Source organism: Mus musculus, chromosome 12 (assembly GCF_000001635.26).
Source record: "Mus musculus strain C57BL/6J chromosome 12, GRCm38.p6 C57BL/6J".
NCBI classification, from domain to species: domain Eukaryota; kingdom Metazoa; phylum Chordata; class Mammalia; order Rodentia; family Muridae; genus Mus; species Mus musculus.
The window spans coordinates 60167784-60239872 of NC_000078.6; the positions used below are offsets into that span (position 1 = coordinate 60167784).

Consider the following 72089-nt stretch of genomic DNA (forward strand, 5'->3'; position numbering starts at 1 on the left):
ATATCCAGTAGAACTTTACATTACAATCACTTTAATTCAAAACAATGTTTATTACTGTTTAAATATAGTTATATATAAATAGAGTAGAACAAAATATTATTACTGTCTGAATTTATTACAATCCCTGGTTTAAAAAGGCTTCAACTAAATACTGATTTCAAATGTATATTAATGTAAAAAGGAGCAATTTGGAGGCTATTGGACAGTAGAAAAACATAAAATATTCTTTTTGTCATAGTGTAGAAGTAAATATTGCCAAAGTACTATATATATCTGATTAGATAAAACTTCATGATGGCCATCATTTTGTTTAATGAGTGTACACTAATTTTTTCTAAAAGCTACACCAAAACATTTTTCTTGAGTGCATGGCACATGGTCACATGAATTTGAAAAGGATTCTTTCATGTGGGCAGTTAATGACAGCATGGCATTAGAATGGCAGATCATTGTTCTAGAAACATTTCTATCATGGTGGCACTAAAGAGTCAATTTACTAGGCAGTTAAAACATATTTTGGGCAACAAAAACCTTTAAAACACTGGAATCATCTAACATGTAGTTTAGACAAATAATATTGTATGAGAATTGATTCAGAATTAAGGTGAGAATAAAGAAACTTCTAATGCTAATTTTACATTTGGACAGTAAGATTCTAGTACCTGAGACGAAATTAGTAGGAAACAACAAGATTTTAAAGAAGTTTGAAGTTAATTTTTCATATTCTAATATTCTTATTTGCCTATTGTTTTGTAGATGTGAAAAATTGGCTTTTTTTTGACAATAAGTTAAATCTGAGAGAGTCTCTGGTTTGAAAGCTATGGGTTTCCTAAGAGGATTTCTAAACAGAGTAATTTTGCTTGTAACTATGGTTTTCTGTGATGTATATTTCTCTTTTTCCAACTGTAAGTGTGCCAGGTAGTATCTCATGAAAGACAAGCGCACATGATAGATAGGTATGAGACCCCTGAAGACCTGAAGGCAGCCACTTCTAATTTGCCATTCTTCAATTCTACATTTTGGAACATTTCATTCAACCATAATGGGGCTTAGTGTGTTCCCATGTGGAGAATTACACTCACTCCAAGCTTTTCTAAAGGGGGAAGACTCAGTAATGTGGTAACTAGTAAAGAGATTTTAAAAAATGTGTATAAGACTCAAATCACTGACTCCTACCTATAAGGCACAACTACCAAAGAATTTAGACAGCTGAGTTTTGATGTAATATAAGTCACACACTACCCATTTATAACTGAAGAAACAGAGAAGGAGCCTATTTGTCCTCGTGGGAGAGAATTGGAACACAATACAATACACTGATCCTTTGGCCTTAGCTGGATTTGATTGGTTCTTACCTGAGAAACTCTAGATACTCACAGTATAAAATGTGTGCATTGATAAGGCAATGACGGCTTGTGAGCCTCTCCTGGAATGAAGCCTTTTGAAAATAAGAGAGCTGATACAGACATTTGCAGCTTTTGAAAAGGCGTTGAACATATTCTCATTGTCCCTATGCCATAAAAACTGAGTTTGCTGTATAGGTCTCATTTGAAACAATGGAGAATCTATATAATGAAAGAAGGTGGACTCCAGAAAATCAAATAACCCCATTAAAAAATGGGGCTCAGAACTGAACAAAGAATTCTCACCTGAATAATACCGAATGGCAGAGAAGCACCTGAAAAAATGTTCAACATCCTTAATCATCAGGGAAATGCAAATCAAAACAACCCTGAGATTCCACCTCACACCAGTCAGAATGGCTAAGATCAAAAATTCAGGTGACAGCAGATGCTGGCGTGGATGTGGAGAAAGAGGAACACTCCTCCATTGTTGGTGGGATTGTAGGCTTGTACAACCACTCTGGAAATCAGTCTGGCGGTTCCTCAGAAAATTGGATATAGTACTACCGGAGGATCCAGCAATACCTCTCCTGGGCATATATCCAGAAGATGCCCCAACTGGTAAGAAGGACACATGCTCCACTATGTTCATAGCAGCCTTATTTATAATAGCCAGAAGCTGGAAGGAACCCAGATGCCCCTCAACAGAGGAATGGATACAGAAAATGTGGTACATCTACACAATGGAGTACTACTCAGCTATTAAAAATAATGAATTTATGAAATTCCTAGCCAAATGGATGGACCTGGAGGGCATCATCCTGAGTGAGGTAACACATTCACAAAGGAACTCACACAATATGTACTCACTGATAAGTGGATATTAGCCCAAAACCTAAGATACCCAAGATATAAGATACAATCTCCTAAACACATGAAACTCAAGAAAAATGAAGACTGAAGTGTGAACACTATGCCCCTCCTTAGAAGTGGGAACAAAACACCCTTGGAAGGAGTTACAGAGACAAAGTTTGGAGCTGAGATAAAAGGATGGACCATGTAGACACTAGCATATCCGGGGATCCATCCCATAATCAGCTTCCAAATGCTGACACCATTGCATACACTAGCAAGATTATGCTGAAAGGACCCTGATATAGCTGTCTCTTGTCAGAGTATGCCTGGGCCTAGCAAACATAGAAGTGGATGCTCACAGTCGGCTATTGGATGGATCACATGGCCCCCAATGAAGGAGCTAGAGAAAGTACCAAAGAAGCTAAAGGGATCTGCAACCCTATAGGTGGAACAACATTATGAACTAACCAGTACCCCGGAGCTCTTGACTCTAGCTGCATATGCATCAAAAGATGGCCTAGTCGGCCATCACTGGAAAGAGAGGCCCATTGGACACGCAAACTTTATATGCCCCAGTACAGGGGAACGCCAGGGCCATAAAAGGGGAGTGGGTGGGTAGGGAAGAGGGGGTGGGTGGCTATGGGGGACTTTTGGTATAGCATTGCAAATGTAAATGAGCGAAATACCTAATAAAAAATGGAAAAAAAAAAAAAGAATGAATTTATGAAATTCCTAGCCAAATGGATGGACCTGGAGGGCATCATCCTGAGTGAGGTAACACATTCACAAAGGAACTCACACAATATGTACTCACTGATAAGTGGATATTAGCCCAAAACGTAGGATACCCAAGATATAAGATACAATTTCCTAAACACATGAAACTCAAGAAAAATGAAGACTGAAGTGTGGACACTACGCCCCTCCTTAGAAGTGGGAACAAAACACCCTTGGAAGGAGTTACAGAGACAAAGTTTGGAGCTGAGATGAAAGGATGGACCATGTAGAGACTGCCATATCCAGGGATCCACCCCATAATCAGCATCCAAACGCTGACACCATTGCATACACTAGCAAGATTTTATCGAAAGGACCCAGATGTAGCTGTCTCTTGTGAGACTATGCCGGGGCCTAGCAAACACAGAAGTGGATGCTCACAGTCAGCTAATGGATGGATCACAGGGCTCCCAATGGAGGAGCTAGAGAAAGTACCGAAGGAGCTAAAGGGATCTGCAACCCTATAGGTGGATCAACATTATGAACTAACCAGTACCCCGGAGCTCTTGACTCTAGCTGCATATGTATCAAAAGATGGCCTAGTCGGCCATCACTGGAAAGATAGGCCCATTGGACATGCAACTTTATATGCCCCAGAACAGGGGAACGCCAGGGCCAAAAAGGGGGAGTGGGCGGGTAGGGGAGTGGGGGTGGGTGGGTATGGGGGACTTTTGGTATAGCATTGGAAATGTAAATGAGCTAAATACCTAATAAAAAATGGAAAGAAAAAAAAAAAAGAAAAGATAGCTATTAAGACTGTGTACACTACTGGCAGAAGATGAAGGCCCGAAACAGGGCCTGTCCCAGAACACTTTGCCTCTTCTTAGAATTGGGAACAAAACACCCATGGAAGGAGTTACAGGGACAAAGTTTGGAGCTGAGACAAAGTATGGACCATCTAGAGACTGCCATATCCGGGGATCCATCCCATAATCAGCTTCCAAACGCTGACACCATTGCATACACTAGCAAGATTTTGCTGAAAGGACCCTGATATAGCTGTCTCTTGTTAGACTATGGCTGGGGCCTAGCAAACACAGAAGTGGATGCCCACAGTCAGCTATTGAATGGATCACAGGGCCCACAATGGAGGAGCTAGAGAAAGTACCCAAGGAGCTGAAGGGTTCTACAACCCTATAGGTGGAACAACAATATGAACTATCCAGTACCTCCAGGAGCTCGTGTCTCTAGCCACATATGTATCAGAAGATGGTCTAGTCGGCCATCAGTGGAAAAAGAAGCTCATTGGTTGTGCATACTTTATCTGCCTCAGTACAGGGGAACGCCAGGGACAAGAAGTGGGAGTGGGTGGGTAGGGGAGCATGTGGGGGATTTTTGGGATAGCATTGGAAATGTAAATGAAATAAATACCTAATTAAAAAAAGAGACTGTGTACACTAGCTGGAATGTGGTTCACAAAAACATTAGCTAGAGCTTGGGAAACTTCACAGAAGAGGAAGAGGAAAGATTGTAGGAGCCAGAGGGCTAGAGGACACCTGGAGAGCATGGCCCATAGAACAACTAAGCAGGGATCATAGGGGCTCACAGAGACTGAGGTGAAAGCCATGGAGCCTGCATTGATCTCTGCTAGGTTCTCTGCATATGTCCTGTGAGTCTTTAGTTTGAGTTTTGTTGGGTTTCTAACAATGGGAGTTGCAGTGTCTCTGACTCTTTTCCTTACTGCTGGGTTGCCTCATGCCTGCTTGATGTGAAAGCATACGCCTGGTCTTATTGCATTTTGTTATACCTAGTTCAGTTGTTACCAGTGGGAGACCTGCTTTTCTCTGAAGGAAAATTCAGGGGCAGTGTTTCTGAGGAGATGGTATGTCAGAGGGGACTGGAAGGAGGGGACAGAGGGGAGAGTTCTGTTGGGATATATTATATAAGAAAATAATAATGAGATAAGATAAAATAAAATAAAATAATAAAATTCTGTGCACCCATTTTCACATACCTTTCAAAAGTCTGGGCTGTAAACTTGACCTCCAATATGGTAGACACACTGCCTACTATATTCTTATAGTTTAGGGTTTATTTCCACACAGTACTTGATAATCTTTGTTTTCCTGTATTTCATGTTCTAGGAATCATTGCAGCTTAGAGCAGACTGATGTTCTGTCATGCATCTTGTTATATCTAAGCAACAATTGTAGGCTTTGGTATCAGGCAAACCACGTATAAATCCCTCATTTTCCATTAGGTAAAATATCTTTGGTATTGACTAAGCTATTTAAATTTACAAAACCTCTATTTGAATAGCTTTAAAAGAGAGAAGAGTAAAAATAACAATGATACTACCCTGTAGATTTATCAGAAGAGAAGAAAGATAATTCATGTAAATAATTGGAATAAAGCCTAGGAAATAGTTAAGTAGTTATTGAATATGAATTATATTGAGATGATCATTGTATAAAAATGATGTCTATTCTGAAAGGGAAGAAGTATCCACAGATCTTAGTATTCAGCATAGTTATCATTCCCATTTCTTTTTGTGATTTAGTCTTCTGTTTTTATGTGGTAAACTACTTAAAATATCTTCAGACAACGTTTTAAAATTCTTATCCCTGCCATTCTAATGGCTGAGTGAATTCACCAGCTGGTTTTGTAGTGGGGTCTCTACTGTGGTTGCAGCCAGGAATTGGCTATGGTTGAGTTCATGACAGATCTGACTACACTGATTTTCACAATGGCTCACACACATGGCTGACATCTGAAGCTGGCTATTTCCTGAGAAGTAGACTTTACTGTAACCTATGCATGGATTCCTTATATAGTCAGGTCTTCTTGGTACTGCAGCTGATTTTCAAAATCAAAATTTGAGGTGTATGTTACAGAAAGAAAGATGTAGAAGCTTCTAGTTAAGTTGGGGAAGTTCTGCTATAAATGGACATAACATTCTTTTAAATAAAATTCTGTAGTTATTCAAGGAAGTCTTACCAATATTTAATGCTATAGAGCAATGATTCATGCCTTTCATAAAATACCATTGCAGAAGAGCCTGTGGCATGAGGACAGTTGTTTAATGGGTTTGTTATTTCTTTTGTTGTTGTTGTTGTTGTTGTTCTGGGAATTTTTTAATGTAGTAAATTCTAGTCTTTTTTTTTAAGGCCAAGCAAATCATTTATCTTCCCTGCTATAAGCAAACTATATTGAGCTCCCACCTAAGCCTTACCAAAGACTCATCATTATGTCACTAAATCCATAGGGTCAGCTCCCACCAAGCTAAGTCCATGTGCACATACCTCAAGTACCACTCTGAGAAGTTGCTCTCCTTGATCAAATACCAATTTAAAATTGTAAACTATTCAACATGTTTAGACTTGTCATATGATATCTGCATACATGGTATATCCACAGATAATAAAATGGATTAAGAAGCTTATGTAAGCCAGAAAGGCATAGTAGTTTTGGAGTTCAATATGCCGTGTGTCATATTTCTTTCACTGAATCCACTGTCTGCCTCCTAGCAGTGGTATTTATGAGGCTTGGCACCATCCTTTGGGCTAATCTGCATTTTTCCATAAGAAGTGGCCTAAAATGTGGACATGTGAGGTTTTAAAGACCTCATTCCATTTGAGCTACTTCTTCCCTTTCCAGTCCAAGTTTTTATCATTCAAGGAATTTATTTGCCAAGCATAATTTTATTGAACAGGACACATAACTATATTTTGTTTTGTGCTAGTATCTTATACTTCTTGATCTGGCTATGAAGCTATAAGGGACAATATTCATAAGATTCTTGAAAACATGTATGTTTAGTTCAACTAGGCTGGGAAATATTTCTTTAGATTTTTGAAGTCTTAGCAAAGAATTTAAAATCCATGCCTTTGATGTTAATTTCATCTTGGTGTCAGGCCAAGATCAGTTCTTTTCACAGTTTTACAGCTTTTTTCTAATTGTAAGATTAGAAATCAAAAACTTCTAATTTATTGTTTACCAATATTTTGCTCAAAATCAAAATGGTTCCTCTCTCTTTCTTTCTCTGTATGTGTGTGTGCATGAGAGAGACAGAGACACAGAGAGACAGAGACAGAGAGAGCAATTACATGAAAATATATTTCAGTAGAGACATCAATATAGTAAGAAGATTTTATTTTGTGCGTTTTATCACAAACACAAATTTCACCAATCTTTCTACTACTAAATATCATTCATCATTTTTCACTGACATGAAGTTACAACTGCCTCTATTTCATTTGATGTCCACAAACAGTTACACTGTTCTCATCAACAATCAAGTCCCCATTCACTTTCACCTCTAGTGCTGGATATTTAACTTTTGGTCATAGCACTACACCACTTCTTAAGACAAAAAATGTTTGGATTACATATTACTAAACAACAAACAGCCATTGGTAGTACTTTAGAACAGTTTATTATATTTCCTCATGATCCTCTTCTTTGACTAGAATCAACTGTTTCATTCTATTTCAAGATCTAACACGTAGATTCAACCAATAAAACTCATCTAATGTCTTCATTAGGGTGCATATCCAGGACAGTTCACTAAAATAGTTGACATTTGATATTCCTGAAAGGTAAGTGAGTCCTGCTGGCTGAAAAATAGTCTTTCCATGTAACCTTATCCTTCTAGAGCATGACAATTGTTTTCTGAGGGAATATAAGAAAGGATAGGAAGCAAGGGATGCCAGGAATGTTAAAGTGGAGAGTTTCAATTTTCCTTTATTATTCAAATTAATTATAGGACCTATTCATATACAAGTGATGGAAAAATAACTTTACAGTTTGTCTTGAAAGTGACCCCATGATTTTTGGGAAAGACAACCAAGACTGAGAGATTGTTTTGTCATTGTCTTTGGGGAATAAAATGCTGTCTTCAGATATTCTGAGTATGTCCATCTGTAAGCTTCTTGCTGTCATTATTCCCTTGTATTTTTTTCTTAGTCTCCTTTGTTACATCCTTTCTCGTTTTGTTGTCTCAAAGATGTTTTGTAAAAAGCTAGCACTACAGCCAAATAGTAGGATGGGAGGCTCTAGTCACTGAAGATGAAAACGGCTTTCTCTTGTCTCCCCTGATACTTTTTCTTGTGTTAGCATATGTCATCTCCATAGAGTTGTAAATTTTAACGTTTGCATGGCTTAGGAGAAATAGATCATTATATTTGCTTAGGCTTAGAGTACTAGACTAGAGCAAATGAGGCAAAGGACTATTCCATATGTTCCATGTCAGAACACTCACATCATTAGTGCACCACATAATGGTGTGAGACCAAAAGTCAAGTTATAATTAATGTACTCCTTTGGTTCCTTTACTCCCTGGTGTGTTTTCCTCTGCATGATTCCTCTTGGGAAATACTGTGACAGCTAAGTCAGGACCCAGGTTAATGTAGCTTTCTGGTAAAGGCAGGTGAGATCTTATGAATATCATATGAATAATTCACATCACTTGAAAAAATTAGTGTGAAGCAGAACAAAATGAGAACATTCTGTGCTCTGGACAAAATCCTTGCCCTTTCTGACGGTCTCCCAACAAGAAGCTTGAAAACTATAAATACTTAACTCCCGTCTTTAAAGAAATTGAAAAAGGATAGTTGATGTTATTCTATAGATTAAAATCCACTCACAGAAAATGCAAAAGGGAAGGGAATTATGATTTTTAAGTGCAATGTTAAAAGGAAGTAGAAAATAGAGCATTTGGATAATAAGTTTTCATGTGTGGTTCTGTTGCAGGGTACTTGCCAGGAAAATTAATTCCTTTAAATAAGAGACAATATTAAGATGGCTCAGCAGTTAAGGACACTAACTGGTCTTCCAGACGACCTGGGTTTAAATTCCAGCACCCACACGGCAGCTCATAAATGACTGTAACTACCATATCTAACACTCTCACCTAGACATGCAGGTACACAAAACACCAATAGAATAAAGGTAAATAAAATTTAAAGATATTTAAAAACAGAAATCGATGATGATGAAGAGACGTGGCAAATACATATTATCCTGTGCAAGGGCCAGCATTTGATCCATAGCCAAATAGAAGATGAAACAAAAAGGAAGGAAAGGACTTGGAGAGATCATAGAAACCAAATGTAACTAGAAAAGGTTTCACACATACAAACTAATCTCATTTCATTAATGTCTTTACATAATTAGTGAGAGCCTAGCATGTCATGGACCATAGAGATTCACTGGAACCTAACATCACATAGTAAATTTTGTCCTTTTCTGAAATAAATGAGAGTTTAGTGAATGTGTCAGCAAATTAGGCAGCTGCAGTATATTATTTTTTTTCTGATCAAGAAAGTCAGATTGCTAAGAGGGTGGTCAATAATTTTATCCATAGTAAAGTCAGAAGTGTTATGTGAATAACAGACTTAAAGTAGAAGTCATATGGAGTTACAGTTGGAGTAAATACCATCTCCTGTATCCAGTTAGAACCATGTAAGACCCAGCAGGGCACTTTCAAAGCAATGAGAGGATTCTGGTTGTATGTGTTGGCTCATGCCTGCAGTCCTATAACTTAGGAGGCAGGGGAGGGAAAATTCAGACTTCAAGGCCATAGCATGTTTGAGACCAACCTGGGCTACATGAAAGCTGTCTCAAAAAAAAAAAAAGCCAAATAAACAAAACCTCCAAAATAGCAGCAAAGGGATTAAAAACTCATCTATGATACATTGGTTAAATTTAGTGAGAGAAAAAATTGCAAGCTGAGTCCAGCCTCAAAGAATGAAAAAATGGCAAGGTCCAGTGTGTGTTTGTCATTTTGTTTACAGATACTTCCCAAGGCTTGCCCACAAGTGTACCAGTACCTTTTATTTGCCTGTTGTGATTGTTGTCTCTGAGGCTCACTGCCTCAGTCTGCTAACATAGGCCTAGTACAACTATCCAGGTTACTTTGTCCTCTTCTCTGCACTGCTCCCTCAAGTAGCTTCCTGTCCTCTCTCATGAGAGTTAAGCATATACTATTCTGTTAAATTTTTCTCTGATTCCTTACTTTGTCTTCCACTCAATTAGACATAACTTTTGAATATGGGTGCTTGCTTCTACAAACTAACTTTACCTATATTGTTTGGGTTAATGGTGTGTATTACAGGTGTATCTAGATGTATGCAGCTAGAAGGATTAAAGTAAGTAAGGGTGAGCTACACCACAACAAGAAACATTTATTTTTCAGTAAATAACACAATCTTGAGTTTTGAAGTGTGGTTAAATATCCTGTAATACTTAAGATTTTTGAGAGCTTGGTATATATGTGAATCTTTATAAAGATTTACTTGTTTTGTAGTGGATGTAGATGTGTGTTTTCTCTCTCTTCACAATTTCAGTGTTATGACTATTATAAAGAAAGGCAATACTTACTTTAAAACTACCATTATAATATTTTAGGTTTGATCAGTTAGTATGTGTGAAACACAGAAAGTCTATTAATATTCACAGGTATAAAACTCAGTCAATTGAGTTATCTGTGGTCTTAGTTTTTTTTTTAGGAAGATGTGTTTTTTTTTTTAAGCAAGATAGTCGAAATTAAGTATGGTAAATAAGAGTACTATATGAATATGTTAAAACACAAGCAGTGTTGCGGGAAAATATTAATGAGAGAATGAGACACTGAGTGGGGGATAAAGGGAGGCAATTTGTAATGACAGTATCTGTGTTCAGTTTCCTCTTTGAGATTGTAGCATTTGAGCAAATCTCAGCAAAAGAAGAAGAAGAAGAAGGAGGAGGAGGAGGAGGAAGAGGTGGAGGAGGAGGAGGAGGAGGAGGAGGAGGAGGAGGAGGAGAAGAAGAAGAAGAAGAAGAAGAAGAAGAAGAAGAAGAAGAAGAAGAAGAAGAAGAAGAAGAAGAAGAAGAAAGAAGAAGAAAGAAGAACGAAGAAAGAAGAAGAAGAAGAAAAGGTGGAGCTTTTAATCCATCCATTGGCTACACTTGGAAATAATCAGTAAATGTGAGGAAGAAAGCATACTAGGGTAGGCAAATTTTCAGATGTGATATGGGCAGATGGTCCAGTAACAATGATGGCAAGTCAAGAGAGCTTCTAGTCCTGAAGAAAAGTCATGCAAGAGTACCGAGAAGCACACTCACAAGAAGAGGCATCTTCCAGCAGCTGCTTTCTCAGAGGAACTGAGAATGATGAGGTATGTGAAAAACCACATTTTCCTCTTCCTTTCCTAGATCTCCCCAGACTGGCCAACAAAGAGATTTTTTCAAAGAACATCTTCATCCTCCTTCTCTTCATCATCATCCTCCTTTTCCTTCTCCTTTCTTTTTCTTCCTCCTCCTCCTCCTTTCCCTCCTCCTTTTCTTAATTGATATGTAATTAGTAATTAACATATTTATTAATTGGTGTGTGTGTGTGTGTGTGTGTGTGTGTGTGTGTGTGTATACATGTGTACATCTGCACATCTCAGGACAGTTTTTTAGTGTTGGATCTTTGCTGCTACTACATGGATTCTAGGAATTGAAATCAGGTACCTTTATTCAAAAAGGTACATAATCAGTCCTTTTTTTCTAACATATATATCATCTTAAGGTTGATTATTAAAGTTATGAAAAAGTGGCCAGTTCATTTATCAACTCTCACTAGAGGAACTTCTTGCACTAGGTGGATATTAATACAGGCCCATAACTAGATTTGATATAGAGAGTTTGAAAGACTTTGGAGTGCTCAGATCTTTGAATAGGCTCTCTCTCTCTCTCTCTCTCTCTCTCTCTCTCTCTCTCTCTCTCACACACACACACACACACACACAGAGTAAAGACTAGTGATCTAGCTGGGCATGATGGGGCACACCTTTAATCCCAGTACTCGGGAGGCAGAGGCAGGGGGATTTCTGAGTTCGAGGCCAGCCTGGTCTACAAAGTGATTTCCAGGACATCCAGGGCTATACAGAGAAACACTGTCTCAAAAAACCAAAAACCAAAAACCAAAAAACCCAAAAAAAACAAAAAAAACCAAAAACCAAAAAAACCAAAAACCAAAAACCAAAAACCAAAAACCAAAAAAAAACCCAAAAACCCAAAACCCAAAACCCAAAAACCAAAAACCAAAAACCAAAAACCAAAAAAACCAAAAACCAAAAACCAAAAACCAAAAACCAAAAACCAAAAACCAAAAAAACCCAAAAACCAAAAACCAAAAACCAAAAACCAAAAAACACCAAACACCAAAAACCAAAAACCAAAAACCAAAAACCAAAAACCAAAACCAAAACCAAAATCAAACCAAACTAAACCAAACAAAACACAAACAAACAAACAAACAAACAAACAAAAAAGACTAGTGATCTTTGTAGAGAAGAAAGTGGAAAGACTGTAACATCAAGAGGTAATGGATGCTTTGCTACCAACAGCATTTTTCAGATATAGCAAGATGCAACATGATCTCGCAGACTGTGCCCCACCACACACAAAGCATGCATTGGCTCCAGCCAGGAAAAAAAAAAAGAGGGAGCCAGCATGGAAGTAGGCACAAAGTTCCATTGCCATCCAAGAAGCCACTTGCAATTGATAGCTGCTGAGAGAGGCAAAATCAATTTACTGATTTTGACAGTGACAGGGGGTACCTCAACCACATTATAGTACAGGCCTCATACTTAGTTGTCTTCCAACAAAAACAGTACTCAGTGTGTTTGCTTTGTTTGTTTGTGGGTTTTTTGTTTTCATTTCATATTCTTTAAGAGAAAATATGGCACAGAGGTGAGTAGTTGAAGGGGTAGGATCTAGGCAAAATTTGATAGAGGAAAGAATGTAATCACAGTGCATTGTATGAAATTCTCAAAAAAAATTTAAAAAATTGTTCTCCCATGAAAATGCAAGCTAAAACTTGAAGATATTAATGATAACAGGGACATTATATATTCTAATAAGTGACTCAATGCTGTTAACCCAGATATGTTTAATGCCAGTTATATCATGTTAAGAAAAGAGTAGAAAAAGAACAAGTATAAAAAAACAAATCTGAATTAGAGATCTAGACTGAAAGTCATCGGCAATATCTATCAAATCACTGCCAAAGTTAGCTTATATTTTGTAGTGAGAAACCAAAGACAATTATCAGCACTATCATTTAGTGTGAAGTCATGATATTCTCATTTAAACTGTTTCCTGAAATGTAAATAAACTTACTTATTTCATTGTTTTCTCCACAACTTGATTAATTAAAATCTGTAATGTATTCATTTGTTAAAGGACTGGAAACAGGAGTTATTTTCTTTGAAACACTTAATTATGTTTATAACTATTTAATCCATAAAAACTAGCACAAATTGGTTAGCATGGTTGCCTGTATTTTCTATTTCCTCATTCCATTCTCAGATATTCTATGGATTCTCCAGGAAGACAGAATAAGATCTGTCCAAATATTCTTTGGATTTGTCTCCTTGAGTTTTTCTCATTTTTGTTTCATATGGTTCAGAGCTTGTTTATCAGGTGATGTATATTTATGATTGCTATATCTTTCTGATGAACTGGGCCCTTACCAATTTGGAAACATTCCACCTTATTTTTGGCAACATTTTTTTTTCTGGACGTCTAGCTTGACTTATATTAATTTAGCTGTTCCAACCTTACTATGCTTTTCTTTGCTATATATATGTTACTTTCTTTTGCAGATGATATGCATCTTTATATTTAGTCTGTCAATTATAGCTAATGTATTGTGATATATGTAGCTAGTTTCTGCTGTTTTGAAATATCAAAGCCTTTAATTTGGAGAGTCTGGTGAAGTTTTAACAGCAGTTTTTAGTTTTGCAGCTATCAGTTTGCTAATTTCTGTTTACCACATAATTTGTTGTTTTTCTTGTGCATTTTTTTCTAACATAGTTAGGTGGATTGTTTCTTCAGTATTTTTCTTAATCTTTCTACAGCCTTCTAAACAACATTTGTTGGCGTTAATTTTTTAGCAGCTGCTTCTGGGAAGATTAGAGTATGTATCTTGAGCTTACGCCATATTTTTTACTACCAAATTATCAATCTTTATCTCATAATTCTAATATCTGGGTTATTCTAAGATTTGTTTCTTTCAATTAGAGATATTTGGTACTATGATGTAATTTTTTTCTATTCTGAAGAAAATGGCAGTTAACAAATATTGAATGAGAAAATGAATATAAAATGTGAAAACTACATATACTTTCTGAAAAATTAATCATTGCCTTAAAACAACTTTTATTCTTAAAAATTAAAATAACTGCTTTAGGATATAAGTTCTTCTTTCTTTTTAATTATAGGACAATTGATGAACTCAAGAATACCAATCTTCATGTCTGAAACAGTGACATAAGGAGAAAGATGTTGCTCTTGGACTGGAAAATCTAACCATGCTTCATCATCATACAAATAGCCACTGAATGACATGATACAACCAGTAATGAAGAGTGCAGTCACATTGTTCTGGAATATTTTGTGGGTGCTTTGTTGCTATTATCATTTGTAACCTGTTCGTCTCATTACCCCGTTGAGAAGAAAACAATATAAATATTTAAAACTAAAGTCATATCATAAAACTGACAAGTTTCCATTGCTAGTAGAACCTGTGATAAACTTCTTTCATAATAGTCTAGATTATTGTCTAGATAAATAAACTAAAACATATTCACCTAAAATTAAACATGAGTAGTTCCATAAATTAAACTGACACACTCTTGAATGATATCTATCCAAATGCAGCTCTATTACCTCTGTCTGAAAGGTAGATTCCAGATGAAATACATGTTAATAGAACATTTATAGAGGAATGTACCTGTTTATATTTGTCAGTCTTTACTTTTTAAATAGCTTTTGCTAATTAAACTGAAAATGTAAAATACGGGAAAATCTATCTTTAGTCACTAATAATAATTAATTGTCATCTAATGGAAGAAGTTTCTCTAGTGAGAGTTGATAAATGAACTGACTACCTTTTCATAACTTTAATAATCAAACTTAAGATGATATATATATTAGAAATAAAGGATTGGATGGATTAAAAGCTCCACCTCTCCTCCTTCTCCTCCTCCTCCTCCTCTTCCTCCTCCTCCTTCTTCTTCTTTAATGTTTATTTATTCATTTTATGCATGTAGGTACACTGTTTCTAGCCCCAGACACATTAGAAAAGGGCATCAGATCCCATTACAGGTGCCTGGCTGTAGAGATCATGAAGCTGAAGCCTATGTGATGGTGGAATGAACAGTACCAGCACTCAGAGTTAGAGCAGTAGAAGGGAAATACTGTCAAATATGGAGCAGTGAAGATGAATTCAAGAAGAGATTATAATTTATCATTATAAAAGCTTTGATGATGTGATTATAAGGTCTCTTGGGAGATATTAAAATAAGCCAAACAAAATTGTTAACAAATCAATCACAGCAGAGACTTACTGTCCAATATTGTAACATGTTTAATTCAAACATACAAAATAAACATTTAATTATTGGCACTTGAAATGTCAAGTTAAATAACAAGTAGAATATTTAAATTATGGGTGTAAGTGCAGAAAGTAATAAGATAGAGTCCAAGGCAAAAATGTTTATTACATTCTTGAATTAACCTTTCTTTTGTAGTATAGACTATATCTGTCTTCCGTCATCCAGGAAGGTTAAAATAATAAATATTGGTTGTTAAAATATTTCTATAAGCATATGGTACACCTGATTATATAACTGCTGCAAAATGTAGAATAGATAGTTCCTAATTCTATCAATTCGATTGGTGGGACATCTTTCAAGTCAGGCTAAAATATGATATAAGACATATGAGTTACTGTGCTCAGAAAAGTACACTTATTTCTTCAAGCCTCAATTTATGCCAGTTATATGGAAATTGCCAAAGTTAATCTTTTGCTGTAACTTTAATTTTATAATGTGTTTTTAAGAGATACTACATCAGAGTTTATTATAGATTAATTTGGGAAATGAAATGCCCTCTTTTTTATTTTTATTACCATCCTTGAATAGTAAGCCATGCCTTACTACTAGGTATGTTTACAGTTATGTTTATAGAGGTGTTTATTTTCAAAACTTCAAAAAAAAGTCACAACAACTGATATTTTCTTTCTTAGATAATGTGTTTTATCATTCTTCAAGAGTGAAATAGATGTTCAAGTTGTATAAAAGTCCACAAGATCCAGTTAAAGTCCTCATTAAGATAAGGTTTCTTTTGCACTCCTCAGTAATATGGCTGTCTACATAACTCTCTGTCCTTTGAAGTCATGTCTCTGAATGAATTAATAAATAAATAGTAGGCACCGATGTTATCGTAATTTTGAGAAAAGTGAATTGTCCTGGAAGCTCTTGTTTTGAATAATTATTACATCTACAACTATTAAATGTTGTTGGTTGGAGAAACATTGGCTCTCCTCTTTGAAGGTATTTAAGTGCTCAAAAGATACATTTCATTCTTCTGAAAGTAAGATTGTACAACATAGTTAATGAAGAAAGTGCGTTAAATACTATTGTGATACTAGTTTTATGTCAGCTTGATGTAAGCTAGAGTCAGTTTGGAAAAGAAAACCTCAACAAAACAATTGCTCCCATTAGACTGGCTGTGGGCTGGCATGTGTCCTGACCTATGATAGTGGGAGGTCCTAGTCCACCCTGGGTCATGCCATTCTTATTCTAGATGCTATAAAAAAACAGACACCATTGCATACACTAGCAAGATTTTGCTGCAAGGACCCAGATATAGCTGTTTCTTGTGAGACTATGCCGGGGCCTAGCAAACACAGAAGTGGATGCTCACAGTCAGCTATTGGATGGATCACAGGGCCCCCAATGGAGGAGCTAGAGTAAGTACCCAAGGAGCTAAAGGGATCTGCAACCCTATAGGTGGAACAACATTATGAACTAACCAGTACCCCGGAGCTCTTGACTCTAGCTGCATATGTATCAAAAGATGGCCTAATAGGCCATCATTGGGAAGAGAGGCCCATTGGACTTGCAAACTTTATATGCCCCAGTACAGGGGAACGCCAGGGCCAAAAAGTGGGAGTGGGTGGGTAGGGGAGTTGGGGGGGCGGGTATGGGGGACTTTTGGGATAGCATTGGAAATGTAAATGAGAAAAATATCTAATAAAAATATTTTAAAAAAGAATAAAGCTGCTATGAACATAAAAAAAAGCAGACTGAATGAGCTATGGGAACAAGTTGGTAAGTAACACCCCTTCATGGCTTCCGCTTCAATTCCTGCCTCCCAGTTTCTGCCTTCATATCCTTTGATGATGCACTGGGTTGTGGAAGTATAAACCCAATAAATGCTTTCCTTCTCAAGTTACTTTTGGTTATCACGTTTTAACACAGCAATAGTAATCCTAGATAAGACTCTTTTGAATATATTTGATACTTTATATGTTTAACATTTCTATTACATGGTTACATATTCTACATTATTTTACATAAACCTTAGCCTCTGCTACTCTTTCTAGAGAGAAAGATTTTCAAACTACTTATTTTGGGGTTACAGTGATTCTAGTGTCTTAATATTGATTGCTTATACACAAGATGGAAGAGGTTATTTTCAGGGTGTCATTGTTTTAGTGGCCTTGTTTAAACTGCTCAGCAAAAAAGGCCAACGTGAATGTCTGTTTACTGCATTATAAATTGCCTGTGTGTTGTGTATTGACATTAGGGGCAGACTGAAAAATGGATTCTATAAGGTGAAACTTCTTAGAAGTGTAAATTTCGGTGGTCCTAGATCATCAAATACCCTAGAGAGATCTGCTCTGTCTTGGAATGTAATTTAAGGATTCTGCTCATCATACTGTGGGAGTTTCTCCTTCCAAACAACATGTGTAAGATAAGAGAAAATCCTTTTTTGTTCTTGATGAAATTCAGAAGGGAAATCAAAGTTGAATTTCACATACAAATAGCACAGTGAGAATTTAAATATAAAAAATGTAAAATATGCTGTTACAAAACTTGATTAAAGACAAAATACCAAACTTTGTTCTCTTCTTGATTGTAAAATTTGACAAAAACTTCATTGCAAAAAGGGATAAGATCCGTCATACTATTTTTCTTGTGGTGACACATTTTTCCCTTGAAAATGTTAGAGTTTTTCTATCTATAGGAAGAGCAAATACACTTTGTTGAAGTCTATTAAATGTTTCTCCCACTTGGGAAAAAGTAGAGTAGAATAATTCAATTTGTTATACTAAAGTTGGCATGCAAAGATTTATGTATAGTCTTGACACAAAATTGTTTCTTTCTGAAACATTTTATAAGTATTTTATTTAGCCTTTTTCATTGTAGTATTTCTTAGTGAAAATCTTTGTGTATTTATGATTCATTTGATGCACATTTTAGTACTGATGAGAATGAATGGATCTTGTGCACTATTTTTTTTTCTGTTATTATGTTTGCTCTTTTCTGCTCCTGGCTAGAATCCCTGTCTTGTACATTGGCAGTCTGGGTTAAGAACTGCCATGTAACTGACCTAAGCTCATTAAACATTATTGTCATAATAACTTACTTATCGTGTTTGGAAGAATGGAAAGCCTTGAACTGTTATCCAAAGGTAGATTAGTAATATGCATTTAGTTTAAAATTGTGGTGGTAAGATGCTCCTAAATACAAATCTGCATCATGTCTATGATTTTTAAATTCCACTGATCTAAGCTTCCTTAGCATTAAGATGGGAAAAGAAACTTAATAATGAAATAATCGTTTTTCTACATTCACTGATCTTCAACTCTGGAGGTAATGACCATAGCATCATGCTGAGAATTACTAGGGATAGAAAATTAATAAAGAAAAAAGACATTGAAAAATTCCTTTCCTTCCTCACTGTATTTATAATGGGTATCTGTTACCCTTGCTCCCCAACATCTATGTTTCACAAAACAGCCCTTTGTCTTGTTTGTTTAGGAGTAGCCTTTTCTTAATCATCTTGGAACCAAAGTTTTCCAAGGTCTGGCTCAATTGAAGAATGATCATGAAGTGGAGAAGAGACTGAATGAAAGGCCATCCAGAGACTGCTTTACCTAGGGATCCATCCTATCTGTAGAAACCTAACCCAGACATTATTGCTGATGCCAAGAAGCACTTGCAGCCACGAGCCTGGTATCGCTGTCCACTGAGAGGCTGTGCCAGAGCCTGACCAATACAGATTTGGATGCTTGAAGCCAACCATTGGCCTGAGCATGGGGACCCCAATAGAGAAGTTAGGACAATGACTGAAGAAGAAGAAGGGGTTTGTAACCCATAAGGAAGATCAACAATATCAACCATCCAGAGCCCCCCAAGAGCTCCCAGGGTCTAAACCACCAACTTCAGAGTACACATGGAGGCACCCATGTTCCAGCTGCATATGTACCACAGGAATACCTTATCTGGCATTAATGGGAGGGGAGGCTCTTGGTCCTATGGTGGCTCATTGCCCCAGGATAAGGGAATGGTAGAGCGCTGAGACAGGAGTAGGTGGGTTGTTGGGGAAGAACCCTCAGAAGCAGGGGATCTGATGGAGTATACAGGGTGTCTAACCGGGAAGGGGAATAACATTTGAACTGTAAATAAATAAAATGACCATTAAAATTAAAAAGTGTTGAAAAAAAAAAGAATGATCATAAAGCACAAGATGAACAAAACAGAATTCATTGCCTGGAAACATAAACTTTGTGAAAGTCAATATGAGAAGACAGAAAATTTGGAAATTAGGATTATGCTTTAATTCAGTGGTACCTTGAAACGATTCTAGTGCCTTATGTATTAACTTACCACTGAGCTCCTTTTGACCACTTATAAAATAAGCAGCTCAGTGGTCTAAGCTGCCCCAGTGTTCTAAGCTGCCCCAGTGTTCTAAGCTGCCCCAGTGTTCTAAGCTGTCCCCTGTCTTTTCAACACACTTCCTTTGTGATATCATCAAGGAGAGCTGCTTGAGTTAAAGGAGTGATGTCTAAAAATATTACTGTTTTTTTAATACTATACTACATTTTTCATGTTCTCCGCATAAGTTATGTTCTTCAGTGCCATTCTATTACTGTAATGCTGATCTTGGTTGGGGCTATGTAAGATATGCTGTTAAGGAAGAAAGAGAAAAAAGACAGTAGAAAACCATCCCTTTCATCTGTGGTAGATTTTAAAACAAATGGTAAGTTTGCATTTGTGAAGTTTTCTTCTTTATCAAATTTGGAGCTATAGGAGGTGGGGGAATGGAAAATAATTGCAGGAAAGATGTAAAGAATTCACAGAATAGACTTTTAGTTTTCTTCTTTCTTTCTTTTTTGAAATATACTATAATTATATTCTTCTCTTTTCTTTCCACACACCAAACAGTTCCTTGCTTTAAAAACAAAACAAAACAAAACAAAACAAAACAAAACAAAACAAAACAAACAACAAAAAAACCCATGGCCTCTTTTTTCCTCTCTAATTGTTGTCACATGTGTATGTATTTTATATACACATACACATATGTGTGTTCTTAAATGCAACTTGCTCACTCTGTATAATGTTACTTGCATGTATGTTTTCAGAGCTGATCACTTGGTATCAGATAACAAATTGTCATGCTTTCCTCTGGGAAAAATGGTATCTCCCTTTCCCAGAATTCTTCAGTTACTTTGAGTTGTTTGCACAGGATTGAGGCCTACTGGGCTTCCCACATTTCACTCCCCTTAAACATTCACCCCAACCATTCCTCAACTCCAGCTCTCCTCCAGTCCTCATCCACTTTGGCATATCTATTGGCTTTTTCATGTCTCAACTACTCTGAAATTTGGTAAGTGACTAAACTACAACAAATGTGAGTAACTATACCAGACTCTAGTATACGTTGAAATACCCTTCCATTTCCTCCAAGCTTCCCCTGAACTACACCGACTACGATGAAACACAAACAAGTTAGTTGGTTTTGCCTTTGTTGTGAGACCATATTGGAGTCTGTGGCATACAGTACAGAGGAATCCCTCACGGTAGGGCTTGGGCTACATGGATAGAACTCACAGTATAGGAAGAACTGGTGATAATGGAAGTAAGGCTGAGTCAGCAGATAAGAAGCCCTGGAACTGGTATACAAGAGGTTAGGCCATATGTAAAAAGCAGTCTACTGAACAGTGGAAAGTGTAGTATCAATACTACTGACACCAATGTCAGAAACTCACTTGAGTAGATCAAGTACTCTGTATTACATAAAGCAGTGAGTTTTCAACTGTGCATTTTCTTGGAATATTCTATTTATTGCCATCATTTGTCTTTATTTTGAGTTTAAATGCAGAAATACAATGTAATGGTCTTTGCACCATGTTGTGGCATCACCTGTCCATCACTGTCCTCAAAGCACATGCTGATGCATACTTATTTTACTAAAAGTAAAATAATATCATACATAAATATGTCAAATGAGATTGGGATTCTATGAGCAGGTGGACTCATTGAACCCTTCTAAAAATAATCATGCTAGATAATTTATTGAACACACAAGACCAAAAAAAGAATCTAATGTCTTCAACTGCATGCTATAAAGATAGTAATTCCTAATAGTGCAATGGTGACTGGCCACCACTGACCTGTTATCTGACCACTCAGTTTGAATTTCAAGTGTCAGTGAACTGACAGGCAGAAAACTCCTGACTTGTCACTAGGGCTTCAACTCACCTCATTCTTCACTGCTTCAGTTGATTATCATCTCCCCATCTTTCCAAACCCAGTACTGTGCCCTACTATCCTCTACCTCTATAGCTTCACTGAACTCTAGGACTCTGCAAGGGCTCTGCAAGGGCTCTGTGTGCCTCCAGCAGCTCTCCCACTGGGGTCTTTAATGTCTTATTTAACTCCCTGCAGTGACACTGTGTCTGTGTCAGATTTCTGCTGGCTACAGATAGGCGTCTTTGAAATTCTTGAAATACATAAGGGCCTTATTATAAACCTTTTGTAGTTATCCTGTAAAACACATGCGCATACACACACACACACACACACACACACACACACACACACACACGAGAGAGAGAGAGTTAAAGTTAATAATTAAAATTAAAATAAAAGAAACTGTATCGGTCAATAGTCTGCTATCAAGTGTCATTGAGAGTACTTGACAAATTGATGCTGCACACCAGTATAATATGTGATTCATCATTACTCAGACATGAGCAAGCCTGACTATATTCTTAGCATAATATGTTCAATATATACTACAAATTTTCTTGTCAACACATGGCATAAGGGGTCAAAAAAATAGAAAAGATGTGTCCCCCCCATAGTCTCTCATTATTATTTTGAAAAGTCTTTGCAAAGTCCCATATTCCTTTTTTGGGGTTATAGCAGTAAGATAGCAAAATCCAGAAACAGTAGTTTTTAAATAACTTGAAATGAAAAAATTGCAATGTCATCTGATGAAGACTTTAACAATGGCTATTCATTTTAGTCTATCAGGTTAAATTTAGCTTCAGAAAAACAGGATAACTGACAAATATTCATTTAGACAAAAGCAATTATTCACATCTATCTGTATAACAAGAACCCCAGAAGTGAGTAAAGCCAGATGTAACATAGATATCATGATTATAACTCAAGGCTTCAATTTTCTTTCATCTTTCTCATATGTTACTCGAAGTGTCTGTATTTTCTTCCTGTTCAGTGTATGATGTCTGTAACAGTCCAACTGTCAGACACTAAGAATATTCACAAACAGGCTGAAAAACACTGAAAGACAGGGGACAAAGCCAGTCTTTTAGAGTACACATGCCTCTTCCCATTAGAAGAATTTGTTTTACTTTAAAAGATCAACTGCACTTTTCCATTTGGTGAATTTTCTATTTGAAGCTGTTGGGAAAGGGTATCTTGGACTTTTTATTCTTCAGAGAAGGATGAAGGGAGAAATATCTCCATTCATGTAGGTATGAAATTCTTGCTGGTGTATTCTATCAGATCAGATGGACAGAGCTTTATAATAAATCTGTGGGAAAGTGAACCTTGACAGAGAATTTTACTAGGTAACCTCTAGAAAGAATGTTTTATCTTCCAAGAATATGTTATTGCATAAGTCTTTTAGATCTCTAAATGACCTTACTTTCATTGAAAAATGAGATTATCAACATAATATAAAATTATAACATTTAAAAGTGTAATATGGAAAATTATTTCCTATTAAAATATATAAATCTGACTATTTTTTATTAATTTTCCCATTATTTTATTCAACAGGTGTGTTTGAATGACTGGTGTTTGCTATGCATTAGTTTAGGTTTCAGGGATCAACACTGACAAACAAGATCACTGCTTACATGAATTCTAAGACAGAAAGGGATTCAGTAGAAGATGAAAAATAAAAAAATGTACCTGGCATATAGTACTGACTTAGTAAACCATTTTTAATGTTATTAAAATAAATATATGGTAAAGTGACAGAGTAAAAATAGAATCCACAAAAGCTTGGTTGATTGAGTCGACTTTCTCAACCTAAGTGATATTTCAGCAAATGCCGAAATGCCTTGATGCTACCTGGGAGAAAAGCATCCTTAGGAATAGAATGCTATATGCAAATGTTGAAAGAAACAGGATGAGTCTCCCTTTAATGAGTCATAACAAATTTGGTGTAACAGCTTGCTTGTAGGAAGTAGAGAAAGCAAACTGGAAGTGACCTTGAAGACTCCTTCCTGCTGGAGAAGTTGTGGATTCTGTGTGCTACATTACTCACTTTCCAAGCAAGGTGTACCCAGGCAATGACTGTGTGGCCACTCTCACTGGTAATTAACTGCTTTATAATTGGGTTTTAGGTTCTTTCCACAGGACAGAACTTATGTCTATTACTGTAAATCTGGTTAAAAAAAAAAAAAAACAACTGCTAGAGAGGATTTAGGTTTTAAGGAGAAATAACTTTTCCTCTATTGCATGATGTGTTTGTCAAATTACCTCTTAAATTTTTTGTTTATCAAAAAATAATTTTGCTTAAATACATGAGTGTTAATATCAGCTATTATCAGAAAGCTTCTTTTTAAGTTATTATTTAATTAGGTATTTTCTTCACTTACATTTCCAATGCTATCCCAAAAGTCCCCCATGTCCTTCCCACCCCCACTGCCCTACCCACCCACTCCCACTTCTTGGCCCTGGCGTTCCCCTGTACTGAGGCATATAAAGTTTGCTAGACCAATGGGTCTCTCTTTCCACTGATGGCTGACTAGGCCATCTTCTGATACATATGCAGCTAGAGACACGAGCTCTGGGGGGTACTGGTTACTTCATATTGTTGTTCCACCTATAGGGTTGCAGATCCCTTTAGCTCCTTGGGTACTTTCTCTAGCTCCTCCATTGGGGGCCCTGTGATCCATCCAATAGCTGACTGTGAGCATCCACTTCTGTGTTTGCTAGGCCCAAGAATAGCCTCACAAGAGACAGCTATATCTGGGTCCTTTCAGCAAAATCTTGCTAATCATTCCATTCATTTACATCTCAAATGATGTCCCACTTCCTTGTTACCTCATCCAACAACCCCCATCCCATGATGGAGCATGTGTCCTTGTTACATGTTGGAGCATCTTTTGGGTATATGCCCAGGAGTGGTATAGCTGGGTCCTTACCTATGTCCAATATTCTGAGGAACCGCCAAACTGATTTCCAGAGGAGTTGTACCAGCTTGCAATCCCACCAGCAATGGAGGAGTGTTCCTCTTTCTTCACATCCTCACCAGCATCTGCTGTCACCTGCGTTTTTGAACTTACCCATTCTGACTGCTGTGAGGTGGAATCTCAGGGTTATTTTGATTTGGATTTCCCTGATAACTGAGGATGTTGAACATTTTTTTAAGTGTTTTTCAGCCATTCAAGAGTCCTCGATTGAGAATTCTCTATTTAGCTCTGTACTCCACTTTTAAATAGGGTTATTTGGTTATCTGGAGTCTGCCTTCTTGATATATTATATCAAGAATATATAATATATTGATAATCAATATGTTAATATATTGGATATTAGCCCTCTACCGGGTATAGGGTTGGTAAGTATCTTTTCCCAATCTGTGGGTTACCATTTTGCCCTATTGTTAGTATCCCTTGCTTTATAGAATCTTTGCAATTTATTTGGTCCCATTTATCGATTGTTACTCTTAAAGCATAAGCCATTGGTGTTCTGTTCAGGAAGTTTTTCCTGTGCCCAAATATTCAAGGCTCTTCTCCACTTTCTTTTATATTAGATTCAATGTATCTGTGATGATCCTTGATCAACTTAAATTTGAGCTTTGTGCAAGGAGATAGATATGGATCAATCTCCATTCTTCTACATGCTGACCATCTGAACCAGCACCATTTGTTGAAATTGCTGTGTTTTTTACATTGAATGTTTTTAGCTTCTTTATCAAAGATCAAGTGGCCATAGATGATGGGTTCATTTCTGGCTCTTCAATTCTACACCATTGATCTCTCTCTCTTTCTGTACCAGTATCTTGCAGTTTTTATCACTATTGCTCTGCAGTATAGCTTGGTCAGGGATGGTGATTCTGCCAGATTTTTTTTCTTAATTTATTTATTTGTTTGTTTGTTTATTTACTTATTTATTTATTTTTATTGTTGAGAATAGTTTTTGCTATCTTAGGTAATTGTTTTTTTATTCCAAATGAATTTGAGAAGTGCTCTTTCTAAGGCTATGAAGAACCTAATTGAAATTTTGATATGGATTGCATTGAATCTGTAGATTGCTTTTGATAGGTTGGCATTTTTACTATATAAATCCTGCCAATACGTGAGCATGGAAGATCTTTCCATCTTCTGAAATCTGCTTTGATTTCTTTCTTCAGAGACTTGAAGATTTTGTTACACAGATCTTCCACTTGCTTGATTAAAGTCAAACCAAGATATTTTATATTTTTGTGTGACTATTGTGAAGGGTTTCATTTTACTAATTTCTTTCTCATTCCTTAAATCCTTTGAGGAGAGGAAAACTACTGATTTGTTTGAGTTAATTTTATATCCACCACTGTGCTGAAGTTGTTTATCAGCTGTAGGAGCACTCTGGTAGAATTTTTGGGAGAGAGTGGGCAGCCCTGATTTTAGTGGGATCGCTTTGAGTTTCTTGACATTCAGTTCGATGTCGGCTATTGGTTTGTTGTATATTGCTTTTATTGTATTTAGGTATGCAATTTGAATTCCTGATCTCCCCAGTACTTTTAACATAAATGGGTGTTGTATTTTGTCAAAGGCTTTTTTCTGCATCTAATGAGATGATCAAGTGTAAGTGTTTAAAAACACTCAATATGCATCACATTGCTGAGACTTAATGATTATTGTATGCTTCTCCCTACAGGTAATATCTATATAGTCATCTTAAGACTTACTAAATACAATAGAATACTGAGAGTCGTGGTGGGAACTGCTGAAGGAATATATATACACATATATATATATATATATGTATATACATATATATGTATGTATACCACATATATATATATATAATATTTATGTAAAAGTAACTTTTATTAGCCTGTTGTAATTGTCATTTCAGAAACTTACTGATGAGTAAGCTAACCCTTCCTAGTTATTTCTGAACTTTTGCAGGACTAAATCAATCCAGCTTCTTTTGGCTTCTGACTCAATTTCTCTGCTTTACCTTATACTAGCTTTGGCAATATATTCTAATCATCGGGTTCCACCTCATTGACTGGTTCCTCCTGTTTTCACATGTATCTTGCTTGTCCTCTCTGAAACCTGACTGTGTAAAACTGTCTGTGTAAAACTGCCTCTGTAAAGGTGACATACACAAACATCATTTGCCTTTCTCTCTCTTTTTCTGTCTCTGTGTTCATCAGAATAACACTTTACTATTGAACATTATGCATTAAATGACCTGGAAAGATACATTTCAAGTTCTCAAAAACTGTAATTGCTAACCCAGATTATTATACCTCAAAAAAACTATCTATTAAGATTTAAGAAAAAATTCTATGGTTAAAACTGATTAAAGAAACTTATGACCTCTAAGTCCACTCTTTGGAAGACACCAGAAGGTATGGTTCTGACTGAGAAGAATAAACACACTCAAGAAGAAGAAATTATTAAAGTATTAAGGTTATTAAAATATTAAATTAAAGCATTAAATTATTAAAGTATAGAAAATAGTAGAATGCAGGCAATGTATTCTACTATAAAGAAAAATAGAATGGAGTTTCTCTAGATTAATGGTTTATATAGAAAAAATGAATTGGAACAGTCTAAATGGGTAGACAATGCTACTTCTGGAAGACCTGAGTCATTAAATCATTAAATGAAAATCTCAGTGCAAGTGTAGAATCCGTGTCTATTAGTTATTGTACAAGGAGATCCCAGAGCAACCAGAACTATCAGAATCTATGCTGTTGCTTTTGGTTACCCACCATAACAATATAGTAAATCACTATTGCTAATGATTCATTTTGAATTAATGACAATGAAATTAGATTTGACTGATTAAGAAAATTCATAACTCCTGGCCAGATACTTATCACCAGAAGATGCTGTGCAGGGTGCTGTGGGGGGAAAATAAACATCATGGTCTTACCAGTGCTGAATCTTGCAAGCTACAATTATGGCTTGCCTGACAGAATATTCTTACTTGTAAAATATGGGTATGACAGTTATGGGCATAACTGATAGGTTACATGTAGGGTTAGATTTTTCCAAACCTACTTTATTTAGTGTTCTAAAATGCTTTATCCTCCCGTCTAGCTCACCAACTAGAGGTTGGGGAAGAAGAAAACACCAAACTCTAACCAGTAGTAATAGCTGGATTCTGTAGAAACAGTAAGGTTTTGCCAAATCTTCATGAGTCGGTGTGAGTGGCAGGAATCAGCCAGAATACCATGAGAAATTCTTTGGAAAATTACTCTCTATGAAGTCAAGACAAATGAAGATCAACAAGGACCGACAAATCATTGCATGGCTTCTCAATGCTGGAGGGGCTTTCACTGTTGTGGGTTTCCATTCATACTTTTTCTAAACATCAGGTGCCCTCCCAAACTTTCATGTAGCAAAACATCACATGCCTCTCATAAGTCTGCTTCAGCAAAACAACCTCTCACAAGACAGCTTCCAGAAAACCACTATGCCACATACTCCGGTCGAGTCAGCTTGACGGGCTGTGAAGCCTAAAAGCCACTCACGAGGCAGAGAGTTTCAAGGAAGCTCTCCTCTTTGAGTTTTGGCTTTCTCATAGTCATACTCTATTCTCATGTTAGTCTGATGTATGGATCTACGAGCTCTCTTTTAATATTTTATTATAATTGCCCTTTAAGATTTAATTCTGTTATAGTTAGTTTCCCCAGTGTTCCAAGATCCCAGAAGCTGAGCTTAGAATCCTGTGAGAAGGCAGCAAGGAAGTTTACCTATTCAGTAACTAATTAACCATTACAATAGACGGAGCCAGTGGCTCAACTGGTCTGCAGAAAGAGCCAGAGAATCTCACTGAGATAGAAATCTTTAGTACAGGCTACATTGAATATCAAAAGCAAGTTGGTATACTCTCCTGACAAATGGAGATTCTCCAGATAATTTAAGAATTTAGCAAGGCCTAGGAAATTAGGGGTTTGTGATATTGTATTATTCTTGAGGCCTGCCAAGAGCAGAACCCCCTGGTTCTAGCCTTCACAAGGTTCAAAGGTATTAACACTAAAGTGTGAAATTGTTGCCTGTCATTAAGCTGATCCTAGACAAGACTGCTTTATCTTTATTGTAAACATTTACCTGGTTCCTGTAATTCCTTTTGAAGTCATTCCTTTGTTTTGTACCTGGCAACTTCAATGTACCTTGCCTAATGTGACTTCCAACCCCTTGTATTCTCTGTACTATAAAAAGCTTGATGCTCGACCTGACAAATACATTCAGAGTCTACACAACCTCTCCTGTGTGCATCTGTCTGTCACCTCATCCAACGCTTTGCCCACCTGTGACTAGAGACCCGTTCCATGCAGACATAGGGACCCAGAGGGTCTCCGGCACCACTACATAGCAGGATTGAGTTTCCAACAAAACCAGAAATTTCCCCTTCAGTTACTGCTTGGATACAAGGCCTATTTCACTAGAGGGATTTCATACCTAGAGCTATTAACCTGGTCAAAGCCCATGGTTCTAGAGGTTATAAGCCCTAGAGGTAAACTTGCTGTTGTTTTGCTAAAGGGTCGTGCTGCCAATCTCATTTTTAAATATGTATGTTTAAAACCGTAGTTTATGTTGTTCTGGGTATGGCTAATTGGTAGTGATTAATAGAGAGACTTACATCTTGTCAAATTGTCAAATACCAGTAGCTATTGGTGCCCACTCATTTGTCTCAGTCTTTTCACCCAAGGTTCAAAGAATATCTCAGAAGAAATAACAGAAGGAATGCAAGAGCTGTCATTTGAGACCTGACAAATGCTGAATTCTGGATATGACATAGCTGTTTTAGAAGTCAACAGATAAAAACTCTGGGTAACTGCACAAAGCTTACACAAATTCAGTTTCATCAAAATTATAGCATAAGTATGGAAGGATCATATAGACCACACTTGATAAAGGAACTATTTGACATTTTATAGGTACTAGTGGAAGCAGGGTTATTCTCCTTTGGGAACATGAGAGCTGTATATTGCTCCTGATCAGGTAGATGGCCACATACCCATTCACATGGCAGAACCAATTAGGCCCAGCAAGTTATTAATATTAACAACACTAAGGAAAAGGAAGATGTGAATTTGCCCACAAGATGGGGTAAAGGGCACTAGGGGGGGTTAGAAGGAGGTAGTGGCAAATAGATGTGACCAAAATACATTGTATTAAGACATGAAATATTCAAATAGTAAATAAAAACATTTAAAAATAAAATTATAAGGTTCAGATTTCAAAAGAAAGGAAACATTTAAAATTAAAAAAAGAGGAGGGAAATCCATTGTTTTTGAAACAAATGAGAAGAAGTAGAGAAAGTGAAAGCAAAAAGATTGCTGAGAACAACATCACATATTTTTTTATTTTAATCATAAGAAAGACTTGAGTCTTAAAAGCAATATTGAAGATGGGAGGTTCAAGAAGTATGTCATGAGCTGACATTTAAAAACAATATTCTGAGGGATCTTGCTAGCAAATGATGCCAGGGGAAAGAAATATCTTAGTTATCATTAACAGACTATAAGCATCTCTTTATTATCCTCATTGTTTTGTTTTATATTGAAAAATTGTATCCTTTAGAAAGTTAAGTTTTCCAGTATGATGTGTGTGGGCTTCCCAAAACAAAAGAAGGAAACACACTTTAAACCATGCCCAACTCTGTTGCTTTCAATAACTTCAAGCTAATGGGAAGTGAAGAAGTCACTCTGTCTTAAGTGAATTTTGTTCCCAGAGCGCTTGTTAAATGAAGTATTACTGAATTGCTTTTGAAATTAAATTATGCCATAAACCTGGTGTGAGGGCAAAATTTTATTTTCCACAGAACAAGTATTTTATAGCAGTAGTTACATGATCATAAGAAAATGTTTTCACACAAAACTGTTTGCTAAATCTTATGAAAAAGTCTTTTCACTGCCTCTCAGAGGTTCTGGTTCAGAAATGACTTTATAGAGCATAAGAGCTGTCAAGGTTTTATTTCATGATCTTTTGAAATCAGAGGCAGACACAAGTTTCTGGTTATTGTTTTGGCTTTGAGGTATGTTTATACACTTACCAATAGCTTTTTAAAACTTTACTAAATACATAGAAAGAACATAGTCTATGATTTTACTCAGTGAAGGAGCCAAACTAAATATGGCTGCTAATTGACAATTAAACCTGTGAATTTTCAGTGTAAAAAGTGGCACAGTAACAAAACTCATGTACACACAGAAGTAGAGTGACCTCATTTACATGTTTCATTCTAGCTGGCTAGTATGTATATAAATGAGCATGTTTATTTCAAAGGGTAGATTTTATCAATGGCCGTGAGGTATATGGAAATGAATCGTTACTACTAGCACTGTTGTTTGAAATGGGCCATGCTGATGAAATTCTGCCTTTGAGAAATGAATGAAGGGAGATTTTCATGAACCTGGGTGGATTTGACTAGAAACTCTAGATATCTGCTTCCTAATCAGAGGCAACACCAACTAAAAGTTTTCCTAGCTATAATCACCTTATTCTCTTCTTTGGTACTTTTTGGGGTAGTTGTACAGATGGAGTCCAGGGTCTTGCTCTTACTAGGTAAGCACATTGCTACAGTGCTGGATCCTCAGCAAGTATAAGACTTCTTTCAAAAATGCAAGCAATCCTGTGGCATCCTATCAGTGTTACAGACTTCTTCAGAACTTGGTTATCAGCAGCAACCCGAATGAGGTAATGTGTAGTTGTGGTAAAGAAACAAGTAAATAAATCAAGGACTGACTATGGTATGAATTCCATGGCTCTTTAAAACTGATATGTTGAAATCTAATTGTGAGGAGTATTGGTATTAAAGGACTGAGTCATAAGAGGTTATTAGGCTATAGAACCTACTCTCATCAATAGGACCAGAAACTGTATTTTTGATAAACAGAGACACACAGAAATGTCTTCATTGAGGAATAGGCCTTCATAAACACCTAATCTGACTATGAATTGATCTTGAACTTTCTGGTGCCTTGAACTGTGATAAATGAATTTGTTGCTTATAATCTACCCAGTTTAAGGTGTCTTGATATATAACAAGACAAACAGAGTACGCCTGGGCTGATTCTTGTGTGCAGTGTAAGACATCAGGAAATCTTATTGTTACATGCAGATTCAAAGGCAAAGCCACAGCAACAAAACTATTCAAATGAGTATCAGGAGCCCCCAAGACTGTGTAGAATGCTATCAGGAACAAATGGAGGAAAGTCCAGAGCCTGATCATGTCCTTCCTCAGTCAAAATATTCTACTTCATTACCCCAAGAATTGTTTCTCAGGCACTGAGAGATGGTCATAGAACCTCAGGTTACCACAAAGCAGCAGAAACCAATGCACTCTCTTAATGCTTCAACAAGGAATCCTGCATATTTTCTATACACAGAGAAAAGTCATATGCCCTCCTGAAATGTTATTCAACGACAATAATATGAAATGGAGAAAAGTCCATTTTAGCTTAAGAAATATCTATTGGTTTATTTTTCATTCAGTTCTGGAGATTGAACAGAGGGCATCACCCATGCCAGAAAATCTTCCTGCCATTAACATATATCCCAAGCCTCTCTGGGCTGTTTACTTTGAGGTCTTACTAATTTGTCCTGGTTGGCCTTCAACTCACTCTGAAGTCCAGGCAGACCGGCAGACCTAGAACTTTCTATCATCCTTGCCTTGGACACAGACCTACACCACCAGAACCGGTTTTTGTCCTACGTGTTGTTGAATATATATATATATATATATATATATATACTTTTTACTTTCTTTTTATTAGATATTTTCTTTATTTACATTTCAAAAGATATCCCCTTTCCTCGTTTTCCCTCTGAAAACCCCCTATTCCCTCCCCCTCCCCCTGCTCACCAACCCACCCAGTCCTCCTTCCCTGACCTGGCATTCCCCTGCTTAATTCATGCTTACATTTTAAATGGGTTATAAATAAGATGTTCAATTTGTATGTTTCTTTAAAGTCACAAAATAATAATTAAAAAGGTTATCAGTAAACACATCACTATTTATTTTGAATAGTTCTTTAAAAGAACAGTTTTTCATTTCAATCTTGTGTTTTCATCTCTGTTGTTCCTCTCTCTCTCTCTCTCTCTCTCTCTCTGTGTGTGTGTGTGTGTGTGTGTGTGTGTGTGTGTATTTTAGTAAAGTTTTAATAACACTTAAATATACATAGATATTCCTCCAAATCTACCCTGTGCAAAATTAAATTTCATTATAAAATCAAAACTAGAGGGACTGGTAAGGTGGCTGAGCAGTAGAGTTCCAAATTTCCGAATTTATTTTGCAGAGAAACTGAGTTCAATTCACAGCACCCCTGTCAGGTAGTTTTCAATTGCCTGTAACTCCAGCTCCAAAAGACACTGCCCTCTATGGCATCCATAGGTACATACATACACATACACACACATACACACACATACACACACATACACACACACACACACATACACACAAACACACACATACACAGACACATGAATACACACACACAAACATACATACACACACATACACAGACACATGCATACACACACACATACACTCACATACACACATACACACACATACACACACATACACAGACACATGCATACATACACACATACACACAAACATACACTCACATACACACATACACACACATACACACAAACACACACACACATGCACACACACGTACACACACACGCATACACACACACATACACACATACACACACACATACACTCGCATACACACATACACACACACTCACGTACATGTACACACATCACAAAATATTACAATAAAAAGGTTTTTTTTTTTAAAATAATTTATATTTAAACCATAAAGAAATAAAGTGAGTAAAAATAGTCAGTAAGTAATTCCTTGGGGGAAACATCTTGTTATTAGACATTGAAGGAGCAACACGTAGAGCACCACCACCACCAAACAAACAAAACCCAAGAAATTGTAAGTTAAGACTACAGTGAAATGAAATTTAGTCAAACAAAAAACAATGAGGAATATACTGCTTAAAAATTAACCTGACACTAAATAAATGCATTAGCAACAAAAATAGTCTTTGATGACTGACATAGGCCAAACACCTTCAAAATGTTACATTTTCAAAGGAAAAAAACCCTGTTAACATAGAGAAATGTGTAGTCATTAAAACTGTCGTTCAAGATTCAAGGTGATATCAACATATTTTCATTAAATATGGGCTGAACAGATACGATCCACAAGGAATTTTTTGAAAACAAATATATGTGAAAAAGGAAAATGAATTTTAAAGGAAAAAAAAGAAGTTAAAAAAGAAAACATAAGTAAATAATTATTAAACCCCAAACCACAATAAGAAATAACAAAATTGGATTCATTTTAAGGTACAGAACAAGGTTCACACCCACCCTTACAATGGCAGCTATCTTCCTTCCTGCCACCTATTTTTCATTTTCTTTTATTATTCACTTTTAATAAAGTTCCTTTCTAGCCATGAGGAATATTTTCCTTCTTTTTAAGGCCCCACCATGTTTAGATTTTTATATATTGTTGATGCCTAATGCTCTCCTTCCTATTTGGTGGATTAACAATATTCTTGGGACCACTTTATTTAAGGAAGTACGTCAGTAACCACTGCTTTTGCTTTTTTTTTTTTTTATAAGACCATTACACAACTACTATAAAATGTACAACAACATATTTATGGAAATACTTAAAACTAATCATTTAGTTTCAGCTCTTTATTATGACAAAAATAAATCTTATCATGTTTCATGTAGCATAGTTATTCCTAGGAGAATAAGAGAGATTGTTTTGGTTTGGGTCTGAGGTGATGTCCAAAGACTCACATGTCCTCAAGGACAATAGAGTCATTGACTTATAATGAGAAACAATTTTTAAGAAATGGTAAGAAGTGGGAGTTAGGGCCTTAGTGGGAGAAGAAGGCAATTAAAGGCATGCTTAAAAGGGTGGACTGCGCTTGCCAGCGGAGTTGCCTGACACCCTCAAGGGCCCACACAGGATTCCCCACGGGATCCTAAGACCTCTGGTGAGTGGAACACAGCGCCGGCCCCAATCCAATCACGCTGAACCTGAGACTGCGGTACATAGGGAAGCAGACTACCCGGGCCTGACCCGGGGCAAAAGCCCCTTCCGCTCCACTCGAGCCCCAGGCTTCCTGGCCAGCGGAGTCGCCTGACACCCGCAAGGGCCCACACAGGATTCCCCACGGGATCCTAAGACCTCTAGTGAGTGGAACACAACTTCTGCCAGGAGTCCGTTTCGAACACCAGATATCTGGGTACCTTCCCTGCAAGAAGAGAGCTTTCCTGCAGAGAATACTCTACCCACTGAAACCAAGGAGAGTGCTACCCTCCCAGGTCTGCTTATAGAGGCTAACAGAGTCACCTGAAGTACAAGCTCTTAACAGAGACAACTATAACAGCTAGCTTCAGAGATTACCAGATGGCGAAAGGCAAACGTAAGAATCCTACTAACAGAAATCAAGACCACTCACCATCATCAGAACGCAGCACTCCCACCCCACCTAGTCCTGGGCACCCCAACACAACCGAAAATCTAGACCCAGATTTAAAAGCATTTTTCATGATGATGATAGAGGACATCAAGAAGGACTTTCATAAGTCACTTAAAGAATTACAGGAGAGCACTGCTAAAGAATTACAGGCCCTTAAAGAAAAGCAGGGAAACACAACCAAACAGGTAGAAGTCCTTAAAGAAAAACAGGAAAACACATCCAAACAGGTAATGGAAATGAACAAAACCATACTAGAACTAAAAAGGGAAGTAGACACAGTAAAGAAAACCCAAAGCGAGGCAACGCTGGAGATAGAAACCCTAGGAAAGAGATCTGGAACCATAGATGCGAGCATCAGCAACAGAATACAAGAAATGGAAGAGAGAATCTCAGGTGCAGAAGATTCCATAGAGAACATCGACACAACAGTCAAAGAAAATACAAAATGCAAAAGGATCCTAACTCAAAACATCCAGGAAATCCAGGGCACAATGAGAAGACCAAATCTACGGATAATAGGAGTGGATGAGAATGAAGATTTTCAACTCAAAGGACCAGCAAACATCTTCAACAAAATAATTGAAGAAAACTTCCCAAACATAAAGAAAGAGATGCCCATGATCATACAAGAAGCCTACAGAACTCCAAATAGACTGGACCAGAAAAGAAATTCCTCCCGACACATAATAATCAGAACAACAAATGCACTAAATAAAGATAGAATATTAAAAGCAGTAAGGGAGAAAGGTCAAGTAACATATAAAGGAAGGCCTATCAGAATTACACCAGACTTTTCACCAGAGACTATGAAAGCCAGAAGAGCCTGGACAGATGTTATACAGACACTAAGAGAACACAAATGCCAGCCCAGGCTACTATACCCGGCCAAACTCTCAATTACCATAGATGGAGAAACCAAAGTATTCCACGACAAAACCAAATTCACACAATATCTTTCCACGAATCCAGCCCTTCAAAGGATAATAACAGAAAAGAAGCAATACAAGGACGGAAATCACGCCCTAGAATAAACAAGAAAGTAATCCCTCAACAAACCAAAAAGAAGACAGCCACAAGAACAGATTGCCAACTCTAACAACAAAAATGAAAGGAAGCAACAATTACTTTTCCTTAATATCTCTTAATATTAATGGACTCAATTCTCCAATAAAAAGACATAGACTAACAGACTGGCTACACAAACAGGACCCAACATTCTGCTGCTTACAGGAAACCCATCTCAGGGAAAAAGACCGACACTACCTCAGAGTGAAAGGCTGGAAAACAATTTTCTAAGCAAATGGTCTGAAGAAACAAGCTGGAGTAGCCATTCTAATATCGGATAAAATCGCCTTCCAACCCAAAGTTATCAAAAAAGACAAGGAGGAACACTTCATACTCATCAAAGGTAAAATCCTCCAAAGGAACTCTCAATTCTGAATATCTACGCTCCAAATGCAAGGGCAGCCACATTCATTAAAGACATTTTAGTAAAGTTCAAAGCACACATTGCACCTCACACAATAATAGTGGGAGACTTCAACACACCACTTTCATCAAGGGACAGATCGTGGAAACAGAAACTAAGCAGGGACACAGTGAAACTAACAGAAGGTATGAAACAAATGGACCTAACAGATATCTACAGAACATTTTATCCTAAAACAAAAATATACCTTCTTCTCAGCACCTCACGGGACCTTCTCCAAAATTGACCATATAATTGGTCACAAAACAGGCCTCAACAGATACAAAAATATTGAAATTGTCCCATGTATCCTATCAGACCACCATGGCCTAAGACTGATCTTCAATAACAACATAAATAATGGAAAGCCAACATTCACGTGGAAACTGAACAACACTCTTCTCAATGATACCTTGGTCAAGGAAGGAATAAAGAAAGAAATTAAAGACTTTTTAGAGTTTAATGAAAATGAAGCCACAACGTACCCAAACCTTTGGGACACAATGAAAGCATTTCTAAGAGGGAAACTCATAGCTCTGAGTGCCTCCAAGAAGAAACGGGAGAGAGCACATACTAGCAGCTTGACAACACATCTAAAAGCTCTAGAAAAAAAGGAAGCAAATTCACCCAAGAGGAGTAGACAGCAAGGAAATAATCAAACTCAGGGGTGAAATCAACCAAGTGGAAACAAGAACTATTCAAAGAATTAACCAAAGGAGGAGTTGGTTCTTTGAGAAAATCAACAAGATAGATAAACCCTTAGCTAGACTTACTAAAGAGCACAGGGACAAAATCCTAATTAACAAAATCAGAAATGAAAAGGGAGACATAACAACAGATCCTGAAGAAATCCAAATCACTATCAGATCCTTCTCCAAAAGGTTATACTCAAAAAAACTGGAAAACCTGGACGAAATGGACAAATTTCTGGACAGATACCAGGTACCAAAGTTGAGTAAGGATCAAGTTGACCATCTAAAGAGTTCCATATCACCTAAAGAAATAGAAGCAGTTATTAATAGTCTCCCAGCCAAAAAAGCCCAGGACCAGACGGGTTTAGTGCAGAGTTCTATCAGACCTTCAAAGAAGATGTAATTCCAGTTCTGCACAAACTATTTCACAAAATAGAAGTAGAAGGTACTCTACCCAACTCATTTTATGAAGCCACTATTACTCTGATACCTAAAACGACAGAAATATTCAACAAAGATAGAGAACTTCAGACCAATTTCTCTTATGAATATCGATGCAAAAATCCTCAATAAAATTCTTGCTAACCGAATCCAAGAACATATTAAAGCAATCATCCATCCTGACCAAGTAGGTTTTATTCCAGGAATGCTGGGATGGTTTAATATACGAAAATCCATCAATGTAATCTATTATATAAACAAACTCAAAGACAAAAACCACATGATCATCTCGTTAGATGCAGAAAAAGCATTTGACAAGATTCAACACCCATTCATGATAAAAGTTTTGGAAAGATCAGGAATTCAAGGCCCATACCTAAACATGATATAAGCAATCTACAGCAAACCAGTAGCCAACATCAAAGTAAATGGAGAGAAGCTGGAAGCAATCCCACTAAAATCAGGGACTAGACAAGGCTGCCCACTTTCTCCCTAACTTTTCAACATAGTACTTGAAATATTAGCCAGAGCAATTCGACAACAAAAGGAGATCAAGTGGATACAAATTGGAAAAGAGGAAGTCAAAATATCACTTTTTGCAGATGATATGATAGTATATATAAGTGACCCTAAAAATTCTACCAGAGAACTCCTTAACCTGATAAGCAGCTTCGGTGAAGTAGCTGGATATAAAATAAACTCAAACAAGTCAATGGCCTTTCTCTATATAAAGAATAAACAGGCTGAGAAAGAAATTAGGGAAACAACACCCTTCTCAATAGTCACAAATAGTATAAAATATCTTGGCGTAACTTTAACTAAGGAGGTGAAAGATCTGTATGATAAAAACTTCAAATCTCTGAAGAAAGAAATTAAAGAAGATCTCAGAAGATGGAAAGATCTCCCATGCTCATGGATTGGCCGGATCAATATTGTAAAAATGGCTATCTTGCCAAAAGCAATCTACAGATTCAATGCAATCCCCATCAAAATTCCAACTCAATTCTTCAACGAATTAGAAGGAGCAATTTGCAAATTCATCTGGAATAACAAAAAACCTAGGATAGCAAAAAGTCTTCTCAAGGATAAAGAACCTCTGGTGGAATCACCATGCTTGACCTAAAGCTTTACTACAGAGCAATTGTGATAAAAACTGCATGGTACTGGTATAGAAACAGACATGTAGACCAATGGAATAGAATTGAAGACCCAGAAATGAACCCACACACCTATGGTCACTTGATCTTCGATAAGGGAGCTAAAACCATCGAGTGGAAGAAAGACAGCATTTTCAACAATTGGTGCTGGCACAACTGGTTGTTATCATGTAGAAGAATGCGAATCGATCCATACTTATCTCCTTGTAGTATGGTCAAATCTAAGTGGATCAAAGAACTTCACATAAAACCAAAGACACTGAAACTTATAGAGGAGAAAGTGGGGAAAAGCCTTGAAGATATGGGCACAGGGGAAAAATTCCTGAACAGAACAGCAATGGCATGTGCTGTAAGATCGAAAATTGACAAATGGGACCTAATGAAACTCCAAAGTTTCTGCAAGGCAAAAGACACCGTCAACAAGACAAAAAGACCACCAACAGATTGGGAAAGGATCTTTACCTATCCTAAATCAGATAGGGGGCTAATATCCAACATATATAAAGAACTCAAGAAGGTGGACTTCAGAAAATCAAACAACTCCATTAAAAAATGGGGCTCAGAACTGAACAAAGAATTCTCACCTGAGGAATACGGAATGGCAGAGCAGCACCTGAAAAAATGCTCAACATCCTTAATCATCAGGGAAATGCAAATCAAAACAACCCTGAGATTCCACCTCACACCAGTCAGAATGGCTAAGATCAAAAATTCAGGTGACAGCAGATGCTGGCGAGGATGTGGAGAAAGAGGAACACTCCTCCATTGTTGGTGGGATTGCAGGCTTGTACAACCACTCTGGAAATCAGTCTGGCGGTTCCTCAGAAAATTGGACATAGTACTACCGGAGGATCCAGCAATACCTCTCCTGGGCATTTATCCAGAAGATGCCCCAACTGGTCAGAAGGATACATGCTCCACTATGTTCATAGCAGCCTTATTTATAATAGCCAGAAGCTGGAAAGAACCCAGATGCCCCTCAACAGAGGAATGGATACAGAAAATGTGGTACATCTACACAATGGAGTACTACTCAGCTATTAAAAAGAATGAATTTATGAAATTCCTAGCCAAATGGATGGACCTGGAGGGCATCATCCTGAGTGAGGTAACACATTCACAAAGGAACTCACACAATATGTACTCACTGATAAGTGGATATTAGCCCCAAACCTAGGATTCCCAAGATATAAGGTACAATTTGCTAAACACATGAAACTCAAGAAGAATGAAGCCTGAAGTGTGGACACTATGCCCCTCCTTAGAATTGGGAACAAAACACCCATGGAAGGAGTTACAGAGACAAAGTTTGGAGCTGCGATGAAAGGATGGACCATGTAGAGACTGCCATATCCAGGGATCCACCCCATAATCAGCATCCAAACGCTGACACCATTGCATACCCTAGCAAGATTTTATTGAAAGGACCCAGATGTAGCTATGTCTTGTGAGACTATGCCGGGGCCTAGCAAACACAGAAGTGGATGCTCACAGTCAGCTAATGGATGGATCACAGGGCTCCCAATGGAGGAGCTAGAGAAAGAACCCAAGGAGCTAAAGGGATCTGCAACCCTATAGGTGGAACAACATTATGAACTAACCAGTACCCCGGAGCTCTTGACTCTAGCTGCATATGTAACAAAAGATGGCCTAATCGGCCATCACTGGAAAGAGTGGCCCATTGGACACGCAAACTTTATATGCCCCAGTACAGGGGAACGCCAGGGCCAAAAAGGGGAGTGGGTGGGTAGGGGAGTGGGGGTGGGTGGGTATGGGGGACTTTTGGTATAGCATTGGAAATGGAAATGAGCTAAATACCTAATAAAAAATGGGAAAAAAAAGGGTGGACTGCTCCCTTCCTCTCTCTTTTCCTGACCACCACATAATAAGTAGTTCTGACCCTCTATATCCTTTCTGTCATGATTCTCAACTATGTCACACAACCACAAAGGGACCAAGCTAATCTGGACCATTACTCTGAAGCTTTACATGAAAACCAATCCCCTTTTCTTTAAACTACTATAATCAGGTACTTGTTATAACAATGGAATGTCTGACACTAGAGTACACAAATCAAAACTAAAACATTCTTTGTTTCTCATAATACTTTATCACTTGTATTTTTCACACAAATGGCATTTCTGAGGATGAAATAAGAGGACAACAGGTTACCCATTTAATGAGGGGTTGTTATGTCCTAACTTATTTTCTTCAGTATTGTTAATCATTTTATTTTTTTGTCCACTATTAACTAGAATTTTCTAATTACAGGAATCTGAGAAGCAAAATTTAAATATATTTAAAAAATGGAAACACTAATGAGGAGGAAAGTCTAGATGCACTTTCCACCAGTAAGCTGCCCACTTTACTTTACTTACAGCCTAGAACACTCAATTTAAATGTAACTCTCCAATTCCACAGCCCAGAAAATGAGACTATATATATCATTCCAATCCCCAGTAGAGATAATGAGAGCATACACACGGCGACAACTATCCATTGAGATAATGAGATTATAAATACTGTACTCCTACGGCTTCCAGGTGTAATGGGAAGGCACTGCTTTATGGCCATAATTCTCAAATCATCCTTGAAGCCAGGAGACAGTCAATTCAGCAATAACCAAATAAAGAAAAGAAATAGATAAACATTTTGCATAACCTTTCCAAAATCAGCTCAAAAAGGAAGGTGAAAAGTGGCAAAAGCCCAACTGAATACATTCGTTTGTGAACTAATAGCTACTGTTCTTGGAGATCTGCAAACATTGATGGTATTGTTAAATTAGCAGCAACCAGAGATACTTTAAGTAGAGGGTTAAAGGTCAGCCCAACAGCTCTGAGAAAGAAGGTACAATTAAGGGCTTTCTGGAAAGACTAGCATATGTTTATTCCTTATTGAAGTAATATGAGTGTTTGACATATTATCATTACATCATGTCATGGACAGTAGCATTTATTTTTCTGAAGGCAGAGGATATTTACATTCCTCAGCTATGCCAGCTTTCCACAAAATAATTATTTTGTGTTCACAAAAAACTATGGAGAAAGAAAGTGCTCTGGGTTTAGTTTGGGGGCAGGGTGAGGGATTAATTGCTATGTAAAACAAATTGGAAAGTGTTTTTGTACCTCTGCTTAGTTTTAATATTCGGAATAAAACCCTTCAAAGGAGAATATCCCTGCAAGTGAAACAAATTTGGGACAGATAGGAAGAAATAGCTTTTTCCTACTAATGTCTGCTAAATTGTGAAATTTTAGTTTTTGATTATTTTGGGTTTTTGCTATAATTACAAAAGTCAGATATAGATTCTGAATGTCTTACAGAAGTGTTTCTGTGTCCCATTATATTTCTTTTTTAAAATTTCTTGTTTTTTTTTTTTTTTTTGTTTAGACAGGGTTTCTCTGTATAATAGCTCTGTCTGTCCTGGAACTCTTTGTAGACCAGTCTGGCCTTGAACTCAAAGAGACCAACCTGCATTTGCTGCCCAACTGCTAAGACTAAAGGAACACACCACCGTACTCTACTATATTTCATAACAAACCCTTTCTCCTTTTTAGCACCCAGGTACAGTGGTTTCCTCAGTATTTATTCAATATGTCAAATTTGGGGGCTTTTTGATGTCTTATACCTTGGGCTAAGCATACCTCACATTCATTCATCTTATAATGAATTTAAAGAAGCTTGTGTCTAGTCATAGTTTTTTGGAAGGGGAAAGAACACCTTTCTGCCTGCCCAGCCAGGCTATATAATGGCTCATAGTATAGTGTCCATTGTGGTTTAAATGACAAAAACTTGAACATATATTTTATTTCTCTTTTTAATTAGTGTTTATCTCAACTACATGCACACAAGAGGCACAAGGAATGGAAACATTTCCTGCATTGTTCACAGATACAGTGTGGATATCCTATTTATGTCTGGAATGAAGCAGATAGATATGGATGGATAGATTAGAAACAGGCAAATGAATGTGCAAATTCATATATACATAAATAGGTAGGTAGATGGTAGACAGATAGTTATTTTGTGGGTAACCATAAAGACTTTAGAGAAAATTGAATTGTTTTTATGTTTACTTTATATTAGCAACATATTTGTATATATGCACCCAGAACAGACGCTACAAAGGTGTAAGCAGTTAGTGTATTTGCCTCTTTTGGGAAATCATAATTTTGAGATCTCTCAGCAGAAAGATAAAAATGAAAATAAAAAACAAACACATGCATGCATTCTAATTTATGTAAAAGAAATACCTGCATTTACTTCTCTATCTATCTATCTATCTATCTATCTATCTTTCTATAATCTATATAGTTTAACACAAACACAAATTTATTTGATTATCTAATTTCGGTATAACTCCATTGGATTCAGTTTATCCTTCCACCTTTAATTTCATTATGTTTTCTCTGACAAGGAGGAATCTGAATGCATTTTCTACAGAACAGTTGTCTATTTGGCCAGTCTAAAATTTCTGTTGCATTGTTAACCAGTATCAGAGAATAGAAATGATTTGACTGTTTTTTTTTTCAATTTGAGAAAGTAGCTTTTAAAACAACTTAGAGGGAGGCCATTTTTATCCAAATGCTCTACAGTAACATTGCTTGATACTAGCATTATTTTTCTTGATTCTATAGGTTGCATTTCTCTATGGAGATACATAAAATTATGGCATTTTTCATATTTACATTTTACTTTTATGTTCCTATAGCTCTCAATTTCTTATCCTTGCTCTCAAATTAATTTTACTGAAATTACTAAGAATTTTTCCTGGTCCCTATTTAATATTTAAAGAACAAACCCAACATAAACATAGGTTTTGAGAAAACATTTATATCCTTAGCTCTTGTATCTCTTTTCTTCCTATATCATTTTTTTTTCCTTGTAATGGGGCAAGTAGACTAGACAGAAAGCAGAGTAACTATATTTGTTTTTCTGTAAGAGATGTCAAGACAAAATGTGTGATAATTGCTCCTATACATTTCCTTATCTGATAACAGGGATCCCCATCAACATGAGAGAGGCAAGGTTAGGTTGAGGGAGGTGGGAAGAGAGCAGAGTGAAGAGGGGAAAGAAAAGGAAGGGTATCTAGGACTATACTCCTTTTCTAAATGGAGAACTCACTCCTGTAATTACTAATCCTTTCTCTTGATAATGACGATCCATTCATGAGAATTTTGCCTTTTATCACCTCTTAAAGACCCTACTTTATAATATAATTATAGTAGCAATTAAATTTCAGCCTAAGTTTTAGAGAGATCATTCACACTGAAGGACCCAGCCAGCTAATTCTGTTTTGTGTTCAAACTCCATCTTACATCCAGACTGTCCTCAGTTTGAACTTGATAACTGGAAAAAAAAACACAGCTTGTTCCAGGAATCAAGACATCCCCAAAGTAACAGCTATTCCACCCTTGATTAAGGGAAATGCCCAGTGTCATGTTCAGGGCAAATGACTCAAGTTGTAGCAAAGTTTATGGTGTTAGCTAGAATTTCATGCAAACTTTACTGTCTAAAATGCCAACCAATCATGTAACTGCCAAGTTAGAAATCCCCTTACCCACCTTAAACTGTATAAACAGATAATGCTGACAGCAGCTCAGCACCTTCCACAATAATCCACTGCACTGGAGAGGCTGAAGATGTCCAAGCTCGGGCTCTTAGCTTTTGTGTAGGAGTGAGACTCTTGGTGGGTTTTGGTAATCTGTGGGGACCCGAGGTATGGGCATAACCTACACCATCACATTCCATGCCTTCCTCTCCCTCCTCCCCTAGTACACATTTTTTTCCTTGAATAAAAAATATATTCATTCCTTTTCAGTAACTCTAGATCCAAATCAGCACAGTATAAATTATAAAACCTCACATCCAGAGACTGATTTCAATCAGATGTGGATGTGATTCAAATAGTGCTTCACTCTGAGGCACATTTCCTTCAGCTGTGAGTCTATAGATTTAAACAGGCTATTTTCAAAAAGTCATGGTGTGGCAAATGCAGGATAAGCATGCCTGTTCCAAGATAGTTCAACAGAAAACGAAAACACGGAAACAGGCCCCAAGTCTCAACCCAACTTAGCAGACCACATAAAACCCTTAAAGCTTGGGAATAATCTCCATTAAGTTCAAATCCCACTTTCTGGACACTAGGATAAGAAAGTGCTCTCCTAGCCTTCAGCATCTGTACTCCCATGACTTTGTTCCTGGGATAATAGAGGTCTTCTGTTGGGGTTGCTAGACTTATTAATAAAATGATTTAAGAATGAATTTAAATGGAAGCTTGAGGCTAATCTTATTAGAGCTTAAAATAAAGGCTCCGAGATAGGTAGGCTGTAATCCTCAGCAGTCAGAGGAGGTGAATTGAGATGATGAATGGAGAAAAAGGCCATGAAATTAGGATTAAGCAATTTATAGGTCAGCCAGGCACACGGCAGACTAATAGCCACCTGGCTGAGAAGGGAGGTTTATAGAAACAATAAGCAAGTCCTAAGTCCCTGAGAAAGTATAAGTACTCTTCTAGCAACTTCCAAAACGGAAAGGCTAATGAGAAGAAAAATAAATAATGTTCCCTTTCCAGATGGCAGTTCTTAGGGACTAAGCTAGGAGATTCTGGGAAGAAAAGGTACATTATCTTATTAAAGAGATAATTATTCTACCTATCCCTGTAGAATGGCTTAAGAATTTTAGAAGGGGTTCTGTCTTCCTGAGGAATGAATAATCCCTTATGTAGAGCATTGACCCTGCTCAAATAGTTTAATGCTTAAGGGGTAATTTCCTGTCTCTACTTAAAGGTAGAATTCATTCTTTAAATTAGGAGGCAAAACCTTTCCATTACTTTGATTTTAAAGGTACTCTAACAGCTGGTATACCTCTCTGGTTTAATGGGTTGAAATATTGTGCCTGCAGTTCACCCAGTTGTAGTGCCATGGTAGTTTTACAGTTCTGGAATCTCAAGGTAGACAATGACCTTGTGGGGCCTCGGTGGCAAAACTCTCACCTCTGAAAGAACATTTCTATCTAGCATTATCTGAATAAGGTACTCTCTGGTCTGTAAGATAGCTCAAAACATTCTTTGAATTCTAGGTGACAGAATTATGGTTCAACGGCTCTTGCATTCGTCACACCTGCATGATTAACACATGAATCCTGACAAGACTTTGCAACATACCGGATCCATCTTAAGCCAAGGAACAGTAGATTGAGTTCAAAGAACCAAACAACCTTGGAACTTCGAGCATCAGGTCCGTCCTGCTATTCTATTCCATCATTTCACCAAGCCTCTGATTTGGAGGAAGGGAGATCAATGAAAACGGGTTTTGTATACTCAACAGAATTCTTTTTATAAAGAAAAACTTCTGTAAGTCAACAGTACCTAACACTCTTCCATCTCCTGATGGTTTTAGGTAGGACCGCTTGGTCATATCCTTATATTTTCCCTCAAAGTTTTTTTTCTATAAGACTAGAGTATGATTTTTCTTTTTAATTGCAAATTTATCTTGACATTTCTTCTCTCTCATGCCTTAGTGTATGTAGTTAAGAACTTCACACTCCATAAGAATGCTTCCTTGCTTCAGTTGTTTCTTCCCTAACACATCCCAATTTGCCTTTTAGTTTCTGCATCCCATAAAGGAGGCTTATGAAATTCTTCCCAGTTCTTTGCAACTCTGACACAAGGATGGCTTTGGTCCATTTCTGAATACCGCCTTCTTTTCCTTTCAGTACTTCACTGGGATGATCTTTATCTTCACATTTCTGTAAACATAATGGTCACGAACGTTTATGCAATTTCCAAAAAGCTTGCTCATTCCAGTAAGTACCCCATGATGCTCACTCAGCAACAATATCCAAGGCTTCTCATATTTCTTCTGGCCACTGCTACTTATCCAGTTCTGAGGCTACTGCCATAGTTATAAGCATTTGCTACCTCTCAGACTCACTTCTTGGTACCAATTTTTCCCATTATGATTTAGCAAGTGTAAGAGAATACCAGGAATTAGGTAAATGAAAGGGATTAGTGTATTTGGGTCATGGTTCTAGAGTCTAGGGGGTCCCATAGTGGGTGCTCAGTTTTAACTTTGTGCTCTCATCCCTTGGTGAGAAAAACTTAGGCAGAGCTCATCTTTTGCATCAGAAAATACATTATTTGCAAGGTGATGACATTGACTCGTTCATGATCTAAGCAACTCTAAAACCTCCTGCTCTTAATAGAAATATAACTTTAGATTTCAACCTTTTTTATCAGAAGTTTCTCCCCTTCATGGCAAAGCTACTTCATCCCAACATTGTTACTGATGCTGGCACTTTGTACATGTTGATTCTACATTAACTTGGGATTTAAATCCAATTAATGCCTTTGTGTTTTGAATTGTAACTCATCTTTCTCACCTTTGGGCTGTTTAATGTTATGTCTTTATGCCCCCCAAAAAGGTTAATGTTTTAAATAAAAACCAGCAGTATGTCCAGTTTTGAAAAATTGCAATGCTGTCCCTGTACCACCAAAGAATTCTACATATTGCTAAAAATATTCTGAGCTAAAATAGTTGGTGATATGTTTTCTAGAACCAATTAGATTACATGAGAAGTAAGTACAATTTCTTAATCAAATATTCAAGTCCTACTATGCTATGGGTTCCACCAGCATTTCTTGGTGTGATCCTTGCTGCTCACCTTGGCACTCACAGCCCTCAAGTATCACTAGGAAGCTGCATCCCCAAGAAAACTCCTTCATGTTCAAATTGCTTAGATCATTCCCTTTGTATTTCATATGAGATGATGTAGCTTTAGGGCCATAATTAGAAAGAAAATCTTCCAACCTTTAGTGATATGAATGTCTCTGTAGAAGCTAGAAAAATAAGAGTGAATTGTTTCAAAGACAGTAGAAGAAATTATTCTACTACTTTTTATTTTATTCTTTTTTATAATTAAATTAATGTATTCCCTTTACAACCCCAAATTAGTTCTTCCTCTCCTACCAGTACCCCCTCACACAACTCCTCCTCCAATTCCCAGTTCGTTCCCCATCTCTCTTGAGAAGGGGAAGTCCAGCTCTGGGTATCACCCTCCCCCTCCCCCCATCAAATTGCTGTGAGTCTAGACACATCCTCTCTTACCAAGGCCAGACATGGCTGTCTTTTTAGGGGAATCCACAAGCAGGCAGGCAGACAACAGTTTCAGAGACAGTCCCTGTTCCAGTTGTTTGGGCGACCCACATGAAGACTAAGCTGTTCATCTTATACATATGTATATGCCTCCTAGGTCCAGCCTGTGTTTGCTCTTTGGTTGATGATTCAGTCACTGAAGCCCCCAAGGGTCCAGGTTAGTTGACTCTTTTGGCCTTCCTGTGGAGTCCCTGTCTTTGGGTCCCTCAACCTTTCTCCCAACTTTTCTGTAAGACTGCTTATGCTCTGCCTAATATTTGAGTGTGAGTATCAACACTGCTTTCCATTGATTCCCAGGTGGAGCCTCTCAGAGGACAGTTAGGTTAAGTTTCTGCCTGCAAGCATAACAGAGTATCACTAATAGTGTCAGGAATTTGTTCTTACCCATGGGATAGGACAGTCATTGATTGGCCATACCCTCAGTTTCTGCTCTATCGTTGTTCCTGCACACCTTGTAGGCAGGTCGAAGGTTTTGTGTGTGGGTTGCTGTCCTGATCCTTCCACCTGAAGTCTTGCCAACTACAGGAAGTGGCCTCTTGAGGATACATATCCCACCCACTACAAGGAATCTCAGCTAGAGTTGCTCCCTTAGACTTTCTGGGGCCTCTCCACCTCACAGGTCTCTGGCACTTCCTAGAGATTCCCACAGCTAATTTCCTCTCTCTTTCTTCTGCTCTCCCAACATATGATCTCCTTTGTCTACCTTCTTCCTCAAATTCACTCCTTCCTTTATCTTCAGAAAAGAGCAGCTTCTCAGGGATACTAACTGAACATAGCATATCAAATTACAATATGACTAGACACAAACCCTCATATTTGGACTGTGCATATGTGGAAAAGTGTCCCAAAAGCAGGCAAAAGAGTCAGAGACACCCTCACTCTCACTTTTAGAAGTCCCACAAAAACACAAAGCTACACAACCAAAAGATATGTGCAGAAGACCTAGCATAGACCCATGCAGGCTCTGCTATTGTAGCTTCAGTCTCTGTGAGCTGCTATGATCTCTGCTTAGTTGACTCTGGAAGCCCTGTTCTAATACCCTTGACTTCTCTGGCTCCTATAATTCTTCCTTCCTCTTCTCCATATGGTTTCTGGAGCTCAGAGAAGAGGGATGCAACTTAATCTCAAATTTGGGCTCTCTCTCTCTCTCTTTCTCTCTCTCTCTCTCTCTCTCTCTCTCTCTCTCTCTCTCTCTCTCTCTCTCTGCCTAATATCTGGCTGTGGCTTTACATATCTGCATCCATCAGCTTCCAGTGGAAGCCTCTCTGATGAGAACTGGGCTAGTCACTGATTTGTGAGTATAGCAGAATATCATTAGAAATCATTTCATTGATTTTTTTTTCTATTCCAGGTCTCTATGCAATCCAGCCTCCAGTACCTGGTCATTTAGGCTGTGTCAGATATGGGCTCTCTTTCATGACATGGACTTCAAATTAGATCAGTCATGGGTTGACAACTCCCACAAGTTCCATGCCACTATTGCCACTGCACATCTTGTAGGCTGGATAGATTGTAGGCTAGACATTTTGAGGCTGTGTTGGTGTCAAATTCCCAACACAGGAAGGTGCCCGGTTACAGAAGATGGCTTGTTCAGGGTCCATATTCTCCATTTCTAGATTTTCCTAGGGTTATCTTGTAGAATCCTGGGCGTTTCTGCTGCATAGGTTCCCACATCATATCCAAATACCCTCCAGTTCCACTCATCTCTCCCTGTGATTTCTGTCTCTATTCATCCTTGACACAAGACATCTTCTGTTCTTATTCCCAACTGTACCCACTACACTGCAAAATCTATTCTATTTCCCATTCCCAGGGAGATCTATACATATCTATTGGTGCTCTCCTTGTTGCTTAGCTTTTCTGGGTCTGTGGGTTGTATGTAGCATTATTATCACTACTGAACAGATATTATCCCTTTGTAAGTGAGTACATATAATGTTTGCTTTTCTGGGTCTGGATTATCTCATTCAGGCAGATTTTTCTTTTTTAGTCCCATCTACTTGCTAGAAAATTTCATGGTGTCTTTTTTGTTTTTGTATTCATCTCTCATGCATTAATCCTGAAAGCAGTTTCCCCTACCTCCCTGGCATCCTTTCCTCCCCCACTTCCCTTCTCCTTCAGAACCCTCCCTCTCTCTCTTTCTCCCTCCCTCCCTCCCTCCCTCCCTCCCTCCCTCCCTCCCTCCCTTCTTCCCTCCCTCCATCCATCTTCCTTCAAAAAAGATCAGACTTCTCAGAAACATCAAACTAACACTCTCTAACAAGCTACATAAGGCCAGGCACATGCCATCACATCAAGGCTGAACAGGACAACTCAGTAGTAGGAAAAGGGTCCCAAAGTAGGCAAAAGAGTTAGGGCAGTCCCTGCTCCAACTGTTAGAGTTCTCACAAGAACATTAAGCTACATAGCCATGACATATATGCAGAGCACCTAGATCAGACTCTTATATGTTCCCTAATATCTGCAAGCCTCCATGAGTCCAGGTCAGTTAGTTCTTGGGCTGTGTTCTCCTGGTGTCCCTAACTCTTTTGGTTCCTTTGATATATTCTTTTGTCTCCTTAGCAGGACTCCCAAAAGCTCTTACTAGTGTTTGGCTGTGGGACTCTGATCTGTTCCCATCAGTTGCTGTATGAAGTCTCTTTGGTCTCTCTAATGACTACTATGTTAGACTCCCATCCCAGAACACTCTACATACAGAAAAAACTGTAGGTTGAATGTTTTGTGATGGGTCACTGTCCCAGTACCTTCACTTGAGGCCTTTCCAGGTTACAGAAGATGGTCAGTTCAGGATCTGTGTCCCCCATAAATATGTGTCTTTGCTATGCCTACTCTCATAGATTCTATCGCACTGTTTTCATTTTGCCCCTGAAATGCTTCCGTATTCCAATCATTCTTCCAGTATTTCCTCCCTCCTTCACCATTCCTACCTGATCTCTCCTGTCCCCAACCCCACCCATCATCAGTGCACCCAAGAATCTGTTATCTTTTCCATGGAAATCCTTAGGTCTCCCCTTAAGCCCTCATTGTTACTAGAGGATGGATTGTCCTCTAGGTATAATGCCAAGAGTGGTACAACCAGATCTTGAGGCAGATTGAGTCCCAGTTTTCTGAGTTACTGCCATATTTATTTCCATAATGTTGGTACAAGTTTGCACTTGCACCTGCAATGGAGTGTTCCCTGTGCACCACATCCTTGCTAGCATAAGCTGCCACTTTTGATATTGAACTTAGCTATCATGACCAGTGTAAAATGGAATCTCAAACTAGTTTTGATTTGAACTTCGCTGATGGCTAAGAATGTTGAACAATAAAGTGTTTCTCAAGCTTTTCAGATCCCTCTATTAAGAGTTCTCTGTTTAGATCTGTACCCTATTTTAAAGATGATTATTTAGATTCATGGTGTCTAGTTTTATGGTATCTATTTTGGATATTAGCCCTCTGTTAGATGTGGGATTGGTGAAAGTCTTTTTCCATTCTGTAGGCTGATAGTTTCTCCTATGAGTGGTGTCCTTTGCCTTGCAGAAGCTTCCAGTGTCCTGAGGTTCCATTTATTGTCAGTTTTAGTAGCTAAAGTATTATCATTTTCTTCAAGAAGTTGTGTCCTGTGCCAGTATGTTCAAGATTATTCCACAATTTCTCTTCTATCAGGTTCACTGTATCTGGTTGTATGTTGAAGTCTTTGATATACTTAAACAAGTTTTCTGCAAGATCTAGTTATATTCTTCTACATGCAGACATTCATTTACACTAGCACCTTTTGTTGATGGTGCTTTCTTTTTTCCAGTATTATTTCTTCTGTCTAAATGTGTGAATTTATATCTGGGTCTTTGATTTGATTCTATTGATTGAAGTATGTGGTTTTTCTTCCAAAAGCATGAATTTTTATTACTATAGCTCTATGGTACAGCTTGAAATCAAGGATAGCAATACTGCCAAAAGTTCTTTAATTGTTCAGGGTTATTTTGGCTATCCTGAGTTTGTTTTTGTTATTGTTGTTGTTTATTTGCTTTTTCATATATAGATGTCCTTTAAAGGACTGTAAAGAATGCTGTTGAAATTTTTATAAGGATTGCATTGAAACTAGATTGCTTTTGGTAGGATATTATTTTTCACTATGTTAACCCTACAGATTGATGAGGGTATACTATCTTTCCATCTTATGGCATTTTCTTTAATTTCTTTCTTCAAGACTTGAAGTTCTTGTCATAAAATTCTCTCATGTTGTGATGGTTTGAATATGTATGGCCTATGGTAAGTGGCAGTATTAGGAGGCGTAGACTTGAGGCAATAGGTGTGGCCTTGTTGGAGAAAATGCACTCCTGTGGGGATGGGCTTTGAAGCTCTGCCCAGTGTTGGGTGTTTGTTCTAAAGCTTTGATTAAATTGGAAATCTGTGTGTTCAAAGACTGATGGTCCTTGTCCCCCATTGATTTTTTGATCAATCTATAAAGATGCCAGAAGCCAATGACCAGGCAAATGTAGATGGAACAGGACCCTAGAATGAGTGAAAGGAATGGAAGATCACCATGATGTGGTAGAAGACAGATCAGATTTAGAGCTTCCAGAGAAAGAATCAATGAGTCATGTAAGAGTTCAGATAAGTGGTCACTTGCTACTTTCCTGACTGGGCCTGAAGTAGCAGGTGGAGGATTAGAACTGCCCAGCCTTTGAGGTAGCCAAGGCATTTTAAAATTAACTGACATGTGTGTACATCTTCAATTCACCAATCCAGATAGCTCCTGGGTAAGTTCTGGCAACTGCCTGGGAGCCAAAGCAGTGTAGCCCAAATTCACTTCTACAACCCAGTGTGGAAGAGACCTTCTTTAAGTGGCCTGGAGAAGAGTCAGTCCCTTCCTGGTTACCTTTCAATCAAGATGTAGAACTCTTGGCTCCTCCTATACCATGTCTTCCTGCTTATGCATAGTATTACATATAATATTGTGAATAGTGATACCTTTCCAATTTCTATCGATTTAATTACTTCAGTTGTCTTCTTGTTTAAGCAGAACTTCAAGTACTTACTATATTGAATAGATATGGAGAGAGGACAACTTTGTCTTGCTCCTGATTTTAGTGGAATTGCCTCGTGTTTCTCTCCACTTGATTTGATGTTGGCTATGCTCTTCTTTAAATTGCCTTTATTATGTTTAGGTAGTTCTTTATATCCCTACTTTCTCCAAAACTTTCATCATGAATGGGTATTAAATTTTATCAAAGGTTTTTCTGACATCTTGAGATGATCAATTTTTTTAGATTATTTATATGGTTGATTACTTTTATTGAGTTTTGCATGCTGAATCAGATGAAGCCTGAAAATAGAAGAAATTATGAAGAAACCAAAAATCACCAGAGTAGAAGAGAACTATATGGTGAAGTCAACAGTTAGAAGTTAATCTAATGTCATACTTTTTAGAAAAATTAAAACTCAGAAATCCTATATTTTATACTTAATAACATCTTAAATATCCTTTTAGTGGATAAATTATACAATGGTTACACAAATTTGAAGTTTATAATTACTAAAGAAATTGGAACTTCAAAACATTGCTTTCTCAAACCAAATTAAGTTCATATGATTTTACTAGATATTTTTAAAAAGTTAAAGACAAAAAACATTGTTTTATGAAAATTCTTTAAGAATTAAAAATAAAACTTTATATGAAATCGTTAAATATATTTTCAGCTGTTACATTTTTTTACAGTCAAATTTTCAGAAAGTTTTAAATTGGCAATGAGAAATTCATTTTAAATCATAAGTAGAAATTTGATAAATGATCAACATGGGTACATCCTTTATAATAATTTTCTATTTGTATATAATGGTTACTAAACACTTCTTGACCTGATATCCATGTATCATTTGTAAGTAATAGTTCTAGTTCAGTAAGGTCTCTGTCTTGAAAATTTAAAGGACTATTTCCAGTGTATAAGCTAATTTATATGATAATCTAGAAGAATAACTTTTAGATTCCATTTCCAAATTTTTCACAGTGTTTTAAAAAAGATACAATTCCATACCTAAAATACTGTACTCCTTATTTTTTCCCTAGCTGGAGGTTCCCAGCTCTCGAGGGTACACCTATCCAGCTCTTGGGCCATATCAGCAAAGGTTAACATTTTTCTTTAAAGATAGCAGGAAATCTTTCTATACTTTGTTGTATGATATGTTTACATAAGATTATATCTTCTGTGTATAAAACACAAACTATTTAGGAAGTCATTCTGTCACGTTTTATGGTTCTATCTTTAATTAACTGTAGGGACTGAAATTTATAGATTTGAGGACTATGAAACTTGGAGGTATAACAGAATTCTTCTTCTATAAGTTTTCTTTAAAATTAGAACAAAGTTGAAGGTTTTATGCTATAGATAATAATGTGTTATTGCTATAAGAATAAGAAAATATGGTATGGATTACAGCTGAGACAAAAGGGGGGGGGGAGAGCATGAATGGATGGGCACACATAAGCCTGCTATTTGGTTTAAAGAAGATAACATAATTCACACAGAAATGCTATTTTCAATAGATTGTTGTGTGAACCAAACTTACCTTGATCAAAAAAGGAAAGCATCTACTTTTATGTCCTACTTACCTCATTTCACACAAAAGCAGTCAATTGATAGATAATTTGATGTGAAAATGAAAATTATAAAACTTTTAGAAGACAACATATGAAATATTTTCAAGTACTTGGGATAAAGAAAATATTTTGGAGAGCAAACCAATCAATACTAGTGTGTATCCCAAGTTAGAATACATTTTGTTATTCAATGGAATGCTAAGTAGAAAAAGAATGTTTATAGTGAGCTGGGTGGTGGTGGCGCACGCCTTTAATCCCAGCACTTGGGAGGCAGAGGCAGGCAGATTTCTGAGTTAGAGTCCAGCCTGATCTACAAAGTGAGTGCCAGGACAACCAGGACTACATAGAGAAACCCTGTCTCAAAAAACCAAAACCAAACCAAAACCAAAACCAAAACCAAAACCAAAACCAAAACCAAAACCAAAACCAAAACCAAAACCAAAACCAAAACCAAAACCAAAACCAAAACCAAAACCAACAAACAACAACAAAAAAAGAATATTTATAATGCCTCATTTCAGAAGAAAAATGATAGCGTGTAAAGCCTGAGTCTGATCTCTAACACTGAAAAAGAAAAAAATCAGCCAAGAAAATTATGTTAGAGCTTACATTACTCTGTGATTCAATTTCTATGAATTATAAAACTAGAAATATATTATTAATTCTGATAGAATTTAGCATTCGTTCTGCTTAACCATGAAGAAAAGGAAATGGGAGGGGCATCCGGGGATCCCATGTGCTGAAAGGCCTGGGTTATGGGTCCATGTGTATGCATCACTATTGAAAATTGATTGAACTGTGATTTTTTAATATGGAGTAACACTCAATGCTATACTTCAATATATATTGTTTGTGTAAAAGGATCTTTCAAATATGTAAGTAATTTGACCCTACTTTCCATAGCACATGTCTGAAAATCATGTTTAGCAGTACTTAAGAAAATTTACCTGCTAGTGCCTTTATCTTCACCTTAACTATGGAAATCAAGTCTTACAAAATGATAGGTAGACAAAAAATATTAGACATAGTCTAGTGATTCCATTATGTGACTCCAGGTTACCTTTAAGCTGTCATCTAATGAAGCTTCTTTTCAGCCTGAACTTAATATTGACAGTAATTTCAAGCAATTTACTTAAAGTTTTCCCCCAAAATGTACTATACATGTATTCTCATGGTTTATTATAATACAGTATTTTTACTCTGTTTTTCCTAAGTTAAAAACAGTGGCTGTGGGGCCAGAGAGATGTCTCCAGGGTTAAGAGGTCCTGAGTTCAGTTCCCGGCAACCTTCTATAATGGGATCAGATGGCCTCTTCTGGAATGCAGGTAGAGCACTCACATAAACATAAGTGTAAAAAAGAAACAAAGAAAGAAAGTCTAAAAAACAAAAAAAGTAGATGCTTGAATAAATACAGCATGTCAATTTGTATAATGCTTTATAACATCTACATATGATACATGTAAATTTAATTGAAATGAATTTTACATTAAAGTTAGATTTAAGATTTTTACAATTCTGATATAGTTTCTTCATCAAGCAAACACATCACTAGTTAAGGAATATATTGCAGCAAATAACTCTGCAATAATTCTAAAATATTTTATAGCATTGTAGAAGGATTGGTTTCTATTATATGATAGCCTAACAGCAAACTATAATATTAGGTAAAAGATTTATTTTGTCTCCAATATATTTTCTTAGTTCATTTACTTTTCTTCTTATACTATGAACAGCTGGCTTTGCATTTCAATGAATTCACTTTACAAAATTCTGTCTCCTCTATGAATAAAAGTTTTAAGTCATTTATGTGTTTTACACTATTCCTAAAAGTCTGCCACAAACAGAGATAGATGTATTTCAGAACCAAAAAGAAAGTCCTGAAGTTTTTCCTCCTAAGTTTAGCAATGGCAATTGAAAAAATTATTTTACTATTTTTTAATATTATGTGTATGTGTGTATATATGTGTCTGTGAATACATGTTCTCACAAAGTTCAGATGAGGGATTTGGATTCCCTGTAATTGTAGTTACAAGCCATTTTGCAATAATTAGGTGGTTTCTGACAGCTAAATGTGCAAAAATAATAGTGCTCTAAACTCATCAGCCAACTTTTCAGCCCTTGTTTATTACATTTCAATGATTCATAAAATCATTGAGAGCATTGTAACTTTTATAAAACCAACTACTAAAAATTATGAGATGAATCATTTGTAATTTGATCTAGGGTAATATATATATATATTTCTCATATACACATCATATAATACACATACACACATAAACACATACATATACTATATATGCATATTCATATACATTCATACATATATTTGTATACTTAGCTATTCATAATTGAAGTCATTATTTCAAACATTGTAAAAGTACTTAATTACTGATATTAGAAAAAGGACATTCAAAAGACACAAAGTAAAATAATATATTCAAATTTTCATAAAGTTTGATGTGTTCAGATTGTAGGTTTTATCGTGATAGAATCATAAGGAGAAGAAAATGTAGATAAGAACTACTGGAATGTAAAGTTTCAACTTCTCATAATGAATACAAAAAGTAAAAACTTATAAAATTAATTTTTCCTACAGACATATTTTAAACAGTTCTTTTAGTTACACATAAAGTTTACATGTTCACAGTTTGATACAGTTATGAGACAATGATATTGATTTTGCCCATTCTTTATTCTAGGCATCAAATAATTTGGTGAAAATGAATAAGATGTTTAAATCTGTGAGAACTAATACTTAAGGTCAACTTGACTCAATCTGGAATCATCTATAGCATTCATCTGGGTATAATTGTGAAAATATTTCCTGTTAGACTTAACTGAAAAGAGAATGTACAACCTAAATAAAGATGACACCATCTCATTGACTAAAGTCCTAGAGTTAAAAGAAAAGAGAAACGTATAAAAGATGTTAACCACCACTGTTTATCTCTCTCTGCCTCATGGCTGTGGATAGAGTATGACCAACCACCTCATCACTCTACCTTCACAGATACAGATATTCTCACCACTCCCTTCTTCTTGCCCTGATGGACTAAATCCTCACACTATGAGTCAAAATAAATTTCTCTTAAATTGCTTTTTAGTAGGTATTTGGCCACAGTCACAAGAAAGTAAGTAATATAAACATGAACTACCTACAGAGAGTAAGATATGATATGGAAAACTAATCCTCATTTTATAGAATGAGACATGAGCAAGTGCTATATGGGTTTCACTGAAGTTTGCCTGAACTGAAGAAGACTCAGAGTAAAGGAGTGAGATTTGAACTGTTCTAGTGGTTCTATGTTTTGAGCATCCCTGTGAGCCTTTATGTGTTAGAATTCAACACCCTAATTTGGATATTGAAAGTTTGGAAATATAATGATAATAACTTTCAAATGCAAAGTCTTTGGTAAAGTCATTAATATCAAATTTGGTTATTGTGGTAGGTATGATTAAATCCCCATGGCTTTATTTTCAGAAGATACATATGAATACATGCATGCTCGCTGCCTAGAACCAAGGGATACTGTGTCCTAATGAGGAACAACTGGAAAATAAAGCCATAGTCCTGTGGTCTTTCAGCCTTTCATTTCAGAATTCTTTTTCTTTATGGAGTAGCTTTTATCAAATATTTAGTTTCAATAACAAAATTAGACCAGGGAACCAGCAAGATGGATCAGTGGGAAAAACCTCTTGCAGTGCAAAACCGATGTGGTGGTTTGAAAAGACATGGCTCCCACAAACCCATGTGTTTGAAAGCTTGTCCCATAGAGAGTTTGATTATGAGAAGGTGTGGCACTGATGATGTCTGTCACTGTGGAGGAGGGTTTGTGGTCTTATGTGATCAAGCTACACACAGTGTAGTACACAGATTTCTGGTGCCTTCAGATAAAGATATAGAACTCTCAGCTTCTTCTCTAGCAGTAGGCCTGTCTATACTCTGTCATGTTTTTCACCATGATGAGGTCCACCTCTAAATGTGTACACAAGCTGCAGTTAAATGTTTTCCTTTATAAAAGGTGCCATAGTAATGATGTCTTGTCACAGCAATAAAACCCTAACTGAAACATCTGATGAATTTGTGTCATCAAACCTTTATGAAAAAGTTGGATTGGTGAGACTCACCTATTAACCCAGCACTATTATAATGAGAGGGAAAGCATAGACATAAGAATATTCTGGAAGCCAACTAGCTTGAAACACATAGTGTGGTAAGGCAAGGTAAACCCTACCTATACAAGGTAGAAGAATAGAACAAATTTCTGAAATCTGTTCTCTTACCACCTAAGCACTGTAGTATACAGTAAGCCATGGACATACACCTTGTGTAGCCACTCCCATACACATACAAAATAATGATAAATATATAATTTAGAATAATTTAAAGCTTGACCAATGTATGGACAACATAAAACTTATCAGAAATCATCTAGGGAAGGTTATGGACATGAAAGTGAGCTTTCTGAAGATGGCTCACTGTTTTGCATAGCCTTCAATGGATGAGATCTAAGAATGCGGGGTTCTTAAAGATTTCATCCTAGGATTGCTTCTTGCTGCCGATATGCCTTTCACTGTTATGCCCTTCACATATTCACAAAATATCACTATTATATATCCTAATTATTCCTGGGCATCAGCCCACAATTTTGAGTATATTCCCTGAAGATAAACATGAGTATGAACTTTCATGAATTAATGCTGTTTAAACAAACTAATGACTTTATAGAATTACTGATTAGATTAAAATAATTTTAAGAAGAATGGTTTAGGAGATAGTTTTAGTTGTTTTGCCAGAAAGATATAATAAGGTTAGACTGAAGAATAGAATGTGCCCACTTCCCATTGAATAGTAAACAAAGGGTGCAAAATAAAAAATGCATGAGCTTTCATACTTATACCAAAAAGAGAAATATGCTTTAGACAAATTTGTGATCAAGTAAAAACATTCATTCTAGGCTAGATCCAAGGATTAAACCACGGGTGTGTACTACAGTAAAGCAAAGGAAAGCCATGGGAAACCGTTGCTTTGAATTTATATTGGCATTATATAATGAAACATTGGTTTGAACTTTCTATCACCTTCCTTCTGTATCACTCCCTTTTGTGTAATATTTTATCTGTGAGATTTTATACATATCTTTTGTTTAAGAAGATATAAGAAGGCCAGAGAAAAGGAATAATGTGTGGCTTGGGGTGCTCTGCCTCATCCACCAAATACGTGTGTGTGCGTGTGTGTGTGTGTGTGTGTGTGTGTGTGTGCGTGTGTGTGTGCGTGCATGTGTGTGTGCGTGTGTGTGCATGTGTGTATGTCAGGAGCCATTTAGGAAAGGATAAAGCTAGCAGGTTGCCTTCCTGAATATAGCCCAACTTTTTGCATGGCCTAAGCTAGGTAAGCTCTAAAAGCAGTGTCCCAAGGGACTTCATCTCAGGATTGCTTCTTGCAGCTGACATGTCTTTCCTGTCACTCTCACATAGCCTAAGATTTCCTGGGCATTAGCTAAACCTACTGAGCAGACTTTCTGTAAGTCAGCATAAAGATGAACTTTCGTAAATTAATACTCTTGAGATGAATTAATAATTTTATAGAATTCCTGATTTGGTTCAAATAATCTTAGGAAGAAAATTTCAAGAGATGGTTTTAGTTGTTTTGCTAAAAAGATATAATAAAGATAGAATCAAGAATAAAATAAATATGCCCACCCCTCATAATAGTAAATAAGGCTGCATAACAAGAAATACAATGAGCTTTTATAATTACACTAAAAGAGAAATAGTCTTTAGACAAACTTGGGTCAAGGAAAATCATTCAGATCCCAGGATGAAACCACAGGTGTGCACTGATAAGGCAAGGCCATGTAAAAACTGTTGCTTTGAACTTATAATGAGCTTACAGTATGAAAAACTGCTTTGAACTTAATATCAACATCCTTCTGTGACTCTCCTTTTGTGTAACATTCGATCTATGAACTTTCTAAAAACTTTTGTCTATAAAAAGGCCAGAGAAAATTATATCTTATATCTTGGGTATCCTAGGTTTGGGGCTAATATCCACTTATCAGTGAATACATATTGTGTGAGTTTCTTTGTGAATGTGTTACCTCACTCAGGATGATGCCCTCCAGGTCCATCCATTTGGCTAGGAATTTCATAAATTCATTCTTTTTAATAGCTGAGTAGTACTCCATTGTGTAGATGTACCACATTTTCTGTATTCCTCTGTTGAGGGGCATCTAGGTTCTTTCCAGCTTCTGGCTATTATAAATAAGGCTGCTATGAACATAGTGGAGCAATATAATTTGCTAAACACATGAAACTCAAGGAGAATGAAGACTGAAGTGTGGACACTATGCCCCTCCTTAGATTTGGGAACAAAACACCCATGGAAGGAGTTACAGAGACGGAGTTTGGAGCTGAGATGAAAGGATGGACCATGTAGAGACTGCCATAGCCAGGGATCCACCCCATAATCAGCATCCAAACGCTGACACCATTGCATACACTAGCAAGATTTTATTGAAAGGACGCAGATGTAGCTGTCTCTTGTGAGACTATGCCGGGGCCCAGCAAACACAGAAGTGGATGCTCACAGTCAGCTAATGGATGGATCATAGGGCTCCCAATGGAGGAGCTAGAGAAAGTAGCCAAGGAGCTAAAGGGATCTGCAACCCTATAGGTGGAACAACATTATGAGCTAACCAGTACCCCGGAGCTCTTGACTCTAGCTGCATATATATCAAAAGATGGCCTAGTCGGCCATCACTGGAAAGAGAGGCCCATTGGACTTGCAAACTTTATATGCCCCAGTACAGGGGAATACCAGGGCCAAAAAGGGGGAGTGGGTGGGCAGGGGAGTGGGGGTGGGTGGATATGGGGGACTTTTGGTATAGCATTGGAAATGTAAATGAGTTAAATACCTAATAAAAAATGGAAAAAAAAAAAGTAAAAAAAAAAGAAAAAAAAAAAAAAAAGGCCAGAGAAAAGAAATAAAGTTGGTTGGCTTTGGGCTCTGCTCCATCCATCCCATCCAAATGTATGTGTCAATTTGTATATAAGTACCCTTAGAGGTATATGTGTACATAAGTGAGCATGCATGAACACTTACAGAGTTAATTGAGACAGGTGGCTGGGCCTTGCCAAAGTGTGTGTGTGTGTGTGTGTGTGTGTGTGTGTGTGTGTGTACGTGCATGCGTATATTTGCCAGGTTAAGAATTTTAATTATTTTCCTTGTCTTCTTTCTGGTTCACAAAAAGTTAACAAGCCCGATCAGCCAGAGGCTTCAGGCTGACTCACCAGAGAAAGGACCACTAGCCATAATCCTTACCTAGTTCCCTGTTGCTATGCAGCATGTGTTAATTGCCAAGGCCAAAGTTTTCAGCAACATAATAAGCAAGAGACTGTTAAGTTTCCAGAAGCCTTTAGTACAGTTAGAGAAAGGTACAAAGTTACATTTGTCTAATGTTGCACACACTGCAGCTACATCTCTTAAGGCTAGGCAGGCCCTCAGCATATATGTTTCTCTCTCTCTCTCTCTCTCTCTCTCTCTCTCTCTCTCTCTCTCTCCCTCTCCCTCTCTCTCTCTCTCTCTCTCTCTCTCTCTCTCTCTCTATATATATATATATATATATATATATATATATATATATATATATATATATATATATACTTGTGGAGCTGATGAGACAGATGGGTGGGCCTGACCACAATGTGTGTGTTTGTCTGTGTGTGTGTGTGTGTGTGTGTGTGTGTGTGTGTGTGTGTGTGTGATGTGTGTCAGTGAACATTGTATAAAATATTTTTATTCCTTTTCCTTTCATGTCTTTCTGGTTCACAAAAAGTTAATGAGTTCCAAGTCTCTTGCCTGGCCAACAACAGGTCCTTGAGCAAGAGAGAAAAGAAACTAGAACTTATTAGCACAATATAGTAAGAGAAAGGAAACCAGCACTGTTTAGCACAAAATAGTAAGAAAGAGTTGCAAGGCTAAAAGTCACCAGGGTTTGGCTTTTGTGGAATTCTATGTCCTACCTTAGTGCTGCTCATTCTAAAGCCAAGGGCAGGTGCACTACAAGAACCTCTTTTGAAAACTGGGTAACATATATATGCTATATATTTCCATTGCTTTTGGTCTAATTTTTGGATCAAAGTAATTTTAAATAAATGTTGTTGCATGAAAAATATATAAATTAAAAAATATCACCATGCCATCCTAAAATTGACAGTGGGAACAAATAACCCATTTTATCATAATAAATGAGCATTACACATAGTTTGGTAGGATAGTATTGACTAAAAAGAGGGAAACCTAGACCCTCTGCTGTCAAACAGTGATCAGATATTGGTCAAAAGGCAGAGATCAAGTGAATGAGAGGTTATCAGCCCTAATCAATACATCTGTAACATAACACATAAAGCTCAGGGATGTAGCATGTAATAGAATGCTTGCCTAATATGGACAACACACTGTGTTTGAATGGCAGCACTACCACAAAATGTGGTGAGAAGGATCTTAATAAAAATTTTCACATCTTTATTGAGTAGAAGTTTAAAGGTAAAAAGAATAGAAAAAGTTATATGGTAATAGCAGAAATACTAACCAAGATCATGTGACAAAATGGAGTGACAGTGAGTAGTTGGCTACTTTATAAAGCTAGGGATAGAGAAAACAATCAGATAAAGTCATGACATTGGTTCAGTATTCACCTATTCATTTACATATCATTAGTGGCTCACTGAGTAATCGTGTGGTATGTACTGCAACACTATTAATATTAGTTAAACATCAATCTAAAATAATCTTTTGTTTATTTTTCAAATTATTCTTGCTAAACACTTGTCTAAATGCAATTAATAAAGCTTATTAACATTCAAATCTAATCCAAACTGCAATCTAGGACACAACCTATTCCCTCCTGGAAAGTTTACAGTTAGAGATTGGTACACGGCCTTTGTCTAATGATGCACCCAATTCAGCGACCTCCCTTAAGGCTGGGCAGGTCCCCAGCATATATGTTTATTTGTCTATACATACATGTGTAGGTATATATGTATATATGTAAGCATGCATGAACACTTGTGGAATGAAGAAGATGGAAGATCAGGCCCACTCAGAGTGTTGCTATTCCATGAATTGATATACCTCAAATATATATTGTTTTACATTAGCAACTTATTGTAAATCAATATATTGAGAGACGGAGATTTTTGATATTGGAATGAATGCATTTTCCATTGCAAAATGAGACTGTATGGAAGTATGGTTAGAATTTTGTGTCTTAAAATGCTATTGGATGTCAAGGTCACATGGGGTGGAATTATTAGACTTATTCATACCTAAATGTTTAACTGAAGCAGGAAAGCTACCCTGATTGTAGTGGAGTACTATCTTAAGGACTAGATTCCCAGGCTAAATAAATGAACAAAGTAAGCTAAGCAGAGATGTTTATCGTTCTGTTTCACGACAAATGAAATATGATCAGCTGCCTCATATGACTCCTGCCATGATTTCCTCACAATGCTGGAATATAACTTTAACTGTGAGCCCAGATAAATATTTTGCTAGGGTTATTGTCACAACAATGAGAGAAAACTAATGAGGATGGAGTACTGGAAATTTGAAATCTTAACCATGAGTGGAAAGATGGTACTTAGGGAGAAGTAGGTGGAAAGTGGTTTACCCAAAATTGAGAAGGTAGGAAACAACTTAGGGAAGTTTGTTTATTGCTAAGAACTGTTTTCACAATTCTGGATCAGAGTGATAAGAATTTAAAGTGACTATTACCCTCTCAGTTCTATTATCACTCTGCAAATGGTTAGGGAACATCACAGAATGTGGGGAAAGAGGGAGTGTATGAACCAAAGTGAAAGGAAGAATACAGTAAAATGCTGTCTATGGAATTGTCATGGGTGTTATACTTATGTATGTACCCGCAGCAGCTATGGTAACCCGCAAAACATCAGTTCCATCAGTAATTCTCTCATGAATCAGGAAGGGACTAATGAGGTTCTATCCCTAGTTAGAAAGCAGTTGGTAACTGATGGCTTCTGGGAGGCTGATCACTTATAGTTAGGGGGTGTGGCCATTATTAGGTTATCCATTCTCATGTGTGCAGCATTAATTGGATTCAGTGGATTATATAAACAATAATAACAACAAACAAAACAACACTAAGATGTGCATACAACATATAGGTAGGGCAAGAAGGGTGCTACAAGTAGATTTGATCAAGATATATTCTTTGTGTGCATGAAATTTTTAAAGAAAAATACAAAATATATTGAAATGAGAAGTAGCTAACACCCTCTTGAATATAGGTATTGATACTTCAATAATGACTTTTGCTTTGTGTAATTGAATTAGCTATTTAGCATTGCAAATCAAACTGCTTTGTTTAGAAATGTGGAAATTCATGGGTCCCCATGCATTTGAATGCATATAAGCACTTGTTTAGAAATTGTAACATGTGGGTTTTTTTTTAAACAAAGCATAGTATTCTGCTGCTGGTTTTTTAATCTTAAGAATTATTGCAAGCTTGTACAACCACTCTGGAAATAAGTCTGGCAGTTCCTGAGAAAATCGGACATAGTACTACCGGAGGATCCTGCAATACCTCTCCTGGGCATATATCCAGAAGATGTTACAACTAGTAACAAAGAAACATGATCCACTATGTTCATAGCAGCCTTATTTATAATAGCCAGAAGCTGGAAAGAACCCAGATGCCCCTCAACAGAGAAATAGATACAGAAAATGTGCTACATTTACACAATGGAGTACTACTCAGTTATTAAAAAGAATGAATTTATGAAATTCCTAGCCAAATGGATGGACCTGGAGGACATCATCCTGAGTGAGGTAACCCAATCACAAAGGAACTCACACTATATGTACTCACTGATAAGTGGATATTAGCCCAGAAACTTAGGATACCCAAGATACAAGATACAATTTGCTAAACGCATGAAACTCAAGAAGAATGAAGACCAAAGTTTGGACACTTTGCCCCTTCTTAGAATTGGTAACAAAACACCCATGGAAGGAGTTACAGAGACAAAGTTTGGAGCTGTGACAAAAGGATGGACTATCTAGAGACTGCCATATCCAGGGATCCATCCCATAATCAGCTTCCAAACACTGACACCATTGGACACACTAGCAAGATTTTGCTGAAAGGACCCAGATATAGCTCTCTCTTGTGAGACTATGCTGGGGCCTAGCAAATACAGAAGTGGATGCTCACAGTCAGCTAGTGGATGGATCACAGGGCCCCATGGAGGAGCTAGAGAAAGTACCCAAGGAGCTAAAGGGATCTGCAACCCTATAGGTGGAACAACATTATGAACTAACCAGTACCCCGGAGCTCTTGACTCTAGCTGCATATGTATAAAAAGATGGCCTAGTTGGCCATCACTGGAAAGAGAGGCCCATTGGACTTGCAAACTTTATATGCCCCAGTACAGGGGAATGTCAGGGCCAAAAAGTGGGAGTGGGTGGGTAGAGGGTTGGGGGGAGGGTATGGGGGACTTTTGGTATAGCATTGGAAATATAAATGAGGAAAATACCTAATAAAATTATTAAAAAACAGAATTATTTTCAAATGTCATCCTTGTACATTTCTGTTGTACAATTTATAATTAGTTTTCTATCATATTCCTATAAAAATCATTAGTAGAGGTCACTGTCTACCATGTTCTTGAGAATGGCAGAGGTAAATCTACTAAGTGATAAGTAAAAGGAACCTTGTACCATGGTAAAATTACACAGAAGAAATTGTGTGAAGATAGACAGATTTTAAAAAAAAAAAAGACACACATTCATTATCTACAGGCTGAGTCAAAGCAAAATCAAATGGAAGGTTATCATAGAATTTGCTTTTCCATGTAAATACTGTGATTATCAAAAGATTCAACTGACAAAGTAAATACAAAGGAATAATTACATGTCATTTGTACACTGGCACTATTAAAACACTACTAACTAATAGATTTTTTCCAATAATACAAAGTGGCAGTATGGATATTTGATAGAAAATACTTTAATCAGAAGACTAAGTAGGGGACTCAAAAGCCTATGGCATAGGTCACATTTTGGTTTAATACTTAGTTGTATTCTTTCTCTTCTGCTTCTAAGAACTTCGGACTTTTTAAAAGTCAAATGATAGAGAATTTCAAGTTACATTTCCCTGACATTTCCCAGTTTGCCTTCAGCATAAAGTGATAAATTGCAACCAAACAGCATTTCAGAATTTGGAAAATATGAGGCAATATCAGATTTTATTTCAGGGTGGTTAAGAACTTGGTAAAATTGTTAGGCTATATGGTTATGTTCAGAAGCTGTCCCCTGAGACTAAAAATTAATCTCAGAATTCAGTGTGAGATACTCCTGGGCTTCTTTCAGATCAGGGAAGAACAGACCTGTATTCATTGGCTAGAAGCAAGTTCCTGTTCCTGTATGTTCAAATAAGCCTTCTCATCTGAGGAGAATAAACTTAACAATCAGTTATTACACTTGGATGAGCCATCATCTATTTCCCATCTTTAAAGTGCTACACAGAGAAAGGACTCAGTTAGTGTTAATCAAGCTCTGAACTGTAGCATGTACGAAGTCTCTCTCCAAGGGGATTGTTTTATGTGAGTAGTCAAAGAAGAAAACATAGGAACTGTTGTGCTTGAAGTGAATAAATACTTTGATGAAAAGTACCTACATCAATATCCCATATATATATATATGTGTGTGTGTGTGTGTTTGTGCATATATATATATATATATATATATATATATATATATATATATATATATATATATATGTATATATATATGGTCCATTAGTGTACTCCTACTTAGCTAAAATTGGAGAGAGGGGCAAGTCTTTCTAAAAGAGCAAGGAGAAGAAAGTATACACTGAATACATGAATATGTTGGGAATCTGGGGAAAACAGATCATGTGAGCTGTCTTCTGGGGATGACATGGTCTCTCTGGAAACATCTTAACCTGGCTTTGCCAGACAAAGCAGTGACATTGCTAGAGTCTATTAGGACTCCTTTCATCCTACTGAGCACTGAAAATGGAAATAAGAGGATTCAAAGTTTCCTTATCTCTTCATCTTGTAGGTTTTATCAGTCTGACAGGCCAAATCTATGGTAGGTCCATTATCTTTCATCTATATCTGAAAGGGACCAGGGCAGTCAGAATAGAAATTAAGGCTGCTCTGTCAGGGATCCAATTGTGGAGCATGTCATTGTTATCTTAATATAGTAAGTTTTCTCCTTCTAACACTTTATAATGTGTTTCATTTCGTACTTCAGTTACAGGGAGGAGGAAATTAGAATTGAACACAAGTATAATTTTTTACGTAGGCAAAATGAACATGTGGATTGCATTCTCCAGGTGTCAGTATGGGAAACCATCCTCTTGCTACTCAGGGTAAAGCACTGGTTTCCAAATTTCCTAATGTTGTGACTACTTAATACACTTTCTCATGTTGTAATCAACCGATAATAAAATTGTTTTTCTTGCTAACTCTAATTTTGCAACTCTTATGAATCATAATGTAAATAAATATCTGTGTTTTCTGATAGGTGATCCCTGTGAAAGGGTCATTTGACATCCCCCAAAATTGTTATCCACAGGTTGAAAACTACTTGTGTAAAAGAACTAGATCATGAAACCAGCAATCTATTGTACTAATTACAGAGACAGAAAAGTAAAGAAGGGAACGGGTAGGAAAGAAAGGGAATGGAAGGGAATGGAAGGAGGGAAGGAATAAAAGGAAGAGCTGGGAGAGGTGTATTCCTTAAGCAGGAAGTAGAGTTAGCATGATTACTGCAATGCACCCAGCAATCAATATAACCATGGATATGCTAATGTAGTAAAAACATGAGAATTGATAATATGAAAAGAAACATCAAGAAAAGAAATGGAGGCAGACACTTGTGTTATCAACATAGGGAGACTGAAATTGGAGGCCAGCCTAATATACATGATAATATCCTACCTCAACAGTAGAAATTTAAGCATGAACAGGTGTTTTCAAGCTAAGTCTGTGTGCCTAAACTGACCCCCCACCTATTCAGTAAATACATATTTTAGACTGATGCTCTGGTCAGTGTTCTTTAGGCCTTATTTATGGTACTTTTTCATTTACCTCAGAAAAACAGAGTTCATTTCTTTTAACAAATATCTTAATTAGGTCCTAAGAAGACTAAAATTCTGTACAAAATTTTTCCAACTTCCACTGCACATGGGATTTTAATACATGAAGATAAAAAAAGACTAAGTAGTAGATAATTTCCTAAATCAAAGTTTGCTCGGCTAACTATGGATAGCTGCACATTAAAAAGCGTTTTGAGTAATGCACAAGAGTATTACCGGTACTGAGGATCCATGTTGATTTGATTCAGAATTCCACTTAGACGGACAGTTATATGGACTTACAATTCAGTTAGTTAAACAGGGAAATACAGGATGTCAATATCACTTTAAAATAGGAATAACAAAGCATGTTTTAGAAAGTCAATAAATAATTAATAATTTAATTATGCAGCCAACACATACACATACTAAAATACTCCAAATATTCCGACGTCAAAGAAAACCCCTAGTTCAAAAGTAAAATTCATTTCCCCTTGACACAGAGATCAACTGTAAAATTATTTTAGTAGTATTCGGATTTTTCTTTTTATTGCTGAAATGTTAAGCATACTCATCTATAAATTTCTTCACTGTTATTGTAAATAGTTTCTATAGTCTACCGTTTGATAAGGTCTCTATAATGAAGCTACTTATTGCATCTCCTTCCCCCAGCCTCTTCAACTCTATGATAGTCATATGTTTTATACACCTCAACTAGCAAACATATTTTTAAAAAGATTTATTAAGGTCTTATTCCTTAATAGTATTTTGATATTTTCTGGCTACTACATAAGCAGTACAAAATAATAAATCAATTAATTAAACGAAATATTTGTATGTTTTAGTGATTACTCATCCTAGAATCAAGACTTATTTGGTTTTACTAACATAATTCTCAAAAATTATTGTATATATTTTCTACTTTAAGAACTTATATTATGACATATTATTTATTTATTTATTGAATGATTGATTGATGGAATGTCTCATGTAGGCCCAGTGGCTTTGAACTTTCTATTTCGCTAAAGATGAACATACACTACTGATTATTCTGCCTCCACCTTACAGCTGTACAGCAGTGCAGATAGTTTATACAGTGTTTGGGATCAAGCCCAAGGTTCATGCATGCTAGGCAGGTATTCTACTAACTAACCTTTATTGCTAGCTCCCAGCTCCATTTTTGAACAATTTAAACTTCATTAATATATAAATATTTGTGTGTGTGTGTGTGTAGAAGAAAACATTCTTTTTTAAAAATATTTTTTATTATTACGTATTTTCCTGAATTACATTTAGAATGCTATCCCAAAAGTCCCCCCACCCCCACTTCCCTACCCACCCATTTCCATTTTTTGGCCCTGGCATTCCCCTGTACTGGGGCATATAAAGTTTGCAAGTCCAATGGGCCTCTCTTTCCAGTGATGGCTGACTAGGCCATCTTTTGATACATATTCAGCTAGAGTCAAGAGCTCCGGGATACTGGTTAGTTCATAATATTGTTGCACCTACAGGGTTGCAGATCTCTTTAGCTCCTTGGATACTTTCTCTAGCTCCTCCATTTGGGGCCCTGTGCTCCATCCAATAGCTGACTGTGAGCATCTACTTATGTGTTTGCTAGGCCCTGCCCTAGTCTCACAAGAGACAGCTATATCAGGGTCCTTTCAGCAAATGCTTGCTAGTGTATGCAATGGTGTCATCGTTTGGAGGCTAATTATGGGATGGATCTCTGGATATGGCAGTCTCTAGATGGTCCATCCTTTTGTCTCAGCTCCAAACTTTGTCTCTGTAACTCCTTCCATGGGTGATTGTTTCCAATTCTAAGAAGGGGCAAAGTGTCCACACTCTGGTCTTCGTTCTTCTTCAGTTTCATGTGTTTTGCATAGAATTATTAAACTAAAAGATTATAATTTCAATATAGTTGGTATTCAAACTAGCACTGAGCTCTGCTGAATAAAAAGAAGTATGGGTCTATGTTTAAATCTTATATTTTTGTAGGATGTTTGTTAATAAGATATTAACAGATTTCAGTTTATAGTATAGATAGTTTAGGTAAATATAAAATGACACAATTTTTATATACACATGAATGTATACACACATATATACACACATGCATACACACAACTATACATATACATATAATAAATCTATTTTATGTAGATTTGGATTGATAATGTTCTCCCAAAGAGCCATAGATCAACAGAAACCGAGTACAAAGCACAGCAAGCTCCTGTCAGTTGTTGGCCAGGGGAGTTTAAGAGAATAAAATAGACTTACTTTCATCCTTGGGTGCTTGCTGAGGTTGAGAGTAAGTCCCTATTGCCGCCCAGTTCCGATACAGAATTTGGCGCAATTCAGCTAGATTTGATTCCAAAGCCTCCTCCTTAAGACATAGCTTTCATAAGACTGGAAGGGGCTGCGCGCTGTCAGAGGAAGAAGACAATCATTGATCCTACCCAGCCGTGATACCTAGGAACGACAAAAAGTACTAGCGTGGCACAATATCACCAAAGGTGTAACAATTGCACCTAATTTTTGCAGTATCCATAGCTGCCAAATTGACTTGAGGTACTTTCAACAGGAAGAAAATCAGGCTTGATACTGCAAACCTAACCAACTACCTATGGCAAAGAGACCGTGGACCTTTGAGTAGAAACATAAGTTTGTGCTATTTTGCTACATGAACACAATCCCTAACTCTGTTCTAAGTACTTATTCTTATACCCATAGACAAGTATAGTCCTCATTCATTATCAACAAACTTATACATAATAGACAGAGGCTGGTATAAAGAGTCACACCTAGTCAACTGATCATTGACTGTCAAGTACCAGTTGCTACACCTACAAAACAACTCCCGCAACTCAGCAAACATCTTGGGAGAGTGGGAATGTAAGGATTGTTAGAGCTAAAGAACCAGGAAATCCACTGTGAGACTGTAGCTTCTAGCTTTGACAGAGAAGCAATACCTTACCATCTCAACAATTTGGTTGCTTGAATAATGGCAGCACATGTTGATACACAAATGTGGTTAGAGGAAATCTCACAGGCACTGATCTTAAATGAATTACATAGTTAACTCAAATAATAAGTCAGCTCCTGCACACATACATACAAGCAAGTCACTCATCTTGTTGCAAGTATGTGGGGAAAAATACCATGTATTCATCTCTGGTCGAAGTGTAAACTCCGTCCATGGGAATCAGTGTGGTTGTTTTTCAAAAAGCTAGAGATGGATCTATCTCAAGATCTAGCCAAACCACTTGGGAAGAATCCAAAGGCCTCTAGGTCCCCCTACAGATGCTTGCCTATTTGTCCATTGTTTCTCTATTCTTTTTTCTTTCCATAATTTATTCATTTTTATTTACATTACACATCAATCACAACCCCTTCTCCTCTCCTCCCAGTTCTGCCCTTACAAATTCTTCCCCCTGGATATCCCTCCCTTTACGCTCACCTTGGGTACAAACCTACCCTGGGCCAT

At 37.0% G+C, this 72089-nt stretch overlaps 1 long non-coding RNA gene across 1 annotated transcript; it reads left to right on the top strand.

Moving 5' to 3' along the window:
* Nucleotides 1-19840: 19840 nt before the first annotated feature.
* On the top strand, nucleotides 19841-55716 carry Gm40431. The gene is made up of 3 exons (XR_872785.1): nucleotides 19841-19997; nucleotides 45819-45976; nucleotides 55688-55716. It is a non-coding gene; the product is annotated as a predicted gene, 40431 (long non-coding RNA).
* The last annotated feature ends 16373 nt before the right edge of the window (nucleotides 55717-72089 follow it).